The 58,456-nt window shown below is 44.2% G+C and overlaps 1 long non-coding RNA gene across 1 annotated transcript; it reads left to right on the forward strand.

The window, feature by feature from the left end:
• Positions 1-27,698: 27,698 nt before the first annotated feature.
• Positions 27,699-31,845, forward strand: LOC144615668 (uncharacterized). Its single transcript, XR_013554075.2, has 2 exons — positions 27,699-28,070; positions 30,699-31,845. It is a non-coding gene; the product is annotated as an uncharacterized LOC144615668 (long non-coding RNA).
• Positions 31,846-58,456: the final 26,611 nt, after the last annotated feature.

Below are 58,456 nucleotides of genomic sequence, written 5' to 3' on the forward strand. Positions count from 1 at the left end.
AAAGAAACCAGGCACAGAAGGATAATTATTGTATGATTCCATTCCTAGGAGACACCTACAAGAGTCAAATTCATAGAAAGTGGAATGGTGGTTATCCGGGGCTTGAGGGTGAGTGAGGGGAATGGGGAGCTATCATTTCAAGGGTACACAGTTGCAGTTTGGGAAGCTGAGAAATCTGTGGAGATGGGATGTGGTGATGGTTGTACGATACCCATGTACTTAATGCCCCTGTACTATATGCTTCAAAATGGTTAAAATGGTAAAATTAATGTATATCTTTTCACAAAAAAATATTTAAAAAATAATATGGTGCCTGGGTGGCTCAGTCGGTTAAGCATCTGACTGCAGCTCAGGTCATGATTTCACAGTTCGTGGGTTTGAGCCCCGCATCGGGCTCTGTGCTGACAGCTCAGAGCCTAGAGCCTGCTTCATATTCTGTGTCTCCCTCCCGCTCTCTCTCTCTCTCTCTCTCTCTCTGTCCCTCCCCGGTTCATGCTGTCTCTCCAAAATAAATAAGCATTTAAAAAATTAAAAAAAATAATATGGAAATTATGGCCTGCTGGCCTTTCCATGATTCACATTCACTTTTTGGTCAAGGCACACCTAAAAATGTCCAACGGGGCACAAAAATTGTTGAGATTACCTAGCAGTGTGGTTCCTATTTTGTGTACTTTCTTCTTTCTGAGTAATGGTGAGAAAATCTTCTTCAAACAGTACTCAAGTACACCCTCCTACTGAGCAATTTTTTCCTGTGCTTGTAGCACACTTATCTAAGAAAGAACACATGTTCAATGATTCGAATGTGTATTTACAAAAGTTACCAAATAAACTCGGTGACCATGGTAACACCTTGGAGCTGTGCTGGGTAATCCGGATTTTGTAATTCATGCCCACGCATGATAGGACACTTTTGTCCTGGGCTCCTTTATTTCACATAGGAAGTTTGTGCCCTCCAGGTAGCCACGCTCCGAAAGGGAGCTTTGATTGAAACAAAGCAGGCAGTCGGATTCCTCTTGGTTTAGGTGATGTTGTGGCCGATTGTCATGTGGAACTTCTGAAAGAGAGATACCATCTGGTCACCCTGGGAATGGGAGTTTGTTGTTTGGGCTGAATAAACGCAGATTTGGTGGCCAGATGCCCTGAGCGCTTGGTAGGCTTGTTGGGTGATTTCTAGGGAGTCACCTTGCCGCTCTGTACCTAGACGCAGTGGGGTTGTCACATCACATCTGCCCAGACTTCCCAGGGCAACCCAGGTTGCGTTCCTTGTCATAATGTGGGGTGCAGGTATGGCGAGAATAGAAGCATCTCTTTAGTGCAGTTTAAAATAAAAATAACGCCAGATTGAGATACCACCTCACACCAATCAGAGTGGCTAAAATTAACAACTCCAGAAATGACAGATGTTGGCGAGGATGTGGAGAAACGGGAACCCTCTTGTACTGTTGGTGGGAATGCAAACTGGTGCAGCCGCTCCGGAAAACAATGTGGAGGTTCCTCAAAAAATTAAAAATAGAACTACCCTACGACCCAGCAATAGCACTGTTAGGAATTTACCCAAGAGATACAGGAGTGCTGATGCGTAGGGGCACTTGTACCCCAATGTTTATAGCAGCACTTTCAACAATAGCCAAATTATGGAAAGAGCCCAAATGTCCAACAACTGATGAATGGATAAAGAAGATGTGGTTTATATACACAATGGAATACTACTTGGCAATGAGAAAGAAGGAAATCCTGCCATTTGCAACAACGTGGTTGGAACTGGAGAGTATTATGCTAAGTGAAATAAATTAGTCAGAGAAAGACAGATATCATATGTTTTCACTCATATGTGGAACTTGAGAAATTTAATAGAAGACCATGGGGGAAGGGAAGGGGGAAAAATTTTCAACAGAGAGAGAGGCAAACCATAAGAGACTGTTAAATACAGAGAACAAACTGGGGTTAATGGGGGGAGAATGGGTGATGGGCACTGAGGAGGGCACTTGTTGGGATGAGCACTGCGTGTTGTATGTAAGCGATGAATCACGGGAATCTACTCCTGAAACCAAGAGCACTCTGTATACACTGTTAGCTGATATGACAATAGATTACATATATAGATATTTTGCATTTCTCCCTAATGATTAATTCAGAACTGTTTAAAATATCAAATAGTAACTATTTCATAGTATTCTTCCTTTCTCCCTCCTTCTTTTCCTCCTTCCATCCTTCTTCCCTTTTTTCTTTGCTTTGTTTTGTAATGCATGCACCCTGAGTGCTGCTTTGTCTGCCTTTTGTGTCATCCAAAGCGTCCAAAACAAAATGCCCAATAAAATTATCTGTCCTGGTTTGTTGTCATGTCTTTAGGCGAGGATTATAGGTGGCTACAATAATATATAATGGGAGATGTAGAGGGTGGTGTAAGGAGTTGGCCTAATGGATGGTAAGCGTCATGTGAAAATAGAAAATACAGGGAGGGTGTGAAGGCATCCTCCCTGAAGGCCATTCTCTTTTCGGGCAACATTTCTCAATTCCTATACAGAAAAGACTTTCCTAGTAGAAAACGAATGGGGCCCCAAGGAAAACAGGCAGTCATGTAGTGCTTATTCTTTCTCTTTGAGATGGCCCGAGTGGCCTAGGTGGGGACTGGGCATTGTGCTTCCACCTGATAGATACCTTGCCCCTGAAGACGCAGTGGATCCACTGAGGCCGGAAGGCTGGGACAAGGGAGATCCCGCTCCAGGGCTCTTGTTATCACTTCCGGGAGAGACAGGAAGCGGGTCCCCTGGTTTCTTTCAAAGTTGTCCATATGACTCAGATTGGCATGATAGTAAAAGCAGTAGATACACTGTCCCTGAGTAAAGATTACGTATTTGGCCCTTTCTCAATGACCCAAGTGGAGGTTGGGTTTGGGTGATGGGAAACTCTTCTAGCAGCATTTGAGATGTTGCTCAATATGAAGAGTAATAATAATTACAGCTAATAGGGCAGCTAAGTGCTTTTTCTGCATCATCTCATTTCAACTGTATGAGGCATTGCTATTCTTTTCAAACATGTAAGATAGGTAGTATCATTATCCATAATATACATGGTATCTCCATTTTACGTATTCAATCTCAAGTAAGTTATTTGCCCAAGGACAGGGTGACTAAGAGGCAGACTCTTCCTTATAAGTCTATTTATTGCCTCCTTCTTTTACTCTTTTCAACACTATTAATTCTTATCTTTTGCTAAGAAATAATGAGATCCACTGTGTATATCAAGAAACGAGGTGAAGTCTTGTTTGAAAGCTATCTCCGGGGATTGCCACAGGTAGGAGAGGGAAGGTAGCTTCTCTGAGCCAAACGTCTTGTTGGCAAAAGCAGGAAGTACTTCCCATAATCTGGCATAAATCAGGCTTGATTTAATTTTATTGGGATGTGGGGGTGACAGTGAAAAACAGTTTTGAGGTCTAGTTTTCTTGAGGTGATGTGGAGATAAAGTTTTTTTAAGTGATATTTTGGTTTCGGCAATAATAGTTGTACAATTTTGAATTCCAAAGGAAAGGAAAAGCCAATATTATAGTGTTAACTAAGGACCCAGAACTACCGACGAGGCACGCAATGGCAAATGGTAGCCACCAGCCGGAGAGAAACCAGCTTAGAGGCCCATGGGGCAAGGGAACCCCACTGGAAGTGCTCTCTAGCTGCACTGGTTATTCTCTGCTGCCTTCTCTCATTGTCAGCTCTGTGCCCTGGGAGCCTGACCTGGGGGACCGTGCCTTCCGGGCTCCCTTGCACTCCGTCTTCTGGTTGGGTTTGGCCAAGAACAGGGGGAAAGGCTGAAGTATCTCTCCCTACTTTGGTGAGGTCTCCAGAGTTGCTGCTTCCTCTTTGAAGTCAGCTCCCCTGGGGCAGCTTCTCCTCAATGGTTCTAGTGCAGAATGGACTCAAATAGCGCTACTTCCCCTTCATGTTCCCTCAGCCCCAGGGATTGTAAGAGTGGCAGCTGTTGCTGGTCCAAAAGTTCCTCTCCATCCCTGTGAGTTCTGCTCTCTGGCCCCACTTTCCCAGGTGGTCCCTTCAATGCACGTCTCCTTTTGTTCCACCCATGGTGGTTGAGGTCTCTTTATCGGCAAGACCTTGACTAAGACATCACAAATGATGGTGCGTCTCAAATGGGATGTTCCTAGGAGTCACCTGGGGTCTGCTCAAATGCAGATTCTGATTCAGTAGATCTGGAGTGGGGCCCCAGAGGTGGCGTCTCTAACAAGTTCCCAGAGGATGCTGAAGCTGCTGGCCTGGGGACAGCGCTTTGAGGAGGAAACAATAGCACTTCCCTTATTAACTGTATTGGTATAGCTGTTGGCAAATATATCCCCAGAGATGGAAAAATTGAGTCTCATTACAAAACACGGTGAACAAAAATGTAGGCTTCCACTTATCCTGAAAGTCAGAAATAGATTGATGTAAAAGCAAAACAGAAGACATTTGCTTTTCAGGTTTGGCTCCTAGCCATCCAGCTGTGTGTGTGTGTGTGGTGTATGTTATATACATAGGTAACAGGAATTCCTAGGTCCACTGATTGCCGAATTGTTGTGGGTCATTTCACAAAATCAGCCTGGACACAGGGACAGGTAGGGTGGCATGGTGATATAGAATAAAATCTTGTTTCTTAGACCCGAGATTGACAAACTATGGCCCCAAAGTCAAACTTAGCACACCACCCAGATTTGTAAATGAAACTTCACCGGAACACAGCCATCTTCAGTTGCTTCCGTACTGTCTATGGTGACTTTTGCGTTACAATGGCACTTTTGAGTTGTTACTACAGAGATCCTATGGCCACCCAGGCTAAAATGTTTAATGTCTGGCCGTTCACAGAAAAATTTGCTGATCCCTGCTTTAGACTATTGTGCAGAGTTTCTCAAGAATTTAGATCCTTGAGCAATGTAAATCATACGAATCATCTTGTCTCATTTTACAGATGGGCAAATGGATACCCACATTCTCCCAGGTAACTTAAATGTGTAGTTTTAAAAAGACACATGGGAAAACCTGGAAGGAATTTAGAGAAGAAAAATCAACAATTATTAGATGTCCTTTGAGGGAGCCAAACTCGAATGATAGAGGCTGAAAAGTTGAAGGTGAGACAATAATTACCTCTATGTTATCAGAAAGTATGCTGAATTGTTCCTCTCTCTTTCTACACAGGAAAGGGTTTCCCACATGTAAATGAGGCAGGCTGGAATTAGGATTCCAAGGGAGGTCAGAGCCTGGTGATCTTTAACAAAACGTTGGGGGACCTGTCTCAAAAGCCATAGGCTGAGATTGAGGAGCTTTCTGAGGCAGCACCTGAACTTGTCGTTCATTTATTCACTACCAAATAGTCAGGAGGAAGGCATGGACCGAAGGCAGGGGAAGGACAATTTGGCATGCCATCGCTGGTATGTGCATACACACACACACACACAGGCACACACACGCGTGTGCGTGCACAGAAGATTCCGTGGTCTCTGTCTCTGACCATGCTGAAAATCATCCTGAAGCTAGTCAATTGCCAAACATTGGTATAATCATGTGTCATCTGGGTTGAAGGACCCCTTCAAGCTTATGAATTCTGAGAGGCGAGTGATAGAGCTTAACCCCTTTAAAAATATAATATATAAAATACAAGTATATAAATATGTAAGTATAAAATATAAATAAAAAATATAAAAATACAATATGATCATTTGCAGCACTTGTAGATTCAAATAGCACTAATACACTTTTGATTTGAAAACAGAAACCAGGTGCAAAATTTGAATTTGTCATAGTATAGATCATGGTCTAATATAGTCATTGCTAATGGGGAAGTCAGCTACAAAATTTTGGTGGTGTTTTTGAGGAAGGCCTTTCTTTGGGATGCTCTAAGCTTCTGACAGACTCGTCTCTCTCTACACTATATAGAAAATGCATAGGTCTCCTATTTTAAGTCTGAGCTCTGCAGCAGTAAGAACTATGTATTATTTAATGTCTGTATTTCCAGCGCTTAATGCAGTCCTGCGCATTGTAGGTGCAAGATAAATGTTTATTTCTTCCTGGGGTTGGGGAGAGTAGCAAGTGTGCATTAAATTGTAGCACTAAGTCTTTGTGGCGAGCCGCCCAGGAGGGAAGATTAAGCGGTATGATAACAAGGATTGGCCTGGAGATAATGTGTTTTTCAGTCGGAGGCACTCCTGCCCTTCCCTGTGCATATCAAGGTCATCCTGGTTTCGATCTGCTGACAGGTGGGAATTGCTTCAGCAGCACGTATCTGTCAGTTCACACTGATGTCTTGAACAATAATGCTGGAATTTTTATTGAGCCTTTCATCTTTGAGGTTCAATGTTCTAACTCTAATCTTTATGACTTCCCTTGTGAAGTCAGAGAGAGTTTGTTTTAATTTCATTTTTTTCAGGTAGAGGGGGAATGTGATAGAGACATAGATTCAAGGACCTGCTGGGCAACTCTGAATGGGTCAAGGCCAGGGTGGGAATGGAACTGGACATTTTGTTGCTCAGTATTAGTCCTTATTATCTTTTTTCCCAGTGAAAAATTGGGTAAATGAAGCATGCCTTTTTTTAAAAAATTATTTTTCAATTTGAATTCCAATGTACTTAACATGCATTGTTACATTAGTTTTGGTTGTATGCAACATGCCTCTTTTTATTCTTAGGACAGAGAGTCTTGCACCGCTTTTTTTCTAGTGTGTTCCAAATATGTTTAGAATCAGAGAGACGGAAATCAAAGAAATTGCAAGGTCTATATTTGTAAAAGTCTCTTCTAAAGGGCTTATAACACCTTTGGTCCAACTGCTGGATTTAATTTGGAGCTTAGGATATAGTCATCATTCCTACTTTCCCCTCAGCCTGACTTTTCTTCTCAGCTTCCCGTCTGATCTTTCCTTAAAGTCACTATTAAAATGTCTCTGTTACAACTCACAGGCTTATGATGCCTTGGTGATTACTAGCCAAACTCAAGGCTTTAGGCAGATTAGGTCTCTCGGATCACAACACAGACCCTAAAGTTTGACTCAGCAGCTACTGTTGAAAACTCAAGACTCTATAATTAAACCATGATGGTTATCTGGAGGACAGTGGAGAACGGCAATACAATTTACAAAGCGGTCTCAGTACATAAGGAGACCTGTGGTGGTCTCATTTATAGAGCAGATGTAAAAATAGATGTGAGGTGAACACATAATACTATCTTCCCGAAATCCTTGACTCTTAGTCCATAGGACATCCTTGATAAATAATTAAATATCCTAATTTGAACTTTGCAGAAGAGACGCACCAGGAAGTTATGACTTGGCTACAAGCCATGGTTGCAGTGGACATTCCGTGAAAGCCTGGCCTTTCAGACAGATAACTCTCATTGCACTGTTTCTCAAACTTCACCCTCTTTCACGGTTACAAGATAAATCGTGAGAAAATTTATTTTAATGCTTTTTCATTTACTTTTGTCAGAAAGAGACAGAGGTGTGAGCGGGGGAGGGGCAGAGAGAGAGAGAGAGAGAGGGAGGGAGACATAGAACCTGAAGCGGGCTCCAGGCTCCGAGCTGTAAGCACAGAGCCTGATGCGGGCCTCGAACGCATGGACCTTGAGATCATGACCTGAGCTGAAATCGGGCACTTAACTGACTGAGCCACCCAGGCACCCCAAGAAAATTTGTTTTAACTTTAACAAGTATATGTCTGATTAAAAATAAAAATGTGCTTAATTTACATCAGAATTAATCCTTGCCTTTTGCCAGCCTTATCTGGCACAGATAAGCTGAGCCTGACGTGAAGCTCGAACCCACAAACCATGAGATCATGACCTGAGCCAAAGTCGGATGTTTAACTGACTGAGCCACCCAGGCACCCACTAACATTTAAATACATTGGTTTGAAGTAAGACTCTGCTACCAAAATGCATCTTGTTCAATTGCCTAGAGTAAAAATAGGCCTTAAAAATATAGGACACGACTTGCCAAAGCCAGAATACCTTGTCTAACAGACATGGTTTCCTTCCCTGTGGCCACTGTGCTGTGTTGTAGCCGTAAAATGTCAACATTTTAAGATGAAGTCAATTATTTACCCTTTGCTAACTCCCTTCAGAAAACTTCCTAGTCAATAGCATGTTAAATTAATAGAGACTGAAACAGATTCTGTAGAAATGAAGGCCTGTATTGAATCAAGATATGCTAAGTATACTAAGGTTTTAGATTACTAAGACTAGGTGATCATTGCCTGTATTAGAAAAAATGAAAATTTGAGAGACTTTCTTTCTACACGTATTTCTACATGAAGATTCTTTAAAATACTATGCTTTTTAAAAATGTGACTAACGTAGTCTTGCATGACATAAAACGATCATGGAGACAGAATTCTATAAAAAGATGTTAACCTTAAGAAATAAATGATTAAATTATTCATTATTTTATGCTGATCTGGTGGGTTTAAAATTTTCGTTTCTTTAATATCGAGGAAAATATGCTCACATTAATCATTTCTAAGGATACCATGAAAGTAATAACACTAGCTAATCCTGAAAGAGTTAGGCATTGTTTCAAGACCTTTACATTTGCCAGATACTCTTCATGATAATCCTATGAAGAAGGTAGTGCTCCCATCCTAATTTTGCAGATGAGGAAACGGAGGCTCAGAATAAAAAACATTGACAAGGTCATAAGCTAGGATGTGGGGAAGTCAGGATTTGAACCTGGGCATCCCAGCCCTGAAGGGTTAACGACCATTTGTACTGATCCCACTTGAGCAAACCCCAGGATGGAGGCAGTTGGTCCAGGGTCCAAGGGTGAGGTGGGGAGTATTGAAGATATGCTACATAGTAGTAGGAAAATTTAAGGAAGAAATTCTCAGTGAAGAAAATCACATGGAAGCGATTTGAGGGTAGAGTAATTACAATAAGAAAAAATGAGAGAGAGAAAGAGAGAGAGAGAGAGAGAGAGAATCCCAAGCTCCATTAACAGCTAACAGCACAGAGCCTGATGCTGGGGCTCCCTCTCAAACCGTGAGATCATGACCTGCGCCGACATCAAGATTCGGACGCTTTAATCAACGGAACCACCCAGGCACCCCAGAGATGTTCTGACTTAAGTGTATTATCAGCTATACAGGATTGGTTTTATATTCTGCCATTAAACTTGGCAAGGGGAGAGGGAAAAAGAAGAATGGTGGGCACTGGGAGAATGATAAAGGCAGTACCATCATGGTTTTCAATCGCTTAAAGATCTTTCCTAGACCTGGGCATGATGCTGTTTGACTAGACCTAAGATATGTCTAAGTATGCGTTTCGACCTTTAGCCTATGTGCACTATATACACGTGCAATATAGGTGTTGAAGATATTTTCAAATTCTCACCTACTGTACCTCTCAAATGTAATGATCATAGCATCTGAAGTGAGTCCTAACAATTTATTAAGAGCTTATTTCAATCATCCCTTTTTAAAAAGGCACAGAGAGATTTTTCAAAGGGAAAAACTACCGTGGAGTAGAAGCTGAGTAGAATTTGAAACTGAGCCCAGTTGGTGTCTTGCTGCTTAAGTCTTATCTATCAGAGCCAGGGATGAAAGGCAGAAAGACCAGACTCCTCCCTGTTTGTTTATTTCTTGGCTTTCTTGTCCTGTCTGATGCTTTGCCCCCAGAGCTCTGCAACTGTATTTATTTCCCATCTGCTTCCTGCTCTCTAGACAGTCTGAGACAGGCTGCTCACCAGCCAGCAGTCACAGACAGAGAGAAATAAATATTGTAGTGTGCATAAAACCCACGGCAGCAGGCAGGAACGACTAGCATCACAGGCAGATTCAGGTGTGGATGGGATTAAGAAACAATGTTCTTTGGAGCGAGGCAGGGCTGCCTATTCAGGAGGAATTTTTTGAAGAAACCAGATCTCTTGTTCTGTTCCCTCATCAGATGTTGGTTAGCATCTTTGGCAGTAGGCAGATGGTATCATCCGAACCATTTCTTAAGGTGTATTGGTTTATTTTTTTGGTCAATTTGACCAGTGCTTCTGGATTTCTGGCTATCACAGCCTCATTAAAAAAATAAAAATAAAAAAGAAGTAAATGATGTGTGTGTGTGTAAAGGGATGGGGCAGATCTCTTTAGGATTGTTCGTTTTTGTTTTTGCCAGATACAGACATTAAACATCTCCTCCTTGTTTCAAATCTGAAAGGACAACTTAATCCTAAAGAGCACGGTACAGGCCCATCCTTCCTAAGAAACATAGTCAACAACTCTAAATGTTGAGAAAAATGGATTTAAAATTTTGGAATGCAGAACCATGAGGGAACATCCCAGTTAATCATAGTAACTGTTAGAAACTGGTTTACTTGTTACAGGTTTGTTGATTTGCAGATTTGTGTTCTACAGCATGGAATGGAACCCAAATAGTTTCTAAGAACATTTGAAACCAAATAGTCAGTTTCTAGGAACAACATTTAAAAACCATATTCAGTGCCTCAAATCCCGTTTCTCAAAACTATGTCAATGCAAATGGAATCCTCGTTCTTGGGGTTATTTCAATGAATTTGAAAGTTCCTGGGCAGGGTAGTACCTGTGGGTAATTTTCAACTACCTTCCCACTGGTAAGATTTACACTCAGCCTTTGTTAAGGTGGAGGGCAGGACAGTGGTGTTCACTGAGTAGAGGAAGGACAGAGAAGGAAAATTGGTGGCAGAACAAAGTCTTAGCTCTGATTGATTTGAACCAGCAAAAACTGCCCCCAACCTTGAAAATCCTACTCAACAAAACCAAATCCTTTAGCTAGCAGGATCTGTTGTTCTCCTGTGAAGACAATCAGAGAGACATCTGTTGTGATTTGAACATGCTCTCAGAGTGCTGCTCAATCCTATTCATCCAGATAAAATGAAATAATACAAAGAAAATTGTATTTAAGTGATTTTAAGAACTCCTGTGGTATAGGAGGTTGACAGCCAGGAAGGATATTCTGCTGGCTTGACTCCTTAGCAGGGTCCAAATTCTGTGTGAGCCCCCACAAAAATCAACAAACAAGAGCCACATGACCAGTGGCTTCTCCTGCCCTCTCTCTGGGTTGGGAGGAGAGCAGGCGGTGGCTGACCAGGTGCCTGGCCAGTGCAAAGTATGTCAAGGGATACAGGGAGCTGTGTTCAAGGGGCAGGGTGACAGAGTGAGGCCTAAAACACAGCAGGCAAGATGATATAGGAGAAATGTGTACGACACGGAGGTTGCATTTTTCATCCGTCTCGGCCCCGCACCAGGATTTGGGAGTTGATTTAGATGTTGGTATGGGTTGCATCGTCCACCCACCTCCCCAATTTCGTATATTGAAGTCTTCACCCCCAGTAGCTCAGAATGTGACCTTATGTAGACACAGAGTCGTCGCAGATGCAGTTAGTGAAGATGAGGTCATACCTTTGACCTTGTTTTGAGGCAATCCATGGCCACGCCTTTCATCCTCCATTATCTGCTGGCATGGCTATAAAATGCCTTTAGACCAGAGATACTCGGGGAATTGGCATGAGAGATGACCACATCTCTTTGTACTTTCCATTAAAATTCCTCTAACCCTCATAGCTGTGCCCAAATGCACTCTGATTGGACTGAGGGTCACCCAGGCCAGACGTAGAATGCTGGAAATGGACTTTGAGGTCTCTTGGTAGTAGCTCCTGGGAGAATATTCCGAGCATGGCACGATTAACTGGGGTCAAGTTCTCACGAGTCTAACAGCAGAGATTTGAATGAATGGGAAGAAAAAAGCACGCCCAGGGTTGCACCTTTCTCCTAGGAAAGGGTTTCCTATGGATGCATTAATTGGACCTAACCTGGACGCAGAGCTTGTAAACTTCAAAGCACTGGGCCAACACTTGCCATTTCCTGAGCATGTTTGGAAGAGGTATCCTCGTCACCCTTGTTCTCCAGAAGGGCACCTTGGGCAAGGGAATAGAGGTTTTATGACTGCGGTGTGGGATGCTGCCTGAGTCAAGTTTCCTAAGTTTCCATTCTTTCATTCTTTAGGCTTTGAGCGGTTTTTCCCAGTACCTCTGGTGGAAGACAAACCTAACACAGGGATAGGAGCAGTGAAGGGAACCGGGGTTAGATCGTAGATTGTCAGACTGGGATGCAGGCTTCTGAAACATCCAGGGGTTACTGACAATGTCCCTCCATCTCTGAGGTTAGCATCTTAAATTATTAAGGATAGAAGCTTCATCAACACTTGGACTCCTTGGAGACAACCAGTAATTATCGCAGATTCTGTTCCCACTGCCACCCCTCCCCAACTTCAAAGGAACCTCATTACGAGTCTCCGAATTCTTGAAATTACTTTCCCATCATCTCAAATGATGTACGTAAGTAGTTCATAATGAGGGTCTAGCCTCACCCTTTAGATTACTCAAGAAGCTCACAGAAGATGGACTGTGATAACATTATTCCAAGGCAAGGTGTTTATCTTCAGATTGTTCTTCGCAAGATTTTATTCACTGGTTTGCTAACATTTTAGACATTTTATGTACATAGACTCACAGAAATCATTTATTCAGACTTCTTCCTGACTTCTGTTTGCAAATTAACACCCAAATTCGACCTCTTCTCATAATGAACTATTTTATGTCTCGCGGATGAATAATTAAGAAACGCATATTAAACAGGACTGAATTTGATGAGCATGTCTGAGGTTGCCAGTAAAATCTAGCTGCCTTTGTTTTCTAGAAGATTGTATTTTATAGGAGAGAGATCAGGAGACTGAAACACTGTATGAAAGGGCAGACAGGCTAGTTCATTAATTTGAGCAGCGTTCTTGTTTAGATTTACCCTTGACATCAACAAAAGCAAAAAAGAGGTACAGAGAGAAGAGGCTTGTAGAAACAGATACCAAACTGTCAGGTAGCCTATGTTTTTAAACCAGGGTGTTTTTCAAAGCTTGCTTACATGATTATTTCTTTCTTAGAAATTTAAATAGAAAGCTAGATGATTAAAGTTGAGGGTAAGATTTTTCTGGAGATCGTCTTTATGTTGACCAAACACAAACGCATCAGACTGCCCCTGTCCTCTTTAGGTCTTTATCCTTCCCCTTCTCCTTAGGCTCCCCCCAGTAGTAGTGGGGTACGTACCCACAGTTACTCACCGTGTCTTTCAAGGTTACCAAGGGAGAGGCAGAGGTTGGAGTGCAGGGGTGTGAAATCGAGAGCAAGAATCTGCCTTGAAGAATGTTAAGGTCTATAGAGACAGTGGCTCGTGAGTGACAAGCACGATACAAACTGACAGGGAGCGCTGTGCTGCTCCCGAGCTCCCAGGAGAAGAATCTGATACAACTATGGAGGGCCAAGAATATGAAACTGTGTCCATTATTGCAGGCAAATAGCAGGAACTCCTGTTCTATGTGCAGCAAAAATAGAGAGATGGGAAAACAGGCAGAGAGCTGGACCACTGGGTGGATGGAATCTACAGCTCGGTTCTTTGTAGATCCTATCCTCAGGGGATTCTTGGATCTTAACCTGATTCCTTTTTACTCACAGTGAATCTCTCATGTCCCGTTTCTTGCCCCAATTTCTGTATTAAAGCTGGAAAGTCTTTTGGGGAAATAGAACTGAAGACCGGTTATAGGTCACACAACTGTGGAAGAACTCAGATCACGAACAAGTTCAAAAAGATGTAATGTTACCCATCATAGCTTTGTGCATTTCTGAATAGATCTTATTAGCTGTTTAGGAAAAGCAGACACAATCAAAAGGGAAACTTTGCCACATGAGCACATTAATTTTTAACCTCAAACTCACGGGGCTGAAGGCTAACTGAGTCTTTGGATACAGATAAGGCAGGTGGAAGTGCTTTGAAAACAAACTCTTCCCTGGAAGTCAAGAGACCTGAAAAAAGGGGGAGGGAGAAGATTCAGGCAAAGGAGTCAAAAGGCAGGTGGAAGTTTCTCATTGCTTCTTCCTTTCTTTTGCGGGGGGAGGGGGGGAGCACTTGCTGTGGGTCCTGGGCACTCGAAGGAAAAGGGGGACTATCAGAAACAGATAAATGGGGCCCAAACAGATGGACATGAACTACAAAGCAGAAGTAAACAGAATGCAAAGAAAAATTTTATTTGGCAGATAATTGTAAAATGGCTGATTTGTTTCTCTACCATTGAAGTTAATGCATTTCATGAGGGTAATCCTACTGTGGTTTGCACTCTGCAGGGAACCCCATTCTCAAGTAGAGAACAGCAGCCAGTCCAGACCACTGCATAGACCTGCCAAGAACTCAGTCAGAAGATCTGGAGCTATAACGATGTAGGCAAGAAGAATAAGGTGCATTTGTATGGAGCATAGACAGCATCCTCATCATGAGCATTGTTGTTCTTGGAATACCAGACCAGGCAAGAGGAAGCTAGCTATGTGCTTTTTTTAATTGAAAACACTTTTTAAATGTTTATTTTTGAGAGAAAGAGTGCGAATGAAGGGGAAGAGAGAGACACACACAGAATCTGACACAGACTCCAGGCTCCGAGGTGTCAGCACAGAGCCCGATGCGGGGCTCGAACCCACAAACTGTGAGATCAGGACCTGAGCCAAAGTCGAAGGCCTAACTGACTGAGCCACTCTGGCACCCCATCTCTCAACCCAATGTTTAAAATGTTTCTGTTACTATTCTTAGCAAGTCCTGTTAGGGATCTTCAGGGTCTGCAAACTTTACTCTTTCTTAATGCAGAACCTAAAATCTTAGCCTGTTCACCCTTTTCCCACCAACAATCCACTGCATTCCTTTGTTCTGTTCCTCCTAACATGGCTTGTGAAGTTGGTCTTATCCATTCCTCATATTCCCCCCAAATGTGCAATCCCTTGTCACTTACTGGTTTTAAAACAGATCATAATGAAAACTGCAAAAGTGGAGAAATTCTAAGTGTTCAGAAATATTATTTGAATCCTAACCTAAAATACTGTTTTCTCCAACAGCTCTCATGAGAACTCCAATAGGGTTCCGTTTTCTCTCTCAAATAATTCTGGGGCGTCCCCAGGGAGAGGTTAACTCCCGGGACTGCAGCTCTTCTGCCCTGTTCTCCGGGGCCCCGGAGTCTCTCCTGGCGACCTTGGCAGGCACAGCAATGCTTTGAGCATTGCTTTGAGCACCTTTTGAAGGTGCAATGATCTCCGGTACCGCCGGAGAGAAGGCTCCCTTGTGTTACACTGTGGTAAAGGTGAGGCATGGGCTCTGCTTGAGCTAATGGCATTTATTGAAAAGCTGTTTTAGAGAGTGTGGGCAGATCATTCTCTTTCCCTAGGAGCCATCTAAACCCATGGCCCCTGGGGGTGGGCCAGACGCGGGGGGTGGGCACACTGCCGCAAGCGGACTCCTCCCACATCCTCTGTGAACACGAAGCCTCTGTTTTCTTCAGCCCTATTCTTGGCTCCTTCCTTGCAGAATGAGCTGCTTCCCAGAGCTCCCCGGTCCCGCCCAAGAGTGGAATTTTGCCTGGTAGTGCACCGGGTTGCAGCGTACCCAGACTGCTTACCCTCCAGCACTGTTCCCAGGAAGCTGCTGAGCCCCCAGGCGCTAGACCTCCACCAGGCGCTAGGCCTCCACCAGGCGCCAGCCACCAGCCCGGGTCCAGAGAGCTCTGACCCCAGGCAGTGGATGGCAGCGGGTCTCAGGCTAACGCGGAGATCCTCCTGTACAGCCGTGGTCTCTGGTTCCTAGTTCTGAAATAACTAGTAAATAGTAACTGGGAGAGCGGTCTGTGGGCTTTCTGTCCCTCCATTTTGTTTCTGAGTGTTGGGCTCACCCAACTCTCCCCAAGAGAAATCAGGGGTGAGGGTCCTTTCCAGGAAGGTCTACGGAGGCAACAGTGTGTCTCCAAAGGTCAGGGACTCCCTAAGTGCCTGCTGCCCCTTGCCTTTAGTCTCTGCTTTATCAAAGCATGCCCCCCTCCCCCGTGAGCATCACCTGACAAACCTCACAAGCATCATCTTCTCCCGATGTCGGCTTATCTTCCCACAAATTCAGGATTCAGTGAGATCGGAGTTGAGCTCTTAGTGATTTCGATTCTCACATCAAGATGATGTGTGGCAAATTATATATGCTTATGATTTAGGGTAGAGCACGTTTCAATTTTGTGAATATAAAAATACAATCTAGGCTATAACTATCTAAACGGAATTGAGAAGAAATTTCTCCTATGCAGAAAAAACAGCTTCAGATGTCATGAATGTGTTAGACACAGATAAGAGCCAAGTTTAAGATAAGTAAAACATTTACTCTGACGGCTGTTAAGTATGCATTTGATTTAGAATCCGAAGTTATCTGTCAGTTGTCTATGAAATCCGCTGCGTTAGAAGAGAAACGAGAGAACTGAAAGTTATTTGTTACTTTTTTTCTTTCTTTTGAAACTCAGTATTTTTCTTAAACCCACCCCTCTGTTGGTTTCAGCTTTTCTCAGAGACCCAGTGAGGTAGTTTATACAGTGCGAGGTAGCATAGAGATTCCATAAAGTTGACTAGTAATTTAAAGTAACATTTGCATTCTACCTGAAGTGAGTTGATTTATGAATCCGTGTTTGGTTAATGCTCTGAGATCTTCACAGCAGATACAAGATCCAAATACACTGTATTATTGCTTTGCTTTGTCTTTTGTAAAGCACCTGGTACCATGACAATATTCACTAGGCAAATAGCAAATGAAATGAAATATACTTCCTTCTCTATTTTAATAATGTACTATTCATGCATTTCCCCCCCTCTGGAACAAAGAATCATTGTAGTAAGTTGCTCTGCCAATATTAGACTGATATCTTGTTGCAAGCAGAATAAAGAGATAAAATGGCATGCCACAGGAAAACTGATAAAGTTTCTTTTCAAAATAAAAGAACAAGGCAATAACACAAATTATGAAAAGCCAAGAAAGGGTTCAATGGAATTAATACGAATATGAACATAGGTCCCTTGATTTTCTGTCACGATCCTTGCTATAAAGTAGCATCTACATGTCCAGGGCAAGGTTCAAATTAGTTTCCTAATCAATTCTACCTTTTTTTTTTTTTTTTTTTTTTTTTTTTTTAAATCTACTGTTCTTCTTTGAATAATCTTGTCCTGGAGAAAGCTGTCAGGGATGTTTAATTTAACAGAGCAGAGCCATTTCCAGACATTTCTAGTGGGCATTGAGCTACCAAATATTTTCCTCAAATTATGGAAAATTGCCATTTGTAGAGTCCCCATTATACTTAGCTTCTTAATTTAGGATTAAACAACATCTATAACTTATTATTATGACATCCGGAAAGTTTGCAAAACTCTATAATATGAATATTATCTCTCTCTTTAGTCCCCATGGTGTCTCTTTGAAGAAAGTTGTTTTGGTCCCATTTGTAAAGATTCACTGATGGCCTAAAGAACCGGTGTATAATTCTAGAGTGAAAAAATTGAGGTCTTCTGCAATGCAGTGTTGACATGTTTCACCCAAAATTTACTGCCAGTTGACCAAGGATCCAGATGGTGGTTACCCTTCTGACTACCTCACATTTCCCGAGGGACCCAACGGAACATAGAGAAATGACAACTTCATCTCTCATTCCTCTGGCTTTGGCTAAAGACCAAAATGCTATAATAACACAAACCTTGGAAGAATTCAGGCATGGCCATAATTCTCCCCGCTAGGCTTCCCAGGTAATACTCAGGTAGCGTACAGAATCTTATTTTTAAAACATTCAAGGAGCACGTAGTGGACATTGAGATCTTTTAATGACTGAATATAGTGGAGCAGCTTAAGGTTTCTGAAAGATCAAGGGAAATGTAATCGAACTTGAATCTTGCATTTAGAATCCTTTTATTTTAAGAAACAGAAGTGAAACAAAGTTCAAAGAAGGCTTTCTAGCAACGTCAACATTAAAGTTGAGCCTTGAAGGATGAAAAAGAGGACATTAGGATCAGATTCCAGAGAAGGTATGCTGGCTAAGGGAATCGTGGGTAAAACAAAGAAGTGCTAAAGGACATAGTGCTTTTAAATATTGACTGGTGTTCTCCAGGGGTCCTAGAGGTACAAATTGTAGAAAAGTTCTCCAAAATCCTACTCTTCCCAGTTATTGGCATTGATGTTATTCCTTCTGGAAGGCTTTCCTCTCACCACCAGTACTGAATTGAATGCCATTTTCCTTTCAGAACTCTCTGCCCTTGTCCCAGTGTAGTTCTTTGTACAAAATATGCATTTACTTGTTCTTATTTGACTTCCTCTCTGTTTTAAGCTCCTTACAGAGGGGACCTTGTCTTGACCACTTTTGTCTTAAAGCCCTGAACAGTGCTCAGTAGGCACTCAATAATTATTTTTGGAACGGCATGAATAATGCAAGCTTTTCCTTAAATAAGGACTTGCAAATGTTTGAAAATTTTTCAAAGGCCTTAGATAAAGCTTGGTAATTGTTCTAAAGGCATAAATTAGCATATTAATAAATGTGGCTATATTTTATAATTAAACTACTAAAAATAAAACTTACCCTCAACTGTTATAGAGGGAACAGAATACAATACCAAATGCGTACCTTTTGGATCCAACCAAAGGATTTATCTGCCAATTGCTAAAAGGTACTCTTTGTAAAAGGAGTTTCATCTATAAGACGACTGGCCAGTGTAAGGGACCACTGGAAGAGTGGGTAGAGCCCTTACAGCCTACTAAGGAAAGACTATGTTGGAAAGAATTCTCAAGTTGAAGTCAGAGAACTTGGGACTCGGCTCTAGAAATTGCTAGGTGAACCTAGGCGATCCATGCGGTCTCTGATCTTCAATTTCCTATCTGTACACTCAGAACCCTAATACCAGTTCTGTTTACCTCAGGAGTTGTGAAGATAAGATAATGTAGAAATGAGATGGTCAACTACAAAGAATTTGCCTTCTTCTTATCACAATGTTGCAAGAAGTGAGTTGAATTGACCTCCTGAACACTAGGTTGTCTTTTGTCCACCAGTTAAACAGATACTAGACCTTAGGACTTTTGATGTGACATTCAGTCCATCGATTGTACTGTGCCGCCCTGTCATAATCTAACAAGGAAAAGAATACAAATCACTAGGAGAGGAATGTAAGGTTGTAAAAGTTTGTCCTTGGCGGGATACTTTATACTTTCTGGAATTTAACACCAAATCCCAGAGTCAGATTCAGCCTCCAGATAGTTTTCGTGTACAGCTTATCGATAGCTGTGTGAAAACATCCAACGACAGATTCTGGCCACAGTGATGTTGAATGTTGGCAGGACAGACGAGCACTGTTCTCTGGCCCATCTCTCCCCTTCTCTGCTTGTTTTCAGGCTGTCAGGGGTTGGGTCTGGCCAACATGTTGAAAGGCCCGGCCAGTTTTCCTTCAAGGCTGTTCAGTCTAGGTTAGAGAGAGGATTGGCGTGTTTACCAATCCTGTATCTACACTGACTGTTCTGACAGCATTTAAACTTGAGAGGGGTTGGTCTCTCCCTGGTGGCCCTTTGTCTTGGTTTATGATGGATTTATTATCTTTGACCTACCAAACCCGGACAGGAGACTATGGGTGTTTAATTTCATATGCCAGGTACTGTTGGCTTTAATTATCTTCTTGAAATCAGTCCAGCACTCAGGGATGAGGGACCAAAGTCTCAAATTGCTCCATAGTTCAGATAGTCTGTAAAACCACAATGTGTATGTATTCTTTAGTTATTCAGTATTTGTCAAGAAAATGACACATTTTGCTGATCTGTGATTTTCTGATAGGCTTCATTTAAAATGAATTTTTTTGGAGATTTGTAATTCTGACAGGGAAATAGCTGTAAAACGTAAAATGTATAACCAGTCAGGGCTGGAACACATGCCATCTGATTTCTCCATCCGCTCTCCTGAGTTTGGGGATATGTAAGTCCTCCTCTTTGCTTGGTGATAGACTAAGTTGGCGGAAAGACTGAAAGAACGAGGTAGCGGAGGGGGGGCATCAGTTGGATTGTATTTAATAGCATTGAGAGTCAACTTTTTCTTTTTTCAATTTCAAATATTTCTCCCTAAAATTCGGTCCCATGGCTTGGATCCTGTTTAGTGTCCTTTAGTTTGCGGAATAGTTCAGTCAATTGTGGAATAAGAGCTTTACAAAAAGCATAGAGCTGTGCACACACACACATCCATCCAGTCTGCCAGCACTTGGTATAGGAAAGGCCCTGGGGTAAGAGTAGACATACCACTCTTGAGTTTATAGAGAAGAGCAGTGGTTTTTAACCTCTCTCCTACTCCTTGGAGAATCTGACAGCAACTACGGACCTCCTCTCTTAGGAAAACCACACCTTCAGTTGCAGGGTATTCATCAACCAACAATGGGCAGGTTGAAGGACTTCTATTCCTTTGGGAGGCACAGATAAGTCAATGTAAATCACAGTGGAACAGTAGGCTCTATGTCTGAGACACATGCAGGTGAAGAGGAAGTGCTGCACTTTTCATCTGGAAGGAGGACCCTGCTGCCTCACCAATGTCCAGCATATGCTCAGAGTTGTGTTTGTCAATGGCGGTAGACTTTTCCCGTCTCATCAGAGTTTTTGTGGTGGTGGTGGTGTGGGAGACGGCAGCAAAATCGATAGGCAGACTGGCGAGAGTTCCGGACTTGGGATTAGAAGCTTAGGCTGTAGTGGTTCTTGGTTCACCACTCTCTAGTTGTACTAAATGGACACATTCCTTAATCTCTTTGTCCCATGATCCAGTCTGTGAAATTAAAATAGAGACATGTGCGCCATCAAACTCATGGCCAGGGGAGGGGGGACCTTGTGATGAGAGGGAGTAGGGGGTAGGGTGTATGGTATGGCAAACAGTAAAGTTCTACGTAAATTGTCAGGTCCTAGAAACATATTGTGTTGTCATCACCATGCCCACCAATACAGGTATTTGAGTTATAGATAAAACTTGGTTGAAAAGGAGACAACCTGTTGCATCCAGGGGCTTCCTATGGCTCATGGAGACAAGAAGGCACTTACAGGCTGCCACACAGAACTCAACTTCCAGGCTCCCATGGGACAGATACCACCATCTCGATCTCAAGAACGATGCATCTAAGGAACTGCATTCAAAAGCCCTGAATGTGTTGGCCAGAGAGCCGTATTTATAAATTCAGAGAAAATGGTGAGTAAAATAGTTAGAAGCCAGTGGTTTGATTAGTAGACATCCATTTATTTACTTTACTCTCATGTAGGGTTTTCAAAAACCAGGAGACTATAAAAACTTTGTCAGCGTGCCCACCCTTACTCAATTAATTCATCCATCACCTCTTTCTTGATCTCTTACGCTCCAAGGGAGAGGCAGCCTGTGGCTTAGATGGCCGCCAGGCACGGCATCAGGTGGAGAATGTGGGGATCCCGGTCTTGGAGATTGAAGTCCTGGGTGTGAGTCTTGGCCCTACCCCCACTGAGCAGCTCCCAGACAGTGAACTATCCAATCAATGCCCCAGATTCTTCATCAGGAAAGAAGAAAAAATCCAGTTTGCTTATCTTATCGGGCTGTTGAAAGCTCTCAGCAAATTTTTTTATAACGTGTAATGAGCCAGCCGTATAAAGAGGTATTATGATTGTGTGAATAAATGTACATGTTTATCAATGAAACGATCAAAAGAGAGGAAAAGATCCCACATATTAGGTTTACAGACTGCTTAACTAAGGCAAAGTGGGCAGCCAAACATCAGGATGCCTGGCTGCCTAGTTATGTTTGTGAAGGATGGGTCTAGAAGCTTCTGATCCAAATATATCCAGGAGCTCTGCCCTGGCTGCAGAAAGGAAGGCAATCTTCCACTGGTGTTTTTCACATTTCCTGTTTAGCACAAGGAACTTAACAAGTTTGATTCTCAAGAAGCTATCAAATACATTCTATCTTATTTGGGAACACATACCAAACCCTCCCCCTGCTCCACACTTTTGCCATATGCTCCCTCTCAATTCTTATTGCCCTCCCCCTACTTGCCCTTTCTATTCCCTTCCTCCTCTCCCACCCCTCCTGTTGGCTGTGTATTTACAGTCCAGAAGGGGCAGCTGCCCACGCAGATGAATCTGAGTGGATTCATCATGGCACTGTATCCATAGGAACCTGAAAAGAACGAGGCAGGCTCTGCTTTCCAACCCACGTGTTTGCGGTGTGGCCAGACTGGCTGATGAACGAGTTTCGCTCCAGCCATGACACTTAGGAGTAGACAGTGCAGAAACTCCCAGCCTTTGATCCAGACACTGGGATGTAAAACAATGCCCAGCAGGGACCATTAAGGGCAGTTTTAGCTCTCTTCCTATTAACCTGCTCTTGGGATCCTACCTCTTCCTCCAAGCTGAACATCCCCAGCTCCCAGCCATGCTGGGTATGTTGGTAAACTAGGAATAGAATCTTTGAACAGGGAGCTTATCCTTTCAGTCAATACTCATCAAACGTGTACTGAATACCAGAGACTGTGCTAAGGATTAGAAGAAAACCCCAATGAGATATGGTTCCTCTTTTTAAGAAGTTGACAGTCTAGTGAGAAAGACAAACATGTACAGAAATCATTATAATATGTGACAAGTGCTATTTCATGGCTAAGCACTACGGAGACCATGGGAGGAAGTAGGGAGTTCTGCTTAGGTTTGTGACGGTCTAAGAGAGGAGGGGAGTTTGGCGTGCACCATGAAAAAGAACTCCTATTCCACGTGGAAGAGACAAGAATGGCATTGCTGGTGTAGAAATTGGCAAGAAGACAGGCAGAGTAGCATGCGGATGTTCAAGGAACGGTGAGTGTCCATATGTGGAATGTGAGAAACACAACAGATGGACATAGGGGAAGAGAAGGAAAAATAAGATAAAAACAGAGAGGGAGACAAACGCTAAGAGACTCTTAAATACAGAGAACAAACTGAGGGTTGCTGAAGGGGAGTTGGGTGGGGGGAAGAGATACATGGGGGATGAGGATCAAAGAGGGCACTTGGGATGAGCACTGGGTGTCATATGTAAGTGATGGATCCCTAGGTTCTACTCCTGAAACCAATACTACATTGTAGGTTAACTAACTGGAATTAAATAAATTAAAGAAAAAGGGATGGCGAGTGTCTCTAATATGGCTGGAACACAGTATTTAGTGGGGGCACAAAGGGGCAAATGAGTGGAGAGGTGGGCCTGGGCCAGGTTGTGAAAAGAACACTGCCAAGGAGACTGGATGCAAAAAGGAGCCAAGGAAGATGTTGTTAAGATACTATTTATCTTGAAAAATTCTAAACCTGCATGCAGTCCACTACAAGTGCCTATGCTGGTGAGTGATCCCATTAAAATACATCTTTTGAATGCAAACTCTGGGGCAGTGAGAGATGGCCTGATGGATGAGGACAGGGAGACCAATGGGAGGCAGGGAGGCCCATTAAACAGCCGTTGCAAAGTGGAAAAGTCTCCAGAGGGTGGGGCAGGATGACAGGAGAGCAGGTAAGTTGGACATAGATTTGGTAGGGCTCCAACGACTGGTTGGGTAGAATGGTTTGGGGAGGCAGGGATGATGCTAACTCAGTGGATGGGATGGGGAGACAGTGATGTGGAGAACCAATATGGAGATCCCAGGAGGAAGCTCCCAGGGCAATGGAGAGCACAGGACTCCCTTTCCACTTCAGATAGAAGTTCTTAGCCAGAATTTGCATTCCAACAGTTGGAGTTGGGAAGGCCCATGGCCCACATGGCCCACAGCAGGCCTGTGTCCTGACACAAACATGTAAGATATTTGAAAACAGGTAGGTAGACTTCCCTTCATTTCACGATCAGAATAAACCATCTCTACTCTTTTAATCCTCCCTCAAGGGTCTTAAATAACCTAGGCTGATCTGTACCATCTCCTCTTTTTCCCACATCCCACCTAGAATGCAAAGCCCCAGGCTAGAGATGACACATGAATCTTTCTCAAGCTATACATATAATTACATATTTATATGTGCTGTGCACACTTTATTAAAGATTACTTAATTCCCACATTTAACACTTTATAGTTATTAAATGCCTTTTTCCTGCAAACACTTTATGATTTTTACTGCATTGTTTTTCATTTCCTCACTACATATTTATTTCTGACGATGGGTTTGCCTGCCCTGTGCACAGTTATCAGTGCCTGTCTTTAGAAATCTTTGTAGCAAAACTCTTTTTCTCATGACCCTTAGTGCAGGATTGCTGTTTGGATAAAGTTCCAGGGTCGGATTACATTAAGGGAAGAGATTCCTCTGGCAAAACATAAAATGAAGGAACAGCCACATCCTGTCAGGAGGACACTGGTGGTCCGGCAAGATTTTCTAGGAGGTCCTAGAAAAAGGACTAGAAAAAAGAAAAAAGGACTGATTTTGCACTTGAAGGATTGTGCTAGTATCTTGGATAGTTTCTCTGTCAACACAGGGAGAAAATGGCCTGAGAAAGAGGCTGTTTCCTGTCAAGACTTTGCCATCAGAAAACATTGACTCATCAGTACCTCACCTAACCATTTTAGGCCTTCTGAATAGCTGTCTGACAGGCAAATGGAAAAGACGAAGGAATTTTAGGAAGTGCTTGACTTGTATTCAAAGATATCCACAGAGATGTTCATTGCCCCCGAGAATCCTTAATTGGACCTGCAGGTTGCTGCTTGGACGACCCTCTTTCTGCCAGCCTCTCTCCTTCAAGAAGGCCTCTCTCATGGCCTCAGAGCCCCCGAGGGCCAGAGTCTACAAAGACACCTGTGACTTGCCATGCTGCCTATTCCTCCACTGGGTCCTGCCACCTCCCTGGACTCTCCCTGCTCCACGAGGCCAGGTTTTCTTGTCTCATCCACCTGGCACTCTGCTGACTCCCTGGCACCTTTCCCCGCTCACCAGGACCCTTCCCTGCCTGTAATCTCTTGATTCTCCTGTCCTCCTCTCTAGCCAGCCTTTTTTAAGTGGAGTTCCTCATCCAAACCACAGTACTCAGGGGCAAATTTTAAAATTCTCCCAAGGGCAATACATAACTAGTCCTCTTTTAGATGCGTACGAGATAGGTTAATGCATTAGATACAGTGGATCTCTTAGGGCATGGAGGCTTATTTTTGCTGTGGAGGGAAAGAGAGACTGCTTGTGGAATATTTTCCTAGCTTGGAGGTGGAGAAGTTCTAGTTCTCTCAATCACCCCACCCCCCAACCGAGGACATGTCTCCCAAATATGCTGATGACGTTGGGACACTCCTCTGATCTACCAAGGGCTTAGGTTTTCAGAAACTCTTGCCAGAAAAGAGATTCTCAGTGAGTTCTTCCGTGCAAAACCCAGTCCTGAAGCAACGTGTCCAGGATAGCCTATTAAGGCATGGCTCAAATCAGGGTAAGAGGAGGAAAACACTAGAGGAGAAGATAGACTTGTCATCCTATAACCTTTAGAGGAAAGCTAGCCTCACTTATTTCAGGGTCTGGCAAGTAGGCAAGGAGTAGGTTTGTCATGTACTTTAAAGGATGCGTGTATGAAAGGAAGTAATATGCTAGCTGCTGAAGCATATCATGCCCACAGCCCAGGGACGAAGCAGCATACAAATTTATTTCTTGCCCGTATCACAGGCCGGTGAAGGTACAGGTAGGGGTAGGTCACTGTCACATACAGTTAGTCAGGGACCCAGGCTCACTCATCTTGGGCCTAGCCCTCCACTCTGTCTCCAGAGTCCTTTCCATTTTGTTGCAAGAGGAGGAAGGAGTGAGGATCACACATGGGGAGGTTTCCATGCACCAGGCCTGGAAAAGACACAGAACACCTGGCTCACATTCCCTTGGCCAGAACTCAGTTCTCTAGCTGCAGCTAACTGAGGGGAGGCTGGAAAATGTAGTCTAGCTGTACATCTGTGAAGAGAAAGAGAGCATGAGTGTCCGTGGTAGCCAAAGTTTAGATGTTTGGGGCCATAGGCTTTGGCTCAAAAGGATAGGAATTACTTGTGTGAATTAGCATGGCTCATGATGGACAAACTTATGAAGTAAGAAGCTCACGGTCACTGGAAAGTTGGTTGGAGAACAAACTCCTGCCATCTCTCCTCTGGAGCTGTATAATTGCAGTTCCCAAACAGCATAGCGAGTCCTCCCACACTCCTGCTCCTACTTTTCCTGTGGTGCAAAATGCTTGGTTCCCATTCCTGAGAAAAGAGTGGGTCCCATGGTGCTACCTCTTCTGTAGAAGATACTCTTCATTTTTCCTTTTCCTTTTTTGTGATGGCACGATGGATGCTGAGGTGATCTTGGTGGTGAGCAGACAAGATCTGAGGGCCTCTCTGCAAGGAGCTCTGCAGATGGGGAAGGCGAGCCTGCCCATTGTGGAAATATGCATCTGGGACAAGAATTAGCACAGAGTTCTTTTGTACAAATAGAGAGTAATTCTGCTCAGCTTTATTTTTCAAGTGTAACATTCTGGAATCCTACGATTTGGGCATCGGAAAGGACACTAAAGTCCGTGAGTCTGGTCCTATTGTGTTGTACATGAAGAGGAATAGAGGGTCAAGCTCTTTGTCTTTAGGGTTGTAGAGCCAGTCCTGGCAAAGCACAGTTAGAACCTGGGCCTCCTGAATCCTAGACCTGGGCTCCTCCCACCAATAAAATATCAGGATTTTCATGGCCTTAGAATATATTTACAATAGTTTTGTCCAGTTCCACTGATGTTCTGACCTGTTAAGAGACAGAGAGAAGGAACTGTGGGAGGCAGCAGACAGGAGAGCTCTGCTCTCAGCTCTGTGTGGCTTTGGGCAGGTGGATGGGCCTTCGGTTTCTCATACATACACTGAAGAATTTGGATTAGATCATGGTCTTCAAATCCAATTTCCCATAGGGAGGCCCATTATCTTAACTTTTGTTAGAAGATTCTATGGCTTAATGATTTGAAAACCATTGCTTCCACTGGAGGAAATGGTCTCTGAGTGTCACTGCTTGTCAGAGTTGCAGATTCATAGGCCTTAGGGGTCATGTAGGTGATGTAAGAAGAGGCAGGAATAGGTAATGGATTGTGTCCCCCTCCCTAATACCTATGTTGAAGTACTAACCCCTAGTACCTTAGAACGTGACTGTATTTAGAGATAGGGCCTTTCAAGAGGAAACTGAGTAAATAGGAGGTCATCAGGGTGGGACCTCATCCAAGAAGACTGGTATTCTTGTAAGATGCAGACACAGAAGAGAGATCATGCGAACTCAAAGAGAGAAGGGCAGCCATTCCTAAGCCTCCGAGAGAGGCCCGAAAGAAACCAATAGCCCTGGCACATTGATCTGGGACTCCTGGCCTTTGGAACTATGAGAAAACACATTTGTGTTGTTTTAGCCACCCAGCCTGCGGTACTTTGTGATAGCAGCCCTAGAAGACTAATATAGAATGTGTGTGCTTTTGTGTGGGTAGGTGCTTGTGTGTGTGTGTGTGTGTGTGTGTGTGTGTGTGTGTGTATGTAAAACAAGAGGGAGTGGTAGACACTATGGAAGTTTTGAGCGCGTTTGTCATGATGGGAAGGGGGGGCGCCCTTCAGTTCCTGCTGATTATACCTAGACCCATATGGGGATCTTAACTGCGTTGCCAGATGTTCTAAATCTTTAAGAGAAGCGGACTTTTTAATTGTGAAATTTCCCAGTCTTTAAGATACTCCACGGCGAACAAAACGTGTCTGTGGGCTGAATTTGACCTGCAGACCACCAGTGGTGACCAGTGACCCCCATGTCCAAGGAAACAATTTAGAACTGACCTCATAAGGCAGGGTGTGACTAGAGAGCACACATTAAGAGACTGGAATACTGGTGAGGCGCCAGGACACCTGGCTGGCTTTCATGGCCAGACTATCTTGCTGTTAGACCTGGAGCCAGATCTCCGTTCCCATTCTCGGCAGATGAGGAGACTAAACTAGTCTCTGCCAGCAAAGGTGATTGGAGATTTCAAGTCCGAGTGCCATACTCTGTAAACATCAGGGAACTATGGCCAAGATAATTGCTTTCTGCTTGGCTGTTTCTCTCTAAGAATAAGTGCCTGATGTTCTACAGTCACAGAGAAAGAGATTGAATGTAATTAAGGATTTGAGTGCAGAGAAGTAGAGAAAATAGGCCCAGGTCTCAGAAAAAGCTGCTCAAAGTGGAAAAAGAAAAATGCAAAGAAAGCAGAGGAGTTGCTCCAAATGAATGTCGTTGCACGTATTGGCCCAAGAGGGTAAGCACGGTTTTGTTATGAAAATTCCTCTGCTTTGCATTGAAATGGTCACTGCAGGGTTTTCTTGGCTCCTTTTTTTGGTCAGCATTTCAAGGAGAGAGTATGGTAGACATGGGTTAATAAAATAATTATTGAGGGGCGCCTGGATGGCTCAATCAATGAAGCATCCAACTCTCGATCTTGGCTCAGGTCATGATCTTGCAGTTTGTGAGATCAAGCCCCACGTCAGGCTCTGGGCTGACAGCCCCAAGCCTGCTTGGAATTTTCTCCCTCACTCTTTGCCACGCCCCCGATTGTGCGCACGCGCTCTCTAAATAAACTTAAAAAATTTAAAAAGAAAAGAATTATTGAGCCCTTACCATATGCCAGAGACTTTACACATACAGGCATTTCTTACTGTAACGCAAAATAACACTTCCCAGAATATTTTTTCCTCTGCAAAATTTAACCTAAAAATAGGACCAAAGCAGACCTTTCAAATTTCATGCAACTCTGATGAACCAAGACAATCACTGCTATCTGAGGTCACGTGGACTACCTTGGCAGCAGCTGAGTGGCTGCAAGCTGCCAGAAGATATTAAAATGAGGGGCGCTTGGGTGGCTTAAGCAGTTGAGTGTCCAACTTCAGCTCAGGTCATGATCTCCTGGTTCATGAGTTTGAGCCTCGCCTGGGGATCTGTGCTGACAGCTCAGAGCCTGGAGCCTGCTTCCAAATCTCTCTCTGCCCCTCCCCTGCTCGCGTTCTCTTTCTCTTTCAAATAGACATTTTTAAAAAACACATAAAAGCTATAGAGATGAGAAGCTGGTAACTCTTCAACTACACCAGTGCTGGCATGTGTGGAGATAGAGAAATGGAAATGAACTCTGAGTCAGTGGGGCTATGGTCAAGGTGAGCACGGGAGGCAGGACAACCTCATACAAGCTAAGAGCCCATAAGGCTAGGGTGCACCTACTGGGGAAGGAAGAACCCTGGATGCAGGTGCTCATTTTAAAATCCCTCAGAACACAGCAAAACAGTTCCTGCTGGTAAGGCAGCAGTGGCCCCTTGGCCCTTCTCCATTCCCACTGAAGGTTATGGTTCTTCTCCTGAGATTCCAGCCCCTCTTGCTCAGGAAAACCCACCGAGGATATGGGGAAAACCATCATGCGATTTCCACATGTCAGTGTAAAATTTTAATGTGCAATTATGTGCCATATAGCATGCAGTTTTCACATGTCAGTGACACCAGGCCTCAATAGCCAATCACTGATGGGGTCATTCATGCTACAGAAACACGCGTGTAGAAGAACAGAATGTATTACCCTCACATTCATGTGCATCTGAATTACTTGGAGGGCTTGTTAAAACGGATCACTGGGTTTCATCCCCAGAGTTTCTGGTTCAGTAGGGTCTGGGGTGTCGCCGAAGAATCTGCATTTCTGATCAAGTCCCAGACGATACTGATGTCGCTGGCCTAGGAACGACATTTGAGTACTACTAAACCTCAGGAAATGGCTAATTGGCAAGATTTTGTGATTTACCAAGATTTCTGCAGGAATGGGCCTAAGGGGAGCCTCAATCTTGGGCCTCATGAAACTAGTATGCTGGAGAAATTGACCTTTGATGATCTATAAACACTTAAGAATGTGCTGGGGTTGGAGCACCTGGATGGCTCAGTCAGTTAAGTGTCTGGCTTTGGCTCAGGTCATGATGTTACATTTGGTGGGTTTGAGCCCCACATAGGACTCTGCTGTCACTGCAGAGCCTGCCTCAGGTCGTCTGTCTCCTTCCTTCTGCACATGTGTGCTCTGGCTCTCCAAAGTAAATAAACATTAAAAAAAAAAAAAAAAAAAAGAAAGTGCTCGGGTTGATTTTTGTACCTGAGGAGTCTGTACGTCCACCTGGGGACATGCTGTGTGGTCTCCTATTTTGTAAGACACCTCCCAAATTTTTGGTCTCATTCGCTATTTAAGAACTTACCTCTAGTGGCTGTCTGTTACAGTCCCACCATCCTGTGCATAACCTTCTTGCTAAGGCAGCTGACAGGCAACGGCCTAGGATTCGAACCTGGGCACCCTCAGCACCCATGTCCTTCCCCATCCAGCTGCACTGCCCCCTGAAGAGTTTCCCAATGGGAGCCAAGTGCAGAGGTAGGGGGAGTCTACTGTGACATGCTTATGTTCCTATTTTGTGTGGGTTGTTTCAGGGCCACGCAAGACAAGGTATCAAAGTTGTGGCTGAATAGAGCCCAACTGTGAGAACTGCTCTGAATGCCTATCAAATCCCTTGATAATTGACTTGCTTTGTTTTTGAGGATTTAAAATTTGTGGCGAAGGTGGTGTGGTATCATCACAGAAATGAGAACTTTGTCTCTGTGTAGCCACGAAAAACTCCCAATTGCAGAAAGTTGTAGTTGATTGCTGTATTAGTGTTGTGAGGTTATAGACTGAATTAAAAATGGGGAGAAAAGTGTGGACTCTTCTTAAATGCCTCTTAACATTTAGGTAGATATGCCCCCTGCCCCGAGAGCATGACGTGACAGAAATCCGTGGGTCATTCACGGATTGTGTGATATTGGGAAATTTATCAGACTAGTCAAAGCCTCCATTTCCTCTTCTATTAAAGTGGTCTAATATTTATTTCACTAGATTATCATGAGGACAAAATGGCCACAGAAATGCACATACACTTTTGACCTCCATAGCGTCCTGAGGCATAAACTAGCACACTCTTTGGTTTCCCTGTGGTATTATAGTGGATCCAAGGAGCATCCTAGCAAATGCATTGTATTCAATCTTGCACTTGCTCTGTAAGGGCCAGAAACAAGGCAGCAACCTCATCTCAAGACAGAAGTGGAGGCCTGCTGAAAATTGACTTGGCTGAGACATCTGGTTCAAAGCGTCATGAAGCTAGCAGTTTTCCCTAACTTCATTCTAACATTTATACAAAGAAATGGAAAAAAAAAAAAAAAAAAGACAACACTGAAAAGACAACATTGGAACCAACAAATTCCAAAATTTTAAAGGAACTGATGATAATTACAAGGCAGATGGAGACGACCAAGAATAACCAGTGTCTCTTTCAGCTTATGTCATACGTCTACTTTGCCTCCATGATTTGGAGAGGTGGTGCCTGTATCAAACAGAAAACTTCCTGGTGCCATGAGGAAAGCAGAGTGCCTCTCTTTCTGTTTCTCTCTCTCCTTCCTCCCACCACCACCTGTCCCTCTGTCTCTTATCCCCACTTAGGTTTCCATCTTGTTAGAATTTTGGCCAACATCCCAAATTTCAGCAAAGAAGTATCCAGGAAATAATGGAGTGTTGGCAATGGCCCGAGACCTGTGGATGACATACTCTAGGTGAGTATGTCACACTCTTGAATAATCCTGTCCCCTTGAATGTAGGCTGTACTTGTGACTGGCTCTAAGACAGTGGAGTATGGCGAAGGTGATAGAGGTCACCGCTGTGAGGATATTACAGAGCAAGGGTCTCCTGCTGGCCTTGAAGAAGGAAGTCGCCATGTTGTGAGAAAGCCTGAGAAAGGCCACATACAAGGACCTGCGGAGCAGCCCCCTGTGGACAAATGGTGAGCAAGTGTGGCCGCAGTCCCATTTACCTAGAGCTGAATACAGTCCACAACACTGTGAGCTTGGAAAAGGGCCCCAACGTCCAGAAAGAAATGCAGCTCACCAACACTCGGATTCCAGCTTGGGAGGCCCTGAGCACAGGACACAGGCAAGCCGGGCCCAGACTTCCAACCCAGGGAAACTGAAGTAATAAATGTATGTTGTTTTCAGTTGCTGAGTGTGCGGTTGTGTAGTGAAAGAGGAGTAATAGAGTGAGTTACAGTCTCTGTAAAGTAGGCATTGTGTGGGGAATAAAGAAGCAGCCTGGGAGGAGAGCATGCTGGGAATCAGAGCGATTAAGTGGGTCCTCAGAAACTAGCAGCCAGATAGTGGAGGTCAGAGGAAGGTGTCACCTCAAGATGACAGAGGTAAAGTCTGTGGGAAGTGGAACTTTGCCTGGGAGCTGTAAATATGAAAACCTGTCCTGCAACTGTAAATCTGATAAGGAGATTCCATTACACTGCATGTGACCCAATGGGGGTGGGGGTGGGAAGGGAAAGAAAATGAACTTTTCATAAACTTACCAGGAAATGTCTAGAGATATGAAGAAGGTTTAAAAATCTTAATGGGAGACTAATTTAAATGGAGACTTATTCAGAATTTGACAATAATTATAAGTTATTCAGAACAATGATCACTTCAGAGGAGCTGATAAACTTTTTGAAAAAGACTAATGAGGAAGGCTTTGTCTTATCAGAAAATAAAACATCTTAAAACTCTAATAACTGTAATAGGCAGCCAGATGATGGAACAGAAGTCCAGAAGAGACTCAAGGATAAGTATGTGTAGACCCTTGTGCATTTATTTTGTTTTGGTATAGGAGACACATTTTATTTCTAATCACTGGGGGAAGGCTGAGTAGTTTATAAATGCTATTGGGGGAAATGACCAACCCATTGGGGCAGACTCTATCACTACCTCACATAAAAATACATTCTGATTAATTCACATTTGATTGTAAAAATGAGAATTTATAGGTTAAATAAAATATGGGTCAATATTTTGCGTGTCTTTAGGGGGTAGAAAAGGCACGTCCAAGTGGGATACCAAAGCTAAGAATCATAAAAGAAAGGATTGTTACAGTTGATCACACAAAGAGAAATTCTGTATAGTTTAAAATTACTCACAAAAAACTTGAAAGAAAAACAAACAGAGAAGAAATATGTAACACAAACGCCAGGTATTGTTAAGCTTTCAGCTTTTATAAGTCAATAAGAAAAAGATAAACAACAAATTGGAAAAGTGGGGCAAGGCTGGAAGGAGCCTTGTTTGCTTTGTCCCATGTGCCGTTTTTTCCTTTCAGAAATCTTGATCTCTCAGGCTTCTGGGAGTAGCAATGTTAGGCGTACTACAATGATGGCCATTGTGACATATTTTGGGGGAGACGTACAGTATTCATCTTTCCGCCAAGGTTCTTTTTCTTCCCCATCACCCAGGAATTTCCAGTAAGTGATCAGACCTTCCTTTTATTAAATAATATCACCAAGTGGAGATTTTATACCCCCTCACACTTTCACCCTAAAGAATGCATCCATTATTAATGCCTGTTTTATTAAAAACATTATTTTCCAAAATGGATACGGCTTTATTTTTTTATGTTTGTGAAGGCAGTTCATGCTTCTTGTGCAAACATTTATGCTGTTCAGAAAAACATTTAGAAGACAGTAAAAATATGTTAATCTTGCTGCCCAAAGATAACTTATATTTTCTCCACGTGAGTGTGTGCATACATTGATGCACATACACTCACACAAGCAAGTGTTGATATTTTCACAAAAATGAGATCATACTTTTTCCCAGTTCAACTATACATCATGAACATCTTTCCATGTTAACACATGTAGATCTACGTAATTTTAAAAGGATGCAGATTATTCTTCAAAATGAATGTGCTATAATTAATTTAACCACTCTCCTACTGATAAAATTTAAGATTTTTTTCTTTACCATTATAAAGAACTCTGTAATTGATTCCTTATGCATATATTTGGCCATGGGTCTGGTTATTTCCTAAGAAGAAATTCCTAGAACAGAGATAACCAGTCAGCTGTCCTAAGGGAAGAAAGAGCCAGACAAGATGACCTGATGCAGTAAGCTACAGTATTTGAGGAAGAGAAAAGATTGTGAGTTTATCACAGACGATATCGCTTGAATCTGTGCCCAGCCCAGCCCTATGGATACATGTCTGAGTTCCAGTGAGAGAGAAGATACAAGCAACATGGCTTCCAAAGCCTTCTAACAGGGGGGTCAGGGAAGGAGGAGAGGGCAGAGTGGCTTCCTCCTGCTCTGCTTCAGGCTGAGATGGAACACTGCGGAGGTGCTGGGCTTGGCAATGTGAGCAGGGGGTACCCCTCTGAGGAATTGTATGCAAATCTGAGAATCCCACTGGGACTTCCAGAAACACCGAACAGGGCTTTTTCAGAGACTGGTGGGAGCAGGGGCCAATGAGGTTTGAGTTGTTAGTATTGCTTGATCCTGTCTACACCCAGTGGCAGGTGAGGTGAGGAGAAACATGTGGGTCCAAACCAACTCTGTGTGTTGACTACCTCAAGATACTGAACACATACTCTGTTTTTAAGCACATAAGTCTAAATTTTTTAAGGTTTATTTATTTTTGAGAGAGAGACAGAGAGAACATGGGAGCAGGGGAGGGGCAGAGAGAGCGGGAGACACAGAATCCAAAGCAGGTTCCAGGCTCCAAGCTGTCAGCACCGAGCCCGACTCAGGGCTCGAACCCACGAACTGTGAGATCATGACCTGAGCGGAAGTCGGACGCTCAACCGACTGAGGCACCCAGGCACCCCTGTAGTTTTATAGTCTAGGAGTAGTACCTTGGGGCTTGTTCTTTCCCATCTGCTGTGTACTCATGGCTGAAGTAAGGTCTCTTGGATTCTATTGACAGTCATTTGCCACCCCAGCTATGCAGGATTCAAATTCTTTCACCTCTATTTAAAATCCAATAGGAGATCGGTTCTCTCAAATAAAGCCTTCAAGTAACTCATAATTATAGAGAGATCACGTCTTTTATCTTTATCCCCTATTTCTTAGAATAGTGCCTTTCCACAATTCAAAAAAGTTAAACAATGAGGAAGAACCCAAACTCCAAAGTAAGAGAATGGCAGGCAGTGTTTGTTATCACCCAATACTCATCCCCCTTCCTGCCCACTCTTTTTCACTGACAGAAGTCTAGTTTATACAGGAGCTAGCTAGAGACCCACTGGTTCAGCCCCTTTCCCAGTCCCAAAATATAAACCATGATTACTCAAGACCAGCCACAATAATCTCATTTTGCTCGGCCTTTGGCTGAAGGATAGCACAGGACCCTGTTTTGAGTAGTGAGATGTAAGGGGGAGTCTACTGAAATAAGTTCAGTTTCCCAAATGAAAAGGTAAAGTCTCCCCACAAGCTGTTTTTCTCCTGCTTTTTCTACTTTCCTAAAATGGGGAGATCATGCCTTGAAGTGCAGTGACCACGAGATGATAAGGGTGAGGGTGCTAAGACGCTAGATCAGCAAAATGGAGGGTGCCTGGGTCCCTGAGGGCAACGTGAGCAACCGAACCCCTCTAGCAATCGCTGGTCTTCATACTTACTGTTAAGTAATAAAGGTGAATTCCTACTTAAAAAAAAATTTTTTTTAATGTTTATTTATTTCTGAGACAGAGAGAGACAGAGCATGAGGGAGGGAGGGGCAGAGAGAGAGGGAGACACAGAACCAGAAGCAGGCTCCAGGCTCTGAGCTGTCAGCACAGAGCCTGATGCGGGGCTCGAAATCACCAACCATGAGATCATGACCTGAGCCGAAGTCGGTCTCTCAACCAACTGAGCCACCCAGGCGCCCCATGAATTCCTACTTTTAAAGGCTATACTAAGTTTGATTTTTGCTTACACCATCAAAAACATTCCTAAGTGGTACACAGAATAAATAGAACAAGAGTGACTTGATTATCCAGGGCAATGAACTCTCGAGCCAGATTGCCTGGGTTTAAGTCTAAGCTCTTCTATGTGCTAGTTTTGCGACGTTGGTTGGGTTCAACTTTCGGCACCTCAGTTTCTCTATATGTAATATGGAGAAGCTAATAGCTATTACTTCCCAGGTTGTGTGTGGTAGTCTGGAAGAAATAACAAACATCAGCTTGACTTTTTTTGTGGGGTCCTATCAGTATATAGGTGTCCAAAGTTAGAAAATTGTGCTTAGATTATTTTTAATCAAAGAATGCAGGGATGCCTGGATGGCTCAGTGGTTGAGCGTCCAACCCTTGGTATTGGCTCAGGTCATGACCTCACAGTTGTGAAATCGAGCCCCGTGTCCAGCTCTGCACTGACAACACAGAGCCTGCTTGGGATTCTCTCTCCCTCCCTGCTCCTCCCCTCCTCACACTCTCTCAAAATGAATAAACTTTAAAAAAAAACGCAAAATCTCTGGTAACACATTAAGTACACTTGGACTGAGAAATGGTTTGTAAGTTTTTTTCAACTCTTCTCATATTTATTATGGCCAAATGTAAAAATCATGAGTCTTAAAGATGGTCTGGAATAGATGTTTGGGATTTTCCAGTCTCATTAAACCAAAGAGCAGAGTTATTCCACATGTAAGTCCTAGCCTTAATCTGCTCTAAGGAGTGGAACCTGGTTGTTTAACAGCTATAGTTCTAAGTTCATATTTATGTGGCCACCTTTTTTCCCCCTCAATGTAGTGTTCCTTCTTAAGTTTCTTTTCTTTGTTTTTCCCCCCGAAACTTCTTTAACTCTGAGTTGGTATTTCCGCCTCTTTGTTTCTTTGGGTTGTAGCTTTTTAAAAAGATTAATCATCAAACAACAGAAATGCAAAGGAAGTAGGGAAGAGGTCTTTGCTCTCCTGCTGTTTTTAGTTTTGTACATCGGGATATGAAGTCACCTGATGTTCTGCTTCTACAGGTGGGTTTATTAAGCAGGAGGCATTGGACATTTATATCTCAGTTGACCAAAAAACTCAGAGGTCTTCCCATGCCATTTCTGATGAGCAGGTGGTTACCTGAAGAGAACAAGGCAAAGACCTATTTAAATTTGGTGCTCATGAGAACCCTTGGGATTGTCTCTTATGGGGTATCCAGGCTTCTGACTCTAAGGTAGTTGTGCTTGTCTGCTAAGTTATGCAACGACAATGGAGTGCTAAGAGGTAAATCCAGCATTCTCTATGGGATAGCGTCCTCTCTGACTCAAAGGAGAAAGATAGATCAGAGTTTTGGCACAGCTGGTAAAATGGGATTAACCATAGACCAACTCCTCCGGGCTGCTAATCACAGCTTGGATGTCATTTGCCTCAGGACCAACAAGGATTCATTAAGCCCCCATGTGGTACATGCCATTGGATTAAGAACTCAGATAATGCTGAGGCTCTGAATGTGGACTTCAATCTTACACTTTTGCTTGAGGTAATAAAACATTCATAATAACATTCCATTGAGATTCATGACTCCGCTCTGCCTTCTAATTTCATAATACTCTCACGATGACTCAGGAAAGCATCATTTCAGTGAGCCAACATTAGGTATCTATCCCATCCTCTGGCAACAGAGGCTCAAGGTCTGCTAAACTAGGGAAGAAGAATTTAAAAGTACTAAAACCACCTCAGTTTTTAGTCCAACCACCTGAAATCAGACATTTATAGACACAATCACAGCATGTGAGAATCAGGAGGTTATTTAATGAACATTTTGGCCCAAAGTTCTCCAACTTTCACGTCCATTGGGATCACTTGGAAGGCAGGTCAAAACACAGGTGAAAGTGCATAGTTTCTGATTCGGTACGTCTGGGGTGGGGCCCAAGAATTTGCATTGCTAACATGTTCCCAGGTACGGTTAATACTTCTGGTCCCCTGTACCACACCTTGAGAACTACTGATTTAGACAACCCCTGCCCTTCACAATTAAGGAAGCTGGAATGGAGAAATGGGGGGGGGGAGGGGGGACTGTCCAAGGTAATTGAGGAAATGGAAGAATGAGAACCCAATTCATTTCTTTCGTTTCGGGTTTTTGGCTTTTCTTTCCATTCTACCATTGATGCCACAGATTAAATGCGTTCATAATAATTGCTTCAGAACAAAAGGACAGTAGAGCTCACAAATCTTAGCTTTCCCATCAGGTAACAGATGGACATTGGGAAGCCATGCGAGCTCTTTATGGTTTCAGTTTCTGTAAAACAAAATAACAGAAGTATAGGACCTGCCTCATAGACTAGTTGTAAGGATTAAAATATACTACCTTTGTAAAGTCCTTAGAATCATGCCTTCCCAACTGCTACAGTTATTACTATTATTATTTCTTATTAACTTGGAAATAGTTTATATTCCCAATGTTCACTTTATCTGGTCAAACTGGTGGGTACAAGAATGGTAAAGGTGACTAAAAGGAAAACTTCAGAATTTGTTAGTCCCAAAGATGGTGATTCAAAATAGCTAGATTGTAGAGTTTAGGTGTTAGATCTTTTTTTTTCTTTTTGTTTTAACGTTTATTTATTTTTGAGACAGAGAGAGACAGAGCATGAACGGGGGAGGGGCAGAGAGAGAGGGAGACACAGAATCGGAAGCATGCTCCAGGCTCTGAGCCATCAGCCCAGAGCCCGACGCGGGGCTTGAACTCACTGACTGTGAGATCATGACCTGAGCTGAAGTCGGACGCTTTAACTGACTGAGCCACCCAGGTGCCCCTAGGTGTTAGATCTTCTAAGTTATCTGCTCTATCCCTGTCTTCCTATGTGGGGAATGGAAAAGTTAGAGACTTTTATACCTAGTTAGCAACACTGCCAGTTTGAGAGCTCAGTTTAATTCAATTTATTACTTTCTTGATCTACGCAGTCTTTTTGCATGTGGCATTGTAGTGTCCCCTTACAGATTTTTCTCTTTCCTACTGGTAGGGATTCAGCTCAGCCATACAGTTGACAATGGACCACCACTTTAATCTCATTTTTTCTTGGCTCTGAACGTCTTTTTTCTGGAACCCTTTTTTTGTTATTGTTCCTGCATGCAGTAAAATGAGAGGACCTTATTTCTATCACGTTCTAACAATACTCGCAAAAGTATTTGAAACCACCCAGCTTATTCTACACTTTCTTGCCCAGTCTTCCTTGTGTGGAGAGGAGTCAAAGCCATGAAAATCAAGTATTACTCAGCTTAAAAATAGGGATTCATTTAAAGTATCTAAATTGCAACTTGGACAGCAAAAGGTTAATAGTGCATTGAAAAAAAAATTCCAGCAGTCCACAAATCTAAGCATAATTATGTATGAACATGAGGCTTTTATTGCTGTCAAAATTAATCACTTTTCAACTTCCAGCTGTTAAAACCCTTCTGGCAGTTCTCCAAGCAATTCCCCTACAGTTACTTTTCCTTCAATTAAATTCTGGTACGGTTCACAGGCTCCTGTTACATAAGCAGCAATTTAAAAATGGACTTCTCGGGGTTTTCTTCCTGTCTTTTTTTGGTCTTTGCTTGAAACTAGCAAAGGACAGAAAATGAAGTTTGCTTCTCTTACTCTTTCAGCTCAACTTTGACTTAAGCTTCAGGCCTACAAGACAAGCAATAGGGGATTAAAGCATTAGTGTTTATTATAAAGCACTTTCTATGTGTGTAGTGATTTGTAATAATTTTTATTAGCCATTTCTCTCAACTGTCCTCAGAGGTCAGTGATCGTTGTTATATTTGCTCTCTGCAACCTCCCCCTCCTCCCACTTTTCTTTCCCCCACAGCAACTCTGCAGGAAATGTCGTTTACAAACCTTCGGTGGTAGGTTTAGTCCCTATGTGATGCTACTGTGAATTTCTAGGACAGTGGTAACACTTGGTCCTCCTTTGTCATGGTAGGAATGATCCTGCAAAGTGAAGCCACCTGAAGTGTCTGAAGCTGCCCAGCTTCCTGGACGCTCCAGTGGTGGACTGCACCTGCTGATTCCAGAAGCAGCTGCAGAGAAGCCCGTTGAGCAGTGAAGCACAGAGGCTCACGGCAGGCTAAGGCCACTGGGCCGAGTATGGATCCTCAGGGAGATTCAGAAATGGTCCCAGAATACGATTTTGGTTTACGAATGGAAAGGAGTCCACATCTTTGCATTCCCTTGGCACAGAACTGAGTGCTTGCACACACAGATGTTGTATTGGAATTATGGTCTTTCAGAATCCCAGAAAGGAAACGTGGGAAGAATCGACCTTTTGTCCTTTTTCAGAGCTGTCCAGGGATGAAATGAGAAGTGAAGCTTTGCTCTACAGGGACTGGCGATTCTGAGCCCTCTCACCTTCCCTGTGGTATCAGGGCACACGCCCTTCAACATTGGAGTTCATTCAGCCAGGGTCACTTCCCTGGCTTGTCTCTCCCAATTCCCTCTGATGGTGCCTGCTGTGTTTGAGTCTGGGCTGGAGAGCACCTTCCCTGGTCACTCCTGTGGGTCTCTGAGCCTTCTTCCTCACTCATGCTGTATCATGCTGTGGCTGTGTGTTAAATGCAGTAATGAGCACATGTCTCCAGTTGGCAGTCTCTAATTTCTGCTCTCATCCTCTACTTCCATGCAAAATTAATCTATTTCCAGATGCTCATTTCTTCCTGAGCTTTTCTACCTGATAGTAGCAGCTGGCAGGAGATCAAAGACGGGTCACGGGGTATGAAGAGGGCTTTGTGGCAGAGATAAGAGTATAGAGGTCTTGTATGTCCAAGAAAAATAAGAACGCAGCAAACACCTTGTAGTGTTTCCATTGTACCATGAATATGCAGTTCTGTGGTGTGTGGTTGGCAAGAGAGACTGCAGGTGCAGGGGAAATCATTCCACGATCATCATCCACACTTTAAAGTGACTTGTCATTAACAACTTGGACTCTGACAACCTCAGCCAGTCACGGTTTAGGATATGGAGCAAGATTCTTTGTCCAAATAGAAGTCTTGCTAGTCAGTGGCCCAGGGAGTCAACGGTATGAATTTACTAGAGCACTATTCCCCTCAGGCTGCCCTGGTTGAAGATCGCTGCTGGTCAAATCATATCCATGCTCCGGGAAATAGCTCCAGGCCTGGGCACCTTTGCAGGAATTTGGAGAAGGGACAGATTCATTGAGAAGTAATCAGGTTCTCTGTACTGCAGTGAGAAACTTGTCAATCCCTCCATCATTCCTTCATACATTAGTTACCTCATTAGTTTGCTCTACTATGATGGAGTTGATTTACTCCAACCAGTGTCATTTGGACAAATCTTCCTGAGCTTGGCTTGATGGCCTAGAGAGGACTGAATCAGGATTAAGAGCGGCTTGGACTTGGGGCGCCTGGGTGGCTCAGTTGGTTAAGCGTCCAACTTCAGCACAGCACAAACTCACAGTCTGTGGGTTCAAGCCCCATGTTGGCCTCTGTGCTGAGAGCTCAGAGCCTGGAGCCTGCTTCAGATTCTGTGTGTCTCTTTCTCTGCCCCTCTCCTGCTAATGATTTATCTCTGTCTCTCAAAAACATTAAAAAAAATTAGACAAGAAAAAAAGAGTGCCTTAGACTTGACACCCAGAGGCCAAGACTCCTCCATTGGGAAGCTGCCAAGATGTCCAAGAGACAAGATGGAGGTCATGTTGGCAGATCCAAGGCCAGAAAGCACTGGTTACAAAGTTTTGCCCTTCTCTTCATTATTAACATACCTTCTCTTTGTAGGGCATTTCTTAGAAATTGCCACATGCATAGTTTTTCTTAATTGACTTATATACCATATTTGTATATACCATAAATATTTCCAACGCAAATATTTTGCATGTATTTTATTTGCTTGTTTTCTTAGTTTGATAATCCATGGGTGGTTTGGCCAAACTTGGTGTCCCTTAGACCTTTCGATTCTAGGATTCTAACTCCCAACATCTCACCAAACCCTACCCGCTGGTAATTAAAAACGAATATATAGGCAATCAACAAGTTGGGGAGAAAAAGTTCTGCTTGGAGTTAGAGTCATTTTGCATTTGGCAAAATACAGTTACATTAATTTATATTGCTCTTATTCCATCTGCTTTCTGGTTTAAAATGTCCTGGATTGCTCCAGACTCTGTATATGCAATAGTTTCCATTTACAAAATTTTCCTGCCTAATCCATTTTATTTTCCTGAGAGCTTTTAAAAAATGATATTGGTTAGTTTCAAATTTGCAGAGTTCAGTTTTATGTGTTGATTTCTGGTCTTTTAAATGGGTGATACAGCCTAAAGATATAACCAAAGGAAGCTTTTAGAGCTAAAATGTTTGTGCCAGGAGCTCAGTGCAAGTGATGCCAACCAATGGATGGCTTGGAGCAGCTGGTCTGTGTAGAGGCAGAACTCATGCATTCTCAAGTTCTTCTAGGGCCTAGAATTTTCTATCACCACTCTCTGGTTTGCTTAAATGCATGCTGCCTTAGTGGAACTGCCTTTTTCCCCCCCAGATCCACGGAGGCATGAATAAATTTTTTCTTCACTATTCAATTATGGAAGAGGAGTAGAAATGAGTAAAACTGTTAAAGATAACAGGATAACAGTACTGCATTAAAAAAATCGTGTTTGATGTCTTGACACTGCTTCACAATACAAGTGTCAGAAAACTCTTGGATTGTGGGAGCTGGTGAGAGGGAGGTAACCGTCTACCAGAATCTGGTACTTCTCCTGTCTGTTTATTTGCTGGCAGTTACACTTACACACTTCTGTTTACAGCCCTGGGGAGGGCGGGGTGGGATGGGAACCCCAGAGTAAAGGGACTCATCCATTCCAGCCTTATTGCCTGAGTCTCAAGTGGTAAATAGGATTGTTCTGAAGACAAATTGGCAAGGCTCTTGTCATGGTGATAGGCATTGTTTAAAAGGCAAATGATTTGAATTTGTTTTGTCTGGAAACGTTAGCAAGGATTTTGTTTTGCCTCTTTGAGCACATTATTTAGTTTACTGTTATCCTCCAAAACTGCCTTCAGATAAATTTTCACAGTACCTTACGTTTGAATGTTACTTTCTTTGTCCACATAAATTTCGAAGTTGTTATCTCATTCAATACTCAAATACTCCTGTGTGCATGACTTAATTGGAACTGGGAAGGAAGCTGTGATTTTGTTGATGTGGGCATATAAATTAACCTTTCCTGCTGGAGTTTTTGGATACTCCACAGCCTTTGCCCGAGCGCTATATAGGACCCATTTCTGGAGGTTTCTGCTGGTCTGCCCAGGGCACTCAGGTTCCAGAGGTATCTGGCTACTTTGAGCTGCATGAAGTTGTGCTTAGGCACCTGGGAAGGGCAACTTTGGCTTTGCAACATGTACCTGCCCTAATGCTCTCCTCTGGTTACTGCTGTTCTCTCCCCTTTGAGCTCATCTCTTGTGGGGGTGTTCAGGGATGGACATTATTCTGCAACGGATAGTTTGGCTTCATTCCAGGAACTTTTGGTGTTGTGGTCTTGTTGGCGGACATTCTGAAAGCTTCAGAGAGAAGGGTGATTTAACTGGTCTAGAGTGACCGTGGAATATCTGAGTTTTGCTGATGTGTAATCTCTCTGCTTTTGATTCTGGTGAGGAGCTTGATGGAGGATTGATGTTACAATCACCAAAAAAGCATGCTGGTTTTCTTAAAAGTGCAAAGATAGAAGATACCATCGTTAGCTTGTCGACAACTTGCACATTTTATTCTCCCCAGCTTCCCAACTGCTAGAGCTTAATAACGATGCCCAACAACATCTACTCTTTTCTTGCAATTTAAGCTTGTTAATGGACATACATGACTTTTTGGAAAGAGCTCATACTCTTGGTTTTTAGAAATGTGACATGGTTCTGTTTAGGTCAAGGATGACCTTTGTTCCCTCTGCATATTTTCCAAGCTTCAGGCAGAATTTATAACCAGGTATGACTTGTCTTTCGCTCTGTTCAGTCTCCACTTGAGAGCCTTCTCCACTTTCTAGATTTTTCCCTTTCCCATCATGGGCCCAGTACCTCCCACCTGCTCACTAGTGTTGCTGTGCAGCCCCAGCTTGGTCTGCCTTTGATAGCATCTTTGGGTTATTACTAGACTGACTCCTCCCTCAAAATTCACCTCTTGGCAGCCCTTCCCTTTCTGTTAATGGCAAACCATAACCTCCCTTAAAAAAATAGCCATTTTAATTGCCACTATCATCACTAACACATCACCATTCCTCCTAACATGTACTGGGCCAAGCCCCGAGGACACACAAGAAGATAAAAAGAATTTCCACCCCAGGAGGGTTTATAGTCTAATGGTAGCAATGTAAACATTATTGATAGCTCATGGATTCCTGTTTTACTTCTAGAATAAAACGTCTCTGCGTTGTTATAGAGAAATTATAGAAATAGGAGGACTTAGCCCAATGGTATTTTTGGTAGACCAATGGGGATATTCAGAAGAGGAAGAAACCCGTAAAAATCATAGGACATCAATGGGGGTCTACAAAAGCCTACACCATACTTCTTCCCTCTCGCACCTTTCCAACTGAAGACCCTGTAGTCATTGATAGACAATAAACCACATGGAATCAGCTTGTAAGTGGGCCCATCTGTTGCTGGAGGGATTCAATGGCTGTTGCTAGAGCTCATTCTAAATCACTTTTGTTGAGCCCAGAGCAAAGCGGAAGTGATGTACAGGAGCATCAGACCAGAGCTCCTGCCAAACAGAGGCAGGATACAACAAGACACACAAAAGCAAAAGTCTTCCTGTTTCTGTAACATTTCCAGCTGGAAAACAAATCAGAGCCACACATTCCAGCTATGCTTAGGAAACACTCAAATATCCAACTAGTAATCATCTAGGTATGCTAACTGCAGTGCAAAATAATTCTGGGGTTGCCAGTGCCCTATGCTTTGTAGGCTTCCAATTAACTCTTTTCTCCAAGGGCCAATTATTAGGCAAATTCAGCATTTCTATCTCCCATCCCCATCTTTTCAGAGAAAGGTTGTTACACACCAGAATGTCTGACCATTACATTAAGCCATTAAGCCATTGAAACGTAGATGTTGGAAGAATTTAGCCGTTGAAACATAGATTAAAGACTTAAGCATTAAATGAAATTCTGCATTCATAAATCTTAAGAGTTAGAAGAAACCCAAGAGCAGTGTGACCATACATTTAATTAGGGGACCCTTGTCTCAGTAGTAATTAATGTTGCCTTTCTTCTCCCAAACATGACCAGTTTGGACCTTAAGTTATATGGTCATTTTGCCTGAAATGTTATCCAGTCCAGCTTTTAGTTTGCTTCCAATTTAATATAGAATTTACTTTTCTGCTTTTTCCCTTTTCCAAACAAGCAGTGGAGGGCTCACTACTTTGCAAGGAAACTCTAAGGACTTCTTGGTTCTGCATCAGAATCTTCCTTCTCCTAGCCTGCACTCTTTGATTGTCATTCAACAGTATAGACCAAGTTTCTTCTTTCTTCCATAAAATATTTTTCATGTTGGTAGATTTGTTTGTTTTTTTTTTAAAAAAAAACATGTTTACTTCTTTCAACACTTGAAATTCCAAGGAGCTGAGTATGATTTTGCACTGATGCATCTGAGAGACAAAAATCAAGAATTCTGTTTGGTTTCCATCCAGGGGTTCTATGATTAGAACCCAACACATTTGTTTGGGGATGGTGGATAAAAGATAATTCAGAAGTTACTAACAAAGTAACCATGCCAGCATCCTGTAGTGACAATTTCTTTATAATTTGTTTTATGAATGCAGGTGAATGATAATATTTCTACAACTTTATAGGCAGGAAACAAGCATAACATGAAGAAACAAGGCTTTATTTTTATTCATTAATGTTTATTTACTTTTGAGAGAGAGAGAGAGAGAGAGAGAGAGAGAGAGAGAGAGGTGGGCAGAGATAGAGGGAGACACAGAATCCAAAGTAGGCTCCAGGCTTTGAGCTGTCAGCACAGAGCCAAATGTGGGGCTCGAATTCACAAACTGTGAGATCATGACCTGAGCTGAAGTTGAACACTCAACCAACTGAGCCACCCAGGCATCCCAACAAAGCTTTATTTAAAGGCTATTCTAAACCAATGACAGAAGTAGGATCCACGTGCTTTATTTTTTAAAATATATTTTATGATTGTAAAAATAATACAGATGATTGGAGATATAGAGCATCTTAAAAACTAAAGAAATCCCTACTTGTAATCTCACCTTCAGAGAGGCGATTACTGTTAATATTTTTGGTACTTGATAAATACATTATTTGACAAAATAGGGATCAGGTATTGTTTTCTCTGATTTTATAAGTGTATGATAATCATTTTCCTATATCATCGAATAGGCTTAAAATCCTGGCTTTAATGGTTGCTAAATAGGCACTTGGCCTTTTTTCTAAAGATTCTTCTATTGTTGGACATTTAGGTTATTTTTAACTACTCCAATAATGCCATAGGACACATCCATAAATTCTTGTCAACCTTACCGACTATTTCCTTAGGATAGACTCCTATAAATGGAAATTCTGCTTAAAGGATTGTATTAGCCTGCTAGGGCTGCCATGAAAGAATATCATGGATTGGGGGGCTTACACAACAGAAATGGATTTTCTCATGATGCTGGGAGCTGGAAACCTCAAATCAAAGTGCCAAATGGTCGATTCAGTTTCTGGTGAGAGTGTTCTTCTCGGCGTGTAGATGGTGGTTTTTTTGTTTTTTTTTCCACATGTCCTTGCATGACAGAACTCTTTCTCTTCTTGTCAAAACTCCACCTTTTGGATTGGGATCCCACCCTCGTAACCTCATTTAGCCTTTGTCACCTCCTCATAGGCCTGATCTCCAAGTGCAGTGTTATGGGGAGGAGGAGGGGGGCAGTGGTTAGGGCTTGGACACATCGATTTTGGTGGGGGGGGACACACAATGCAGCCCATACCAAGAGTGTAACCATTTTCATCTTTTTGATCAACTGAAAGGTTGAACCAATTTAGAGTGTCACCAGCAAGGTGGGGAGAGCTTCTAAAGAGCATGATCTTTAAAGATGGAAAAGAACTGATCATGTGTTTTTAGAGAAGATTTTGCTTTAATTTGGGTTTGATTCCTAAATAAGGGGAATATTTTTTTCATGCTTATATGCTATTTGTGGTTCTTGCATGGATGAACTCTTCAGGCTTTCCGTTATTTGTTAACTTTGCTTATCGATTCGTATGAGCTATTTACGGGGTGACAATAAGGGACGATCGATGTTACTTAGCATTTTCTAGACACCAGACCAGGCACCAGGCACCTCACATTCTGAATAAAAACTCTATTGTTTTCACACCCCATTGTAGAGACAACAACCCTTAGACACAGGGAAATGAAGCCAATTTCCTGTATGAGAAATTTACCTTTGCAGACTGCCATTTCTACGTGTGCTCCTGGCCTCGGTCCTACAGCATTTGTGTCTGGCTTTTATTGACAACAATCATTTGTTGATAGAATTTCTTTTCTTCATCCTCTGCACATGCCATCTTTTTTTTTTTTTTTTTTTTTTTGACTTAAAATACCAGCACATTTTTTTGCCTCCCTCTTCTGCCTCCACCTTTTCCCTGTTCTCTGGGAGAGCTTCTCAAGTTCATTCTGCACATGACGGACTTGAGTTCCCGGTGTCTGTTTCACTGTCTTCAGTGAGGTCTTGCATTTTAATTCCTGCCCCCAGCTCCCCTGGCTCCCCCCACTGCATCTAGTTGCCTTTTCATTTGCTCACGCTCTTGCAGTTCAGCTGCTTGGCATTCTGCACCTGTTTCTAAGAGGCCATAAGTTCTTAGATCCTAGTGAAGATATAGAACATTTCGTAATACTTTCTTTTTATGAAGAGTCAATCATTTTCAAAGGTGTGTGCATCTTCTGGATCTTTAGGGTATTGTTCTCTTTCCCCTGAGCTTTTGCCCTTTTTTCACAGGCCTCCCTGTGCAGCTTATTGTTTTCTAACCCGCAGATTAGACAAGTTCCCTCTGGATTCAAGGTTTGCCAACAGATTTTTGTGGCTCTGCCATGTACAAATGGGATCTTCTCACCTTCTTGCTTGATTTCTCTGGCACTCTGAAGCCCAGGGGCTCTGAGAACATACAACTTGAGCAGGCACTGCTGTTCAAACTCCATACAGCCTTCTTTCTTGCGATCTGGCTTCAGTGTCAGGGCTTCAGTGTCAGGGCTCCAGTCCCTAGGATACGAAGCATCAGGTAGATCCCTTCAGCTCCCTGATCATTGTGTTCAGTCCATAGATGGGACAGACATTTGGGTGGGTTGGAATTAGGAAAAGAGGACACAACGCGGAAGAGAGGGCCAGGCATCTTAGAAAGAAACACCTGTACAGCGGCGGGACAGTTACGCAGTTTTCCCTCTGGCATTGAACCTGGACCTGCCGGAAAGGGCGGACGGTGGGCGAGGACAAGGGCCCACCTCACTTTCTTCGCCTTGTGTGTGCTTTTCCACTTCGGGAGAGCAAACGACAGCCTGGCTGCTCACCCTTTCTCCAAATCTACCTTCAGCCACGTTGGAGCCGGGGGAGATTGTTCTCGCATTCTGGCAACTGATCTTTCACTTTTGTGTAGTTTTCGTGTTTCATTCTTCCAAATGTGTAGTCCTATGTAGGTTTAGTGGGAAATTGGGAGAAGTTGCAGCAGGGGCTGCTAGCCAGGGATCATTTATTAAAAAATTTTTAAAAATATTTTTGAGAGAGAGAGAGAGGAGAGAGAGAGAGAAGAGAGAGAATTGAGTGGAGGAAGGGCAGAAAGAGAGACACACACAGAATCTGAGGCAGGCGCCAGGAAATGACCTGTCAGCACAGAGCCTGATGTGGAGGGCTCAGTTGAACTCACAAACCTTAAGATGGTGACGAGAGCTAAAGTTGGATGCTTAACTGACAGAGCCACGCGGGTTCCTCCCTGGGGATCATTATTTTTTATTTTTATTAATTATTGAGAGATAGAAACAGAGCATGAGCATGGGAGGGGCAGAGAGAGGAGGAGACACAGAATCCAAAGCAGACTCCAGGCTCTGAGCTTTCAGCACAGAGCCCGACACGGAGCTCAAACCCACAAACTGTGAGATCATGACCTGAGTGGAAGTCGGACGCTCAACCGACTGAGCCACCCAGGTGCCTCCGCCCAGGGATCGTTTTAAACTGGGAAGTCTTCACATTGCTCTTTTTTGCTCACGGTTTCCTCCCAGACACTGAGCCTGCCTCAATGTGTGTCGATGGCACTCTAGGAGCAGAATCATTCCAGACACCTAAAGTTTTCTTTTCTGTGTGGTTATCTTTCCATCCCCACTGTTTCCACCATGGGTGGTTTAGGTCTTCACTATTTGCCAAAGTGTTCTGTGGTTGCTGGGATCCCAGCCACCAGTCTCTCCCCCCACCGCCACCCCCAATTACTTTAATTACACTTTAATTGAGGTCAGACTGGGCGTTTCTTAGCTTTCCAACTGGCAAAGCGGATCCTCTCTGTGATACTCATAAATTCCAGATTTACCTTGACATTCTAGGTCCTCTATGACCCATGCTCTACCTGACCAATCTGAACACCTTTACTCCTGTGCCTTATGCTCTTATGAAACTGGCTGGCTCATCGTTTCCAAATATGCTCCATATTCTTCTGCTTTGATCTCTTATGTCATATGTCTTCTTGGATTTCCCTTTTTTTTGTTGTTGCAATCTTATCCATTTTCTAGACCCTCGTTAAAACGCAATCTTCTGAGATCTGAATGCAATCTTTTCTCTGTCTGAGCCCTGACATCTGGATCATCAGATTAATTCTTTGTTTTGGAGTTTGTATGTGCCTATGTGTTGTGCGTTACCTGCTTTCTCTTTTAGATTATAGCTTACTCCATCTTGCTCGGCCTTATTTCCAGATCAATACAATTAGTATATTATTAGTGCTTAACTCATTCATTTGAGGCATTGTGAAATGGGCTAAAGCATCCGAGTTTTAAGCACAGAGCTTACCACAGTGGGAATGCTCAGGGAATACTGGTAGAACAAATGAACATATGGTTCTTCTGATTTGCTACCTTGATTCTATATTATTTCCAGGGTAAGGCCTTTTCTTATCCCAAACCTCGCTAAGTTTGCAAGGGTCTCAGTACCAGTAGCCTTCTAGATTTTTCCTGAGCACTGCCAGAAAGTTTAGGGGCAAGGAGGGAATGATCCAATGTAACAACCCTGAGTGAAAACCACAGGCGCTAAGCAGCTGGGTAATGTGAACAGACAAGTTCAGCTGAATCTCCAGAAACGCATCAATCACAGGATGATGGCAGCCTTTTGGGAACATTAAGAGATGTTTGAAAAGAAGCCAGAGCACAGAATAAAAAGATTGTTAGAGTTGGTTTTCAAAACCAAAGTCTCCATCATGCCCAACACCCTTTGGAAAGATGGCAAATTGACGTGTAAACAGAACTCATTTTCTTGAGACCCTTAGGAAATTAGAGAGGTTTTTTTTTTGTTGTTGTTTTTTGTTTTTTGAGCAACTTAATAGAAACTGCCTCAGGAATGGGGTCTGTCATTGCTTTTCCAAGCAATACTGTTCCCCCTAAGGGGCTTTGCCACAGGCTTCCAGGGTGAATATTATAAAAGCCACTAATAATGGTCCTTCTCAGGTAACATTTTCTGGCATAAAATATTTTGGATTCATATAGTCTAAACACATTGAACTATAATGTGGTCAACACGACAGTGTTCTGACATACAAAGCTATGGTCTTTACTGCTATCCTGGTTTCTGTAGCCTCAAAGGTCCACAAGGAGTCAAGAGGATAAATCCTTAACGAGGGCAACATAGAAGCTACCATGGTCCCATACAGGATTTATAGTCCGTTGTTTTTCTCCAGAGAGAAAGCACGGACCAACGTAAAGCATAAATTAACGTGAACAACCCTGGCCGGGGAGTCAGGCTTCAGTCCTAATACTGCGAGAGGGCAAAGCCAATAGGACCTGGGCCCAGCATTTAACCACTGTGTGCCTTATCAATTAGTTAAAAGGAATTGAGCAACAGAGTCCTTAAAGGTTTTCCAAATAAGGACTTTTTAATTGTAAGATTTCTTCTGGCTGGAGAGTAGTGGGTCTTGATGACTGGGAATCTGGCATCAGCAAGCTTGCTTTTGAATCCAGACTAAGCCTTTTTGCAGCTAAGATCTTAGACTCTTACTTGCTTATTCTGTGCCTCAGTTTCCTTTACTGTGAGATGGGGAGAGTAACAACTTCTTGTTTCAGTTTGGATATGTAGCAGCTATCGATTCAGGGGCTCAGACTTATTAAGGATCCAGACTTTTTATGTCAACTTGACCATCTTAAAAATTTTTCCTGCCTATTTGTTGCTTTTAGAAGACAATGGAGGTCTCTCCAGATAGGGTTTTCTTTCATAAGAAGAAGCAGGGGGTGGTGGTAGCAGGATTTAGGGGGAAAAAAAATGGTATAAATGGAGGAAAGGTCCGTATTTCAGGACTGCTTCCTCCAAAAAGAAGGAAACCTTCCCACAAGTTCCCAAATGATTTCTCTTTCGATTTCATCGGCCAGAACAGGGCCACAAGGCCCCTCCTCTGTGAGAGAAGGTGGCAAAGTCTTTCTCAGCTTTTGTACCAGTGGCTGGGAGCGCCACGGGGTTGGCCAGCAAATAGGTGTGACACACGGCCCGGTCGTGATGGCAGGAGGTCACGGGGATCACAGCGAATTCTAGTTGAGGGCTTAGCCCGGAGACTGACCCAGATCTCCTTTCCTTTGCACCTGATTCAACCTCACCACAGTGATTTTCAACCATAGGTGTAAACCTGGAATCATGGACGTTTGGTACTGTTTGACTTCTTCCCCTTACGGTAATATCACTTTCCTGTGTATGCTCGGCTCAGGAATTAACCTAAATCAGCCCCTCTATCTTAAAATGTTTTTTTAATGTTTATTTCTTAGACACAGAGTGTTGGGGGGCGGGGAGGAGCAGAGAGAGAGGGAGACACAGAATCCGAAGCAGGCCCCAGGCTCTGAGCTGTCAGCACAGAGCCTGGCACGGGGCTGGAACCCACAAACCGGGAGATTGTGACTGGAGCCGAAGTCGGACGCTTTACCGACTGAGACCCCCAGGCGTCCCAGGCCCTTTATCTTAGAGTCACTCCTTGAATGCAAGATTTTAGAGTTCTACAGAAGCTAAGGGGCACAGTGAGGGGACAAGTAAGCAGAGGTCATGAGGAACAGAAGCTATGAATAGGGGCAAGCCGGGAGGTAAATGGCTGAGGTCATTGCAGAAGCTGTAGAAACAGAACAGAGAGGGACCGAGTTAGCGTGATGGGAACAGCAGCTGGTACTGCAGGGACAAGAAGATCAGACACCTGAAGCTGCTGCTTTGCCCAAGGTTGCTGGAGCTACCCTGTGTCCTGAGCCATGTTCCAATTGTACCCTGGCTGGGTACCACCTTCCTTGCTCCCCTCATGTCCCTATATTAGCCGCCCCCCCCCCCCCCCCAGTCTGGGGTAACTTGCAAAAGTCTCCAACCCTTGTAATTGCTGAGACTGGCTCACAAAAGAATTCAAAGAACTTGGAGAAGCGTGCTATTCTGCTCCTAATGGAGAACGAGCGAGGGAGACCAATGCACAGCCTCTCCCACACCTGTTGGCTGTTATCGAACAGCCACAGTCACGGTGGGAGAAACCTCTCCAAGCACGGGCTGAGAATCTGTTTTGTGCGGTCCCAGTGGCTCATCAGCCTGCGCCCCAGGGCCCCACGGCCCCCTGTTGATGGACCAGGAGTCTCATCGGGAGGGAATTCAAGAGACCCGCTTTGCCACCCTACCCTGGCTCCATTTACATAATCCTTCCTAGGCTGTTGCTTGTGTAGTTCAATTACTTGATTGACTTCATATTGTGGGATGCTGGATGAGGTGAAGAAACAACAGGTTCTTGGCTGTACCCTCTGGCCTGTTCTGTTCGGTCTTGTTGGCTTTAAGGATTTCACGAAGCTTTGCATCGCTGCCAACTGTCTCCCCGGGTGTTTTTCACAAGCAGCATCCTGCTTCCATGCGCCCATCTCCCAAGGGATCCCTAGGACGTGGGACGGGGACCTAAACCTTCAGCTGCAGGCACGTGGGTGGGGTGTGCGGACCACAGAGGATCCTGAGAAATCCCTTCAAGGGCCCCCCAAGTTGCAGAATTTAGCGCTCTCCTTCTGGCTTCTTCCTATCCTCCTCCCCCCCCACCCCCCAGGAGAGATGGGGGTATTTGTTCAGGAGGATCTCGTGCTGTCTGGCAGCTGTGACACCAGGGAACACAGCTTGAAGAACTAGCTTCCCTGACATTTTGGCTCGGCAGATTTCCGACCACGGAACTGTTAAGCCACATTTCAGCTTCGTTTCCAGGCATGTGTCTTCTTTATTTATTAACTCGAAGACTCTGCCATTTCTTACAGAGCTCCATCCCTAGGTTCTGTTGACACGTTTTCCCCCCTTTCTTCTCAGCTTGAGCGGAGCTCAGCTCGAATCAAACTCCCCCCTGACTTGTAAACAGCTTACGAGAGGTTTCCCATACGTGACTGAATGGCCCTGGACTGGGTCCCAGGAGGGGGTAGATCCCCCAGCCTATTTGTCCCCCACCTTCACTGGCTGAGTAAGCTTTGGACTCTGTGGGTGGGTGCGACACGGGGGTGGGCTGGGGGCTGGCTTGCGTCTGACAAGTGAAGTCTAAATGCATTTTCCCACAGAACAATATTACTTGTGAAGGCCTGCAAGCCCCCTTTACCTTCACAGCGCTAAACGTTGTAGTACAAGCTACATTCGTGGTTTCTAGACCATGACTATACATTAGAATCACCTGCGGGTGCGTTTAAACGCTGCCTGAGGCCCTTCACCACAGTCGGGCTCAACCACCCCTAGCAGAAGCCCTGGCACAGGTGCTTTTAACAAGCTTCTCTAGAAATTTAATTTTTTTTAACATTTATTTATTTATGTATTTATTTATAAGACAGAGCATGAACAGGGGAGGGTCAGAGAAAGAAGGAGACACAGAATGTGAAACAGGCTCCAGGCTCTGAGCTGTCAGCAGAGAGCCTGACGCGGGGCTTGAACCCACGGACCCCGAGATCATGACCTGAGCCGAAGTCGGCTGCTTAACCGACTGAGCCACCCAGGCGCCCCATCTTCTCTGGAAATTCTAACGCAGACGGTGGGGGGGGGGGGGGGGGGAAGAGCCCTGGGATTTTGCAGCCAGGCCAAGACTGGAGGGAGGCACCAGAGGCATCTGGGGGCAAAACTGAAGGAGGTGTTCACTTTCACAGCGGTGCAAATCGGCCCTGTTTTGGGGGTTGCATTAGTCAACCCAGGATTCCAGGTTTCGGACGGACGCAAGCTTTTAGTTTTAAACTTGCGTGAAAAAGCTTCTCACAGGCCTCCGCCCGCTTACAGTTTGGAGATTTCTCCCCTCCTTGCCTGTTTCTCTTATTGTCACATCTCTTTGTAACCCTTCCCACCCCAAGCGTTTTTCTTGTTTTTCCTCTTCCCTCCTTATGAGAACTTTCTTCTTCCCCTTCACCTCTCCTCCTCCTCCCCCTCCCCCATCTTTCCTTTGAGAGCATGCTCTTCACCTTCCCTCTGCTTGTGTGCTTTGGCTCTTTCCCTCCCGCTCCTTCCAAGCCTGTTCACTTGTTTTGGATCTCTGTCTGGTTCCTCGCCCCGGCTGCTCCTTCCCTGCAACACACAGACCATCAGCCATGAGTCAGCCAACTGGCTCCCATTTAAATACCTCCCAAGGTTCTTTACGTTAAGCAAGCGTCAGCTGTGGCCAGCGCTCCAGCTGCTTTTCATGAACCACCGCTTGGCCCTCGTCGACACCAGGTGGCCCTTCTAGGCAGGGTGGGCAGCAGTGGGGGTGGTTTGGGAGCAGGAAATACAGATTGGCAAGGATAGAAAAGATCCAACAGCCACTCTTCCTCTCCCTGAAGCTACTTTGAGGAGGAAAGACACATGTCTGTAAAAGTCTTAAAACCTTGGATCCTGGTGGCCTCTAAGGCAGGTTTCCCTCCTGCCCTCCTGTCTCTGACGGCGCAGCTGCTCGGTCTAATCTTTTGACTGTTTCTGCCCTCTGGGTTTTCTGGAAAGATAAACAGTGCCATCATCTTTTTCTCAGGCCCTCCAGCACGATTGGCACTTCCGCAGCTGGGAATCAATCTTTTTATACCACAACCATGCCAGATCTTGAGAGCTGGGCCAGCATCCCCTTTCCTTGTGTGGGAAAAATGAGGACGAGGGAAAAAGTCGAGAGCCCAGAAGCATCAAGTCGGAAGCTTCAAAAGGCTTCCTTCCTGCCAGGTGTTGTCCACACAGGCAGAAAATGCAGTGTTCTTGGGAATTGGTCCCAGGCGTGGCCTGTGAGAGCCTCGTGGGAGAGGAATGAAGCACATAACTGGGCTCTGCTCCCTCATCTATACGCACTCGTGGTCGCTCCGGTGGCCTTAGCCTGTCCCCACGGACTTAGTTCCCACCTGCCCCCCCCCCCCCAGGAGGCAGGACTGGAGGGGGTGGGGGACACGATGTGGAGCAAGCCCTCTGCCCAGATGGTGGGAGGCCCTGCCATGGCCTGACTGCTCACAAACAGTGTAGCCTGTCCACATGTGTGAGATCACCTCATCCTTGGTTGGCATTAGTAGGATGTGGCAAGGAGGCTGGCACTGCTCGTGTCATACCGGTGAGAGGAGGGGCGGCATGGTGCCCACTATAGCCATCTCACTGCAGGGATGCACAGGAGGAAAAGGAATCGGTGACCTCTTGGGCTTTGAGTGGGGTGGCCGAGAGGGGATGGGCATATTTTGGCAGGGGAAGAGCATATGGAAGTGGTGTGAGGGCAGCTGTAAGCAATGGCGACTACATGTTACATGCTATAGTCTTCCACTCATTTTCACATACACCTAATTTGAGCCAGAGGATAAGCCTGTGCAACAAACAGCAGAATCTCTTAACTTCATCTCACAGGAATTCAGAGGGGAAGGGAGGCCCAGAGTTCACAGTGCTAGCAAATCACACAGCGGAGTCCTCTCATGGCCCAGGCCCTGGAATTCTCTGTTGAAATGTCGTCGTACTGAGCAGTCTAGAGATTGGCCCAACTGCTTTGGTGAGACCCACATTGGGTGTCATAAATGCAGTGGCATAAATGGGTAAGACAAATAGCTCCATGCTGATTTGGAAGGGGTACGAGAGCAAGGCCAGCATAAAGTTGGAGCTCTTAGGAAGCGGTGGCCAAAGGGACTTGCCCTCCTGGGAGGGAGCAATGACACACGTGCCCCCTCAAAGGCCATTGACGGAGCTCAAAGTCAGTTCAGACTGGAATGGATGTTGTAGGAGGCGTTAAAGGGCCTACGGGGGAGTGGCAGTGGGCTCTCTCAGTTGGCCAGGTGTAGATTAGGAAGACGGTGTGTCTGTTGTGGTCAGCGTGGCAATCATCCGGAACAGGGCTCAGCTGGAAGGGACTAGAAGCAGCAGCAGCACTAATAATCCAGGTACTGGTTGTAATAGTGTCGCAGGATTGTCGCATGGGGAGATGGGACACCGAGGCTTTTCTGCCCGGGAAGCAGCTTGACTCATTGCACCGGCTCGGGTTTACTGGGCTCACACCCGAAAACCTGAGCCCCGAGCGCAGCGGGGTGTAGCCTTTCGTACAATTTTTCCTCCTTTGTCTCCCGTATATGGTAACATCCAGTCTGAACGGGCGGTCTACGTTACAGACTTGTGAGGGATATTGTGCATGCACCGGTAGCCAGGTTGCCTTCCCGCGTCTTGAGGTTTTTTTTTTTTCCACATTCTGTAGGGAGGGACTACAGCAGTGGCAAAAGACTATGGGTAGCATGAAAGATTTCTCCTTCTTCAAGAGGTTCTTGCCATTACTTGGTCTGCCAGTTTAGGCAGAAGCATGGTTCTAAGAGACAAAGACCGTGATACTCTCCCCAAAGCACGATCCTGGACCGCTAATAATTCGCAATTTATCAGTTTGCAAATGACACTGTTAGATCTTTCAACCTCCATGGAAGGCAAGCAGATATTCATCATCGCCCCCATTTCCAGATGAAGCCTAGAAAATTCACCAGCATCTAAAAATCTTAGAGCCAATAGGTCTAAGCAGACAGATCGGAACTTAAATCCAGGGCCTCCAATTCCTAATGAGTTCTATTTTCTCTGCTCCCTTCTGTGTGCTGAGGCATTTACTAGGCTAACGTCCTCAACTCTCCCTTGACCAGGTTTGAGTCTACAGATAGCAGCAGGCCAGCTATTCCTAAGTGTGGAAAGCTGAGGCCAGGGAGGCTGGGGACTGGATGGAAGAAAATGGTGCTTTCTTATACCTCACCTCTCCTCAGAGAAAGTAAGCGTGCTCAAGGGTGCTGCTGGTGACCTAGTGTTGGCGTTAGGACGTGAGGGCGGTGATCGACTCGGGGCCTCCGGACGTCACCAGGCCCTTCGAGATGAAGGAAACAGCAAATTTCTCTCCCAAAGTCTTTGTGCAGTTTCCTTTAGCAGCAACTTGGTGTCTCCTTCCTCACTGCAGAACACATTTCCATAAACTTATTTCTGTCACAGAATAGAGCTTGGTTTTAAAGCTGCCCATATGTGAACCATGCTTTCTTCCCCCCCCCCCCCCCACCTCACATAGTGTTAAAATGTAGGCGTGTAAAACACTTCTGCTTAACTGCAAGTCTGTGTCACGTTAGTACTATGTGCCTGTCCGTTCCGTAACCTGATGGAACTGGGGTCTCAGAATTGTGGCTGAAGCCCCAAAGCTGAGGAAGAGTAGGCAAAAATTGTGTCCGTAATCTACCGAAATCAGTCAAGGGGTTGCAGAACAGCTCCCTCTAGGCTTTTATCAGAGGGGGCCAAACCGGCCTTGGGCCCTCCACCTGCACCATCCCATGTAGTCCATATAAGCAGAGTCATAGAAAGGGGAGTCCCTGAGTGGTGGGCTAAGAGCTTTGGGGGATAAGACTGTGGTATTTTCCCTCACTTTCCCATGGTGTGCCCTCAAGTCTCATGAGGGAAGGCCAAGAAAACACTTATCAGAACCACCCTAAAGTGGGGTCCCTGCCCTGACCTCTACATTTTAGAAAGAGGATCTCAGGAATTCCCCTAGCACACTCCTTATGGAGCAGGCAATCTGTGGCATTAGGGGACATGTCCTCTTGGAGCCCCTCCCCAGCACATTCCAGGTATCCAGTTCTCCCAGAGTGCCTTCCAGGGCCTGTTGAGGTCCATCAGTCCAAGATGGATGTGCTCAGCCCTGGGCCTGAGCATGGCCAGGGGGCAGCAGTTTTGGGGGGATGAGGGAGGATCCTGGATGTACAGCTTGGATGGCCATAAGTGTGTGAGACAGTTATGAAGTGAGACACTTCTGGTAAGGGATGCAACTGAGGGTAGGAAGAGAAGCAGAACAGGCTATTGGCCACGGGCAGGGCCCTGGGATGGGAGACACATCTCTCACAGATTAAATGCCAAGGAGAATGAGAATCCTAAATTCAAACGGACCTTCCAGGCCATCATGAAGGGGTACATGTCAAGGTAGGAGGCTAGAAGGTACTTTTACTTAACAGTATTGTTAGCTACATCTGTAACTTTTTAAAACATTTGGATATTTGGTATGTGGGCCTCCATCTGGACTCTTGCCTTGGGCCCTGCAACATTAGGGGTGGGCCTGCCTCAAGGAGACCTGGGGGCCTGCAGGAGGAGAGGCTCACCCCTTGTCCTCTGGTTGGCTGACTTTAAGCTACAGAAGAGCAGAGGTTTACCCAGCACCTTGGGAGAGGTCTGTACTTCCCCGTGAAAGTTCGGGGGGATATGAGACCCTACAGCCTGGAGCTTGCCTGGAGCACCCTGAAATCAGAAAGCTAGCTGGAATAAG

The sequence above is a fragment of the Panthera onca genome, chromosome A1 (genome assembly GCF_046562875.1).
Source record: "Panthera onca isolate mPanOnc1 chromosome A1, mPanOnc1 haplotype 2, whole genome shotgun sequence".
Taxonomy (NCBI): Eukaryota; Metazoa; Chordata; class Mammalia; order Carnivora; family Felidae; genus Panthera; species Panthera onca.